General features: G+C 41.6%; 1 long non-coding RNA gene across 3 annotated transcripts; it reads left to right on the top strand.

Moving 5' to 3' along the window:
• Window positions 1-13,939: 13,939 nt before the first annotated feature.
• LOC124078803 (uncharacterized) lies at window positions 13,940-65,013 on the top strand. 3 transcript variants are annotated; one of them, XR_006847062.2, is made up of 4 exons: window positions 13,940-14,397; window positions 44,351-44,569; window positions 48,801-49,086; window positions 63,876-65,013. It is a non-coding gene; the product is annotated as an uncharacterized LOC124078803 (long non-coding RNA). The 3 variants fall into 3 exon arrangements; XR_009224810.1 differs by lacking the exon at window positions 13,940-14,397 and adding an exon at window positions 14,472-14,717; XR_009224811.1 differs by lacking the exon at window positions 13,940-14,397 and adding an exon at window positions 38,257-38,350.
• Window positions 65,014-72,089: the final 7,076 nt, after the last annotated feature.

The following is a 72,089-nucleotide window of genomic DNA, read 5'->3' as shown; positions in this document are numbered from 1 at the left end:
GCGAAATCTTTCTAGATTCCACTTTGAATCCAGTGATTCTCACTTGATTCTGAGGTGAATCTTATTGAGATTCCATGAGCTTAGGCTGAACACATCAAAATGTTGTTTCCACCTGTGCTTAAAATTCCCACAGCTCACTGACTATAGATTTTTAGTCTTGAAATGAACCTTACATGAGAAAAAATAGGTATCCAAAGATATGAGGTTACTTTCTGCAACTTATGCAGATGGTTGGGGCTTGATTCAGCAAAAGTTCAGCACAACTTGGGTTTTATTTTGCACATCAAACATCAAATAAGTGTTTTATGAAAGATTTAAGGCATTCAAAATATTCAGAAGTGTATCATTTGTGGGAGTCTCTAACCATCTATGAACCAAACTAGACAACACTTTGGAAAAACTCAAATTATTCCACTAATGGAAACATTAGAAAAGAAGGTTCAAGTCAAGGGCTCTGTTTGAATCAAGATCCATTAAAATATTACTTTAATAGATGAGCCATTTGTGGAATTATATTTTTCAAAGCAATGGCTGGTCCATTTTTCAAAATGAGTAGGTTTTGGTTGTACTTGAAAAGGAAGAAATTTGTGAACTTAGGGAATAGATACTTTCCTAAAGACAATATTAAGAGTGATCAAAGGTAATAGTGATTATTAGCTATTCAATGCCGGGTATTTACTGGTATTCCTGATGCGTGGCCCAGGTACAATCAATTACTCCTTCCTCGGAGCCACTTTTGTCCTTTGCTTATATTTCAGGCAAGGCAAAAATCTCAACCTTATATTGCATGTGGCTTGTGTGTTAGGTATGAGCAGTGACTGCCTCTTTAATTGTTTTTAACAGGTGAGGTGAGTTATTTAAAGCCACTTGTGACGTGTATGTGCATGACAGGTCTAGGATCAGGTCCAGATCCTGAGTCTCCAAGTTCTGGGGAAATAAGTAAAGACCAAACAGATGAGTATAAGTGAAGGCTCTTTGTTTGGAGCTGCCGTGGCAAGGAAGGCAGCCCTGACATTTGTGTTTTGGTACAAATTCACAGGTAGGCAGAGGAGCAGGAAGTGGGCAGAAGTGGAAGGAAGGGCGGGTGTCAGGGGTTGCCGGGCTGGAGGTTGTTGGCCGGGAATGTTGGCTTTTGGTCCTCAGTTGGAATCAAAGACAAGAATCAGTTAGGCTTTCAGTTATTAATCAAGTCTTGAGTGTTTGGGGATGATTGTAGGGGGCCAGGGAATCATTGTTGGCTGGCTTTCTGGACCAATTGCTGGGACAGTTGTCTGACTTCCTGGAATAGCCTCAATCACAGACAGCAGGCTGGGTTCCTGGGCGGATTCTAAAGACACTGGATGGGGTTTCTGGGTCGGCTGCTCCAGATTGGGGTTCAGAGTTCTTATGGGTCCATGAAGGTCAGTTTGATTTCCCATCTGTCCATTGTGTGTGCATTCAGTCTGTCAGTCTGTCTTGTTCCTTCCAGATCAGGCCTCAGCAGGCATTCTGTAAAGAGCCAGAGAGAAAGTATTTTCAGCTTTGCAAGCTGTGCAGTCTCTGTGGCCATCACTCAACTCTGGCATTTAGCTTGAAAGCAGACGCAGGCAATAGGTAGAGAATGGGTTTTGGCTGTGTTCCACTAAAACTTTATTCTCAAAAATAAGCAGTAGGTCTGATTTGGCTCTACTGCCCTAGTTCATTGACCCTGTTCTAAAATAATTTCCACAAAATTTACAAATGTGTGAGTAACAGCTGTCTCTTATGTTGTGACTCACGCTCTCCTGACCTGTTTCAGTGCTATGAAAGCTATGATCATTGTGGCCTAATTTCTGAGAGGTGACACATACAAGAAGCATAATTCAAAAACCAAAAAAATTTTAGAATTTCATTATTTTTTCCTTTTTCTCAAAATATATTTATATTACTCATTTTATGACTAAAAGGACACTTCGTATCCTGCTGTTACACACCCCCATTTCCTAACCTTGGTTACCAAGCTCTTCTTCAGTCCCCTTGATGCCCAGTGACTCAGCACCATCTTCCCCTCAACACATACCAGGCAAGAGCAATACCGTCAGGTATTGCAACATGGCTGCATGTCTCCAGGTATCCCATGCAGAGAGAATAGTATCCAGAGGAAGCAGAGGCCATTTCTTTTCCTGTATCCCCTTGCGAGTGAAGAGCCTTCTCCCACTGCCTCCCAGCATACTCACCCTCAAGTCTCATGGGCTCAATAGCATCAAACCTAAGTTAACCCAGTTTAGAGCAAGGGGGCCTCCATGACTGGCTTAGATCAGGCCAGGGTCACCTGCTGAGGCTGGGAACACATCTTTTGGGGGAGGGTTGATGTGAATGAATGAACTGGAGGTTCCACAGGAAGGAGAGGGAATTAACATGAAGAAGCCAACCAGCTGTGCGTTCAGCAAGAGGCAAAGGGGTAAGTAGAGCAGCTGCTGTGCAGAAAAGGCAGCAGGAGAGAAGAGAGGGCTGTGAGGAACCCATCTCCAGGTTTTTAGCACTCCTTAAAGTAGCAATGGTCAAGATTCCTCGTGGCAGATGGAAGGCTTGGATTTGTGGGTAAATCGTTGGCGCTGACCTTCCTATCAGCATATTGCATGCTAGGCAGGAGCAGGTGCAAGCAAACTGGCCAAGATGGTCTGTCTTCCTTATCCCCAGTCTGATTTTGATGTCTACTTTTACACTTTCCACAAATCTCACCCTCTTGTGCATGGAGGGCCTTGCACACCCCACCATGAGTTCTTTGAGCAGGAGTGCAGGAGTTCTTTGGAGAGGGAAACACGGGCATGAACCCTGTCTTGCCTGTTCTGCTTGCAGAATTGGACAAGTTACCTGGCCATGAAGGACAGTATCTACCCCACCTATGAAGAGGGATGCCGGCTGCCTTCCTAGCTCAGGTAGTTGTTGCGAGGATTCATGCATAAAATAGATTTTCAGGAAGTACCTGGCCCTGGTTTTTTCTTTGGATGAATCAAACCTATTGATACTCATTGTTCCCTGAGTCACTTCCTTCTTTTGTGAGTTTCTATCTTCACATGTAACTTCATGCTATTTCTTCTTCCTACACTGCCATCCCCGACAGCTACGATGTCTCTCCCTGTCATCTCCATCTGGGATCTTATCTACTGAAGCAGAGCTCATATTTATTTTATTTATGAATTTACCAATTACCACCAGCTCATAGCATATAACCTGGAACAATAAATACTTGCTGAAAAATGAATGAGCGGAAAACAAGGGAACATATGTGCAAATGTTTGTAAACTTAGGGAATGATGCGAATGCAAAATATTCTGTTCTCTCCACCTCCAAAAGCTTAGCATAGATCTCTCTGGAGAGTAGGCACGCAGCTGTGGTAGTCCATGTGTCCTGGGTACAAAGTAGAGCAGAACTATGAGGCTGTTTTAATCAAAATGTAGAATGTTTTAGAGCATGAGAAGACTTGTCTTGTGTCTGACCATTATCTATCTTGCCTTGAGGTTGTCCAATGTCTAATGGCAAACAGATAATGTCCTGCCTCCACTTGCCTCTTTCAAACTAAGATGAACACTGTCAATTGACCATGATGCTGTCCCACGGAGCCTGGGCATAGCTTCCACATTTTTTTAGAGCTGTTTTTACAGGTGGCTAGTACCAACTGATCAGAACTGGCCCTTAAATTGAAAGTTAAACTCTATTAATTCCAGAGTATTTTTGCAGGGCGGGGGCAGGTTCCTGGGGATTGAACCCAGGTTGCTTATTGCTTAGGGCCTCACTCTCAATAAATTGCTGAGGCTGGCCTTGAACTCATAGGCCTCATGCTTCAGCCTCCCCAGCCATTGGGATTGCAGGCATGAGCCACTGCACCTGGCCAGAGTATTCTTCTTTTGCTTGCTTGTTAGTTTTCTACCAATAGAGACACTCTCCTGCTGATCACTTGTTCATTCTCCTCCTTTGGCTATTAGAAAGTTCTTATTTCCAAATACAACCTCTCCTGTGGTAAAATGTGGCTGCTTTTGCCTTTCAGCCAGAACAAGTATCTCAAAGAAATATGATTTGTTTTTGTTTCTACAACGTAAGAGAAATATCAAAGGAGAAGTGAATCAATCCACCTCAGTGAGGTCTCTGTGAAATGTAAGCCCCTGTGCACTGGGCCGCACCTGGAACACCAGATTCACTTTTAAGTGTACCGCTGTTTCCACAATATACTGCTCTTATGCACCCTTCTTATCACTTTACAAACGTTTCCTAATTGATTTATTATCCTGGAACTGGTTCAGAACCCAGCAAGAAGAGTTATTAAAAAGCCAGAGGAACTGATTTATGATGAAATTTTAAGAACTGAATAGGATCCGAACTCTGACCAAACAAGGGTCTATGGCAGATACCTTAGCTACCTGTAATTGCCTGGCAGTGTCTGAACTCCAGAGAAAGACAGGGGTTATTTCACTTGACCGTTAGAGGTTTCAAAGCAGAATGATTATTTATTTATTTATTTTTTAAGTGAAGAAAAATTCAGTGAGGCAGATTGATTCCCTAAGGAAGTGGGCAGTCTCAGAAAGCTGCACACTCAAGGTTGCACTCAAGGTCGATCAAAGTCAGAGTAGGGAGTGATGCTCTTGTATAGTCAGGAAAACACAAGCACCTCTTCTAACCCATTTTTCTTGTCCTCCTCTCTCTAACAGCCTATCTGTTTTGAATATATGATTTTGGGAGACTTTATTATCTTTGTGTCTCTGGAAATAAATGGAGAATCTGCAACCCTAAACCAAAGACAAATGACTCTCTAATCCACTGTGGAGAATGCTCTCTGCCAAAAAGATTGTGTCTGTGCTTATAGGCACCAAAATGGGCACTGACATAGTTAGTCCCTCCAGGTAGCTGACTTAGAAAATCTCAAGTTTGCGGAAAATGTATAATGATAATATCAACAAAAACTGTTCATAGGTTCTTTGTGTTTCAAAAAACCCTTTGAATTTTATTGTTTTAAAGATGCATGTCTTTCAAAGATAAATATTGTTTCTTTGCTCCACATAATTAATTTATAAACACACTCACTCCCAAAGCTTACATGACTATTTATGATGCACACCATATGAACTAGCTAATTTGGGGACAAAGAAGAGTTTTGAGGAAATTGAAAGCATCACTCCTCTCCGAAGGGTGATAATGGTGAGGACAGCTTTGCTTCTCTGTGGCTGAATTCTTCTCAGGGGGGACGGGAGGCCTGGGACTTTAGTCACCCATAGGGTCTGTGCTTCAGTCCTAGTCAGATAAGGCACCAGTGGAAATTAGAGCACTGCCCCAGGCGAGGCTGAACTTCAGAGTTAATGGAAAGACCAAACTTTAATATTCCAGAGCCCAGGGTTCACAGAAGGAATGAGTTTAATGCAGTAAATTTGTTCAAAAAGATGGGCAGATCCAGAAGAGAGTTTGAGGACTGTCCATGAGTGAAAGGATTGCAGGAGGGGGCTTAAAGAGGGAGGGAGAGAAAGTTAAGCAAATGATTCAGGTGCAAAGACTCAGGGTCCCTATGACACAGCTCCAGGGAGTCCCATTCTCATTGCATTGAATCTGAGTGGCGTCCCTGGAGTTGGGGGACAAAGAAGAACAGAAGAGGCTTGAACAGAGACTTATGGGATGCAGAGGAGGAGATCCGAAGTGCTCTTCAGAAGCGTTTGCAGAGCTTCGGAGGAGGTGAAATTTAAGTGAATTCAAGGTGATGTGGAATTAACTGGAAGATGGAATGAATTAAATTTCAGGCATAGGAAAAAGTGGTTGCAAATCTAAAGGGGTCAGAAGAACATGGGCTGTCCTGGGCCTGGACTGTGGAATGGAAGGAGGACACACTTGGGTAGAGAAGCAGGCATGGCTGGGAGCAGTGCTTATCTGTGGAGAGCGCGAACGGCCTGTCGGAGGGTGAGTGTCATTCTGCAGGTAGGGAGAAGCGGCGGCAGAACGTCATAGCAAGGTCCTTGATCAGAAAGTGATTTGGAAAGATCACACGTTCAATAGTGTGAAGGATGGAGGTGGGTGAGACTAGTGACAGAGGACTGGTTAGGAGGTCATTGAAATAATCTGGGCAAGAAATAATGAGGGTCTCAAACAGCCACTGAATGGGGACTGTGGAGGTAACAGGGACACATCCTGATGGCTATTTCCTTTACCTCTTGCTTATGTCTGTCTCCTTCCAGATGAAATCAGGTTGGGTGTCTTTCACATTTAGGTCACTGCTGAATAGCATGTGGAGATATCTAGAAATGATTTAATTTTCACTTGCTTAGGCACAGAGATTGACAAATAACTGGAATAATAGAATCTGGCATGTTCTTTTTAATCTGAAAAATAGTTCTGCTTTATTAATAGTGGGATGCAGTTCAAAACCCCTTGCCACACTTATTTTTTTCTCATTGATATTTTAGTGTGTTTTCATTCATATTTACATGAAAATACGTAGTCTAGGTGAAATGCATATATTTAACAGACTTGAGAATACACTGAAAAAAAGATTTTGCATTCTACTTCTTCCCCTTCATCTTTTTTCTATAAATATTTTCCAGTCCACGAATAATTCTTAGTAAACATAATTTTGAATGATTGCATAGTTCCTTTTATATTGTTATATTACTATTGGAGTAAGTAATTGTGGGTATTTAAGTCGTTTATGCTTTTTAGCTATTATTCATAATGTTATAATGCACCTTTTTTTCAAGAATGTTCATGACAGTTTAAAAAATAATGGTCCCAAGTAGAACATAGCCCAAATAGGTATCTGCAGAAGAATAACCAAATTGTTGTACATTCTCACAATGAATATGAAGTGATATGAAGGAAAAAAGTATTGAAACACAGAACAAAAATGAATCACAGAAATATTATGTTGAGTGAATAATACTGGTCACAGAAGAGGGCATGTTGTATGATTTCATTTACACGTAGTTCTGGGCAAACAGAACAATGGTAGGACAGATCAGACAAGTGGTTTGGGGATACAACTGGCGGGAATGGGCTGGATGGAACTTTCCTGGAATGATGAAAATAGTCTATGTTTTGAATGAAATGAGGGTGATGTGCATATATACATTTGTCACAGTTCATCACACTCTACCTTTAAAATCCACGAATCTTGTATATAAATTATGCCTTAATTTTTAACATTTCTAACACTTCTTTCTCTGGATTGATGAAATTTATGCAATTTCTTGTAGTATGGAAAGGTTGTATTAAGCATGTCCCATAGGTTGAAAACCACGGATTTCAAGTCATAGACTCTGATATTGCAGGCAACAAGATGCAAAAAATATGACAGCAAGTCTCAAGCAGTAGGCCTACCACAATCTCCTGTGTTTATGGCCCTCCCACAAGATACCTAACGTACGAGACTGCTGTGCAGGGCTATAAAAGAACCTGCACAGTCTATTCTGAGAAATGGTTACTTCAATAAATAAGATAAGTGGAAGAACAAGGATGTAAGAAATTTAAAAACTTTTAGAAGGTCAACTAAGCCTGGGGAGATAAAACTCAATAGTATAGGGACAGATAGAAATGGAATGGAGTTTTCTGTGTCTTAGATAGAAAATTACAAGGCACTGCTTGAGCTTGTAGCTGCTATTAGAGGAGGACCTTGCAGGAGGGCAATTTACCAACAAGCTAGGATCCTGATCCCACCTGCGTAAAGGAATCTGATGGACAACTTCCTTTAGAATTTTTTTTTTTTTTTTTGTACCAGAGATTGAACACAGGGACACTTGACCATTGGGCCACATCCCCAGCTCTATTTTGTATTTTATTTAGAGACAGGGTCTCACTGAGTTGCTTAGTGCCTTGCCATTGCTGAGGCTGACTTTGAACTTGTGATCCTTCTGTCTCAGCCTCCCGAGCCACTGGGATTTCAGGAACATGCCATCAGGCCTGGCTCCTTTAGAATTATCACTGTGATGAGAAATGTCCCTTTCAGCAAGGGGACTAAATTATGGCCAGGTCAAAAATTGTCTGTCTTGTTCTGGATGGTAGCTGCCTGGGGGTATACAATTATCAAAACTCATACAAATGAACATCAAAGACCAGTATATTATATTAATATCAGTATGTCAATAAAAATCACATAAATAATAAAAAAGAGAAGAGCAGAATAAATATTTTTCTCCTCTTTGCTACCATCCCAATGGCAAATTAACAGCCATTAAGTAGCTGGGCAAATAGTGCTAGAATTGTCAGAGTCAGAATTAATGTTTGGAGGAGTGGTCACATTTATTTAATGCATCTGGGAGGTCCAGGTCATCAGTGAGGAGTAAATGAACTGACCAGAGCAGAGGCACTGGAGCATGCTATTGTCTTCTCTGGCCAGGAACAAGGCAGAGAAAGTCCCTCTGTGAACTTGGATCCCAGCGTGGGGATAACAAATGGGTTTCATCTTCTCTCATCCGTGAGTACCACAGGGAGTAAATGAGGACACCAAGACCTCATCCTAGTTCAAAAAGGAGACTCGGCATTGATTGGTGATGTCTGTGAGGGTATGATAGGGTGGGTTGCAGGCATGTATGCCAAATATTGGCTAACTACTCTTGGCCCGAGGTTTTACTTGAGGAAATTGGATGGGGGCTGGATTCTCTAGACTACTAGAATTCTTTCTAGTGTCATGAGTTTTGGCTGTGGTGCTGCTGGGAATATTCAGGCATACTGGACTGGAGAGATCAGATTCCATTTCTTCTAGAAACTTTCAAAGAGGAAACTGGTTTATCCAAGATGAGGCTTGGCAGCAGTGTAAACCAGGTCCATGAAATGGTGATCAAAGTCAAATAAAATGGGGGTTGGGGATGTGAGTGTGGCCTAATTGGGAGGCCCCTGATCCCCCCTACTGGATGAGGGCATAACCCCAGGGGATTTGTAGGAGGGTGATTGTTGTCATGGTGCACAACTGGTTTGAACCATGAATAAAAAACTATGGATCGATGAATCCATGGCTCCTTTAACTACCCGCCCCACCCCCCCACACACATTGAGGACAGGCCTGGTATCAGGACCTGGAGTTCAGGGATCAAATTTATACATTTCTAATCCCCGCTCTGGAAGTTTCCTCTGGGTCCTTCCAAGTCTCTAACCTCCTGCTCTGGAATGATCACTGTGGTGACAGGTTGTCACAGCTCTCCTGAGAATGGCATTGCTGGAACTGAGGGATTTCCTGGAATGTGGAGTGTTAGGGAAAGCTGGGAAAATCCTGGGTAAAACAGGACAATTTGTCACCCACATCCCTTCAGGTCTGACCTCAGTCATCACTGATTAACTTTGCTTGGTTTTGAACTTGGTTTCATGGAGTCAGACTCTATGTATCCTTGCATCTGGCTTCTATCATGTAGCAGTGAATCTGTGTGAGTTCAGCCCTATCAATGGATGTAGCAATAGCCTTTTTTTTTTTCTTTTTGCTGAAGAGGATTCTCTTGTATGAACATACTTCACTTTGTCCATTCTCCTGTTGGAAGGTTTCTGATGTGAATTATAAAGAAAAAGTGCTTCCTTATGAATCTATCAGTACTTTCATCTTTCATATATGCTGATTAGCCTACAAAACACACTTGTCTTTACAGTAAGTCTCCTCAAATTCTTAGGATTAGGAGAAGGGGTAAATCACAAGCATTTCTTAGTCCACCTCACATGATGGAAGGCATGGAGGGCTCCTGGGCTTATTTTGCAAGGGCACTAATCCTTCATGAAGTCTGCTCCCTCGTACCCCAATCACTCCCCAGACATTCCACCTCTAAGTACCATCAAATTAGGGTTTGGATCTCCACCTAAGAATTTGTGGGAGGGCACAAAGGTTCAGACCATAGTGCAAATCTACAATTAAATCAGGTTGATAAGTAGTTTATTTCCTTAAGACAATATCAGGGACTGTGCCAGGGACTAGGTTAAATGTTTAGTGATTTGATTTCATGGTAACTTTCTTTTTTAAAATATTTTTTAGATGTCAATGAACCTTTATTTTATTCATTTATTTATATGCACTGCTGAGACTCAAACCTAATGCCTCATACATGCTAGGCAAATGTTCCTATCACTGAGCCACAACCCCAACTTATGATATCTTTTTATGGCAACACCATCATGACCCATTTTGTAACTGAAAGCGTGGTCCTTATTTTTGATGCCAATCCAATAATGAAGACAAAGTCTTGAGAAAAAGGAAAAAGAAGGTTTATTGCTTTGCTAGCAAAGGAGAAACACAGGGGACTCCTGTCCCAAACGCTGTGATTCTTCCCATCACAGGGAGCTTTTATAGAGGTGACTCAGAGAAAATGAGATTAGAGAGGAGAGATCAGGGAGAAGTTTAGGGAAAAGAAGATCAAGGAAGAGAAGTTTAGGGAAAAGAAGATTAGGAAGAAAATTTAGGGAAAAGAAAAACACGTAGTCAAGGCATCAAGTGAACCGCTGTTACAATTTAACCAATGAGAAATTTGAGGCATAGGGAGGTTAAGTGATTGGTATATTTCAGAGGTAGAATTTGAATCTGGGCAGTCTGCCCAAGAGCTGGTTTTCTTGACCACTTCACTCAATGCCTCTATAGAAATAAAAAGACTAATAGGATACTGAAATCTGTAGGACCCTGTAACCTTAGAGGGTAAGTGTTGTCCTGCCTACCCTAGGTTATATATACTTATAACTTTAAAGTGACATGCAGAAATCAGTAACTGAAGTTCCATGGCTTTTCCCTAAAGATCTACCACACCTTGTCCCTGATTCAGATGGACACTGATTTTCCATGATGTATTCAAGGTGAGAAACACGATATTCCAAGAGTTATGGTAGCTGTCATGTTCTGTGTTTCCAACACTGAATGCTGTGAGGACAGAAGAGAGAAAGTTGAGATCCCGATTTTATTAGCAGAGTGAAAATCACGGTTAACCACATTGTGCCTCTGGGAATATTGAGGCTCTGGAAGCTGTCAACTTGGACAGGAGGGAAGTGTTGTCCACAGGTTCCTAGGGCCTGAGGGTCTGGAGAGAAGGGACCTGGGTTTGGTGGAATGGGGTTAATCAGTACCATCTTTAACTGAATTGTTTTCCACATAAACCAAGGGCTGAAGTGAAGTGGGCAGATAACACCAATAATTGCTTTATTTCAAGGGTGAGTCATTTCTGGCCTGGGGCACTAGGTCCAGATTTCAGTTTGATTCCATTGCATTCCCATGGTCACTGGTCACTCCTGCTTTAGCACAGAGATTGATTTCTATCCTGGTGGACTAGTGTGACAAACTACTCTGGGAGGTGTTTAAAAGTTTAGCTATTAAAACAGAAGAAAGTCTGTGAATAACTGAAGGTTAAAAGAACACAGGGCCCTGGTGAACAATGACAGCCACTTAAAATGAAAAATCTTCTGACTTTCCACTTTCCTGTCTGTATTCCTCTCTTACCAGCTTTCTCTTTCTCCCCACTTTTCTTTCTCCTCTGTGGATGGCTTCCTCTCTCCTTCGCCCTTCGCTTTCTTCCATACATCTTCTCCTCACTAACTGGCTACTATGGGTAATGGAAGCAGTAACCTTTGGACGTGAAGAGCAACCCTCAGAGTTCACAGATCAGGAAACTGAGGCATATAAAGCAGGATGTGAAGCAGAGTCAGAATGTAAACCTGCCTCTTGTGATTCACCAACCAATATCCTTATTTTTCAATAATTTTTTGGTGCAGGAGATTGAACATAGGGCCTTGTGCATGCTAAACTCCGGCTCTACCCCTGAGCTATACCCTCAGGCCCTCATGATTCTTTAGCATTTGCTAAATGTATTTTAAAAATTTTTTATGCTAAAGATATTACATGGCCTTTAAAAATATGTTTAAAAATAGAGAAGCTGAAAAGAAAACAATAAAAATTGAAATGAAAAAACGATCTCTGGGTAAAAGTCATTTTACCCAGAGATAAACATTATTAGCAATTTAAGTATATGTTCTCCCAATCTCCTTTCTATTCAAATGAGCAGAATTGACATTTATTTTAATAAAATATATTCTATTGCAGAGACACATTTGAACCTTGATTTTCATGCTTGACTTTCTCTTGCTAGCATTACCTCATGTCATTAACTATTCTTGGAAATATGATTTTTAACAGAAGCATAGTATTCCAAATTATGGCTGTACCATAATCAACGTAACCATTTGTGGCACTTACTGAGCAAAATTTCTTGTTTTCAGTTTACGAGCAGGTGGATGAGTCACTTGATATGTCCTAAATAGGAGAGGAAAGATCTCCAGCAATCCTACATGTATAGCTTTTTATTCAAAGCTTTAAACTGACTTTTCTCCCAATGGGTTGCCACCTCTCACCAGGAAGCAAAGGGACAATTCCATCTCTGGTTGTGTTGCTGGAATTACTTTATTTCTTGTGACTTCCTTTGCCTTTCTGTTCCCATACATGGTACAGAATCCACTCCATGTGGTGCTTCCTTCCTTTGCTCTCCGACTCATCTTGAAACCAATGGCTTCTTCCTGCTGCCATGTCTAATTGCCATTGGCTTTGTCCAATGCCTTCCTTTTTTGGGTAATTTTTAACTTAAGTTCCTTCTTCCCTTCCTTCTACCCCTCTTTTCTTCCTTCCTTTCTTTCCTCTTCTACCCTCCTCACCCTTCCCCTACTCTCCCCTTTATTCTTTCCCTCTTCCATCCTTCCTTCCTTTCTTCCATCCTGCCTCCAGATTTGTTGAGGTATAACTGTTAAATAAACAGTGCATATATTTGCAGTGTACAATGAAATGCTTTGATATTGCACACACTGTGTAGTGATCACCATAATCATGCTAAGGAACACACCCACTGCTTCGAATGGTTATTATTGGGTGGTGAGAATATTGAAGATCTATTCTCAGCAATTTTCACATATATAATATGTTATTATTAACTTATAATTGATGTATTATAGTTGATGTATATCAATATTCTCTCTCTCTCTCTCTGGTACTGGGGATTGAACCCAAGATTGCTTTACCACTGAGCTACATCCTCACCCTTTTTAATATTTGGTTTAGAGACAGGGTCTTCCTAAGTTGCTTAGGGCCTCACTAAATTGCTGAGACTGGCCTTGAACTCACGATCTTCCTGCCTCAGCCTCCTGGCTGCCGGGATTACAGGTGTGAGCACCGCACCCAGCAATATTCTCTTGAACCAGAAAGTAGTGCTTGCAGGGCACATGCCAAACATAACCAGGGAGGGCAAAATAGAAACTTGATCATTTTCAGCACTTGGCACTTTACAGTTTATAAATACTTACCTGCCCTGGGAAAGGTAGACATAGACATCCCTGACAGGGTCCACGGAGAGTCTCTCTCACTATTATAATCACAAATCGGACACAGTTTTGGGGATTTTCCAATTTCAAAGATGAAGTGGCACAGGTAATGCAGTGGGTAAGAGTGCAGACTTCGAAGGCAGAGAGACCTCAGCTGAATCTCACCTTCGCCCTAACTTGCTGTGGAAGTTTGATAGATAATACAGGTTAATCAACTGAATCTCAGCTTCTTCATTTGAAATTAAGAAATATAGTGGGCCCTCACCGAAAGGCTTTGGCAAGGACTTAAAGAATAATACACTCAATGCGTTCAGCATGGTACCTGAAGTTCAACTCAGTCAATGAGGGTATAGTGAGACCGTTACCTTATTTTGCTTCATCTCTTTATTCAAGGTCAATGCTTATGTTTTTGATAATAGAAAGTGAAAATTAAAGTGACAGCCATAGAATTATTCCTTACATATGTATCTGAATAGATCAAACATGTTGGGTTTAAATTAAAAAATCGGAACTTTGATCACAAGAACTTGATGAGGAGCAGGAGACTTAAAGTTTTGGGAGCATCTTAATAGACATATGTAGAGTGAAGTACTTAACTTTTCATGTTCTCAACACTATCAGGCTTGTATGTGACTGACTTTAAGGGTCTGGAGCTGCACGCTGAGCTTTCTGGGTAATGGTCTGTTTCAGGGAAACTGCACAATCAAGCTTCCTGAGTCTAAGCAGGTGGACCGGCTGCCCTTGGGTTTTGGAACTGGACTGGAGCTGTCATTCCACTTACTCAGACCGACGTGACCTTCTTTCCACACCTGAGGCTGTTTTCTATGAGCCAAATATGGATATGCCAGGTGCAGAAAAGAAGTTCTTTACTGTGGAGAATAATTTGGAGTAATATCTGCTCATAAACAGAGTCGTTTCCTCTGAAAGTGATGCATTAGCAGCTGGGCTGGCCACTCGGCACTGTTCTTTCAGGCAGAACAACAGAAGGTCTGAATCACCTTCCGGAAGCACCTTGTGGCAATTTGCTAATTATTTTTATGAGGCCAGATCAGCAATAAAGGTGGCCTTCCTTCTTCGTTCTTTTTCCTAGCCATGTGATGGGAGAGACCATTTCTCAAGCCTGCATATGAGAGCCCAGCCTGCCAGGTGAGGGGGATGTGGAGCCTGATCGCCAGATTGCTTTGCACTCTTTGCCTTTGCACGTCCTTGTTCTGGTCCTGAGTTTTTGTCCTTCTTGGAGTTGGAAGCTGTGTTGTTTTCCTTGAGTTGCCATAACAAAATACCATACACTGAGTGGCTTAGTTCAACAGAAATGCTTCTTTCGTAGTTGTAGGGGCTAGAAGTCTGAAAGCAAGGTACTTGGCAGAGTCATGCTCTCTCCTAAGCCTCTAGAGGAGAAGAAGCTCTGAGCTTGTGGTGCTGCCCGCCATCCTCCGCACTGTTCCTCTTGCAGCTGTGACACTCCGGTGGGTCTCTACCTTCATTGTCACTTTGCATTTTCCCTGTCTGTATCTGTCTCTGTATCTTTAATAATAAGGATGCCAGTCATATTAGATTAAGGGCTCACCCCACTCTTCTTAATGAATTGCATCTGTGGTAACCCTAGTTCCGAACAAGTTCACATTAGAAGACATTGAGAGCGGGATTTCAGCAAATCATTTTTGGGAAAGCAATGGAAGCAGAAGGTATCCAAGGATACCATATTTATGAAGGCTTGGGCAAACTTTGCAATTGCCTGAGGTTGGTTAAGAGCTGCTTCAAGTGTATACTTGGTAGGTAGGTGGAGAGGGGCTCAGTTCCAAGCATATGCTCATTGTACACAAGTGTGTTCATGAGCATGTCCTTGGTGAGCTACTTTTTTTTGTTTAAGTGAACACAGTAATTTAGTAAGACGGTAGCATTCAAACCAACAAATAAAAAGAGGACTTCCATCTCCCTTCTGAATCATCATCCATATTTGAGGGTCACCATCATTCCCGAGGCAACTCTTCTGTGACACAAGCCTTGTTTCCTGAGGGAAGGAAAAAAATGTGCATGGTCATATTGAAAGTACCACAGGAAAGTTAAAACTCTAGAGTTAGATGTTTAAGAAAACCAAACTCTTTTAACCAACAGGGCAGCTTTGAAATTTAATGAAAATCTTCTGAGACATACTACAATGCCATTTCATGAAAATATGGGCGGTTCTGTGGTGAATTTCATCCACAGTGACTTAAGTGCTGTACTAATTTTAGAAATTATGCTGTATACAGAGCTTCTGCATCCTGACCACATTTAATTCAATATTTCCAAATCCTGTGGAGGTGTAGTCCCCTCTGGAGACAGTACCAACTCTACTCAGACAAGATATTCCAGGATTTTGAGACTATTTCATTCCTTAATTATATTACAGATATATACTTGGCATAGTAGGAAAAATCTGAATGTTAAATTAGCTGTGTGAGTCTGGGCCTCAGTTTCCCCAATTGTATAAAAAAAATAAAGTACAATGAAGACTTTGAATTTCTGACTTCTAAGGTTGTCTCTCACATCTATCCTTCTTGTAGTCTATGGTTTGTAATGATTTTTTTCTAGATCATTTTGGAAGGTAGATCAGGGAATTAACCAGGATTTTAGGGGACTGTCTGTGCTTTGGCATTCTGCTCAGTTCTGCTGACAAAAATCTTCTGTTGCATGAAGGATTTCCCTGGTATTCGACCTCCACGTTTTTCAGGCTTGTCGATGCCTGTAGCACAGCAGTGACCTTGCAAAGTGAAACAGCCACTTTGCACTTCTTTCTGCCAGCAATCATGCTCTCCAAAGGCTGTCCCAGAGATTATTGATGAGGGGGCATGGCCCAATGTGATCCCTAATATTTGTGTAGCTCTTTAGACTTTCCACAATGAATTCATGAACACTCATTTATTTAATCCCCATGATAGTCTGAAGGTAGGCTAGACTGGCATTATTATTCTCATTTGAAGAATGAGGAAGCCAAAGAACATTGAGGCTATATTGCCTTAACAAGGTCACAGAGTAAACTAGTGGCAGAGGAAGGACTGGAATACAAATCACAAATTTTTCTGGCTTCTAGTTCAAGTTTCTTTCTATCATATTACATTCAAATTGAACCCACAGATAAAGAAAGGAAAGAACTTAATGTTCTCCTACTGTGTGCCAGAAAATATATTACACAGAATCCAAACCATCATGTTTTTGATCCCAAGGACTGTATTCTTTCCATTCCCAGTATTTCTTTCTTGATACCTGGATGCAAAACTGTAAGTTCCAGGTGCAGTGACATAAAACTGATCAAGTAGGTTTGGTTTCATAGGTAACTCAAACACTCTCAGTTGTTCAGGGCTAGTACAGTTAGGGATGAAAACAGCTCTGGACTGAGATCGTCTTCTGTGTCCTCCAGGGAGATTCCACGGTAGGCGAGTAAGAGTGATGGGAGCTGTCAGGAAATGTGTGCTGCTTTCCCTCCACAAGAGACCCCTGGACGACAGAAAGACCCACGAATGTTGCTTTCCTCTCACTTCCTGGTGTGCTCTTTGGAAATGCCCGGAAGTCTTTATGGCTGCTCTGAAGACTTTTTCCCCTGGGGGCTGGGCCCACAGTGATCTTGATAGGGACTGAGCTGGAGGAAGTATTGTTAAATCATTGCAATAGTGCCTGTCTTATTTTCTTCATTGGCCATTGGTACATCAGATAATATTATGTGATTGTGTTATGGAAATAGAGCTCATTATAAGAAGACAAGATTGTGTTTCTGTGAAAGAATGGGCTTGGGTTACCAGAGCTGTTCTGGGTTCTTGGGAAAGTACATTAAATCCCTGGGCTCCAGTTTTCCCATTTTTCTTGGTGGTGGTTCTGAGGCTTCAAGGAGATGATGTATGTAGAGTGCCACACCCTGTGTTTGGGACTTTTGTATAGTTAGTCCTGGACAAGAAGCTCTTCTTTCTTCTCACCTCTCTTTTGAGTTAACGATATGATTTTGTTAAGGTATTCTGGGATAAGGAACATTTTATTTGAAAGTGGTTTATGATCTTCAAGAACAAATATCAGAGCTTTAGAAAGAAGTTCTCAGCAAGCCTTAATGGCATCCTAATTGTTCCTCTTCTGTGTATTTGGCATTTCTTCCTTCTGGGAACTTTCTTCCCTCTCTGCATATATTTCTTGTGGGGATTTATAAAGAGTGGCTCTGCCTTCCTTACTACAGTGATTGGTCCAGGGTGGACACATGATCCTAGGAAGAGCCAATCACAGTCTTTATTGGAGTTTGCTGTGGTTGCAGTGGATAAAGAGCAGCACCCTTTGCTGAGAGTGTTAGCTGTGAGCAAGGGTGAGCCTGAAGCTGCTGGTGGCTGTCTCTGATGCCTTTAGAAAGAGCCTCCTGAGGATGAAGCCTCCATGATGGAAAGTGAAACAAAAAAAAAATTAAAAAAAAAAGATTACTCATGGTGTATTGGAACCTTTGAATCTATTTGACCGTGCTTAAGTTCACCCTTGCTCTTCTTCTGACTGCTTGATTCTCTGAGACCAAACATCCTTTATCGTTTAATTTTTCTTTTTTTTTTGCCTTTTGATTGAAAAAAACCCTAATGTTTACTTGGAATGGGTGGATAAAATGAGGGTTCTGGTGTCATAGGAAGCATGTAATGAAGAGGTACCTATAGAAGAAGGCAGGTAAGGTGTTAAAGAGGATCACTGAAGACTTATTTTGCCTAATCACAGTGGTCAGGAGCTGGCTTGTTTTTCAGAATAGACTTAGATAAAAAAGCAGGGCCCATGTATTGACTCCTGATTTCTAACACTGTTATAAAAATGATAGACATTTTTGAGGATCTGTCTCCTGTACCAAATCCTATATGTTTTTTTAGGCATGATTATAGGCAATTAGAAAGCTCTGCCTGGCAGTCCTCAAGGGGAAGATGCTCTCCTCGCACCAAATAGCCAGCACATTGCAGTTGTCTGAAGGGAGATGCAGTAAGGACTCAGTCCTGGGGCCAGCCATGTTCATTGGCTGCATTCCTAGACTGGTGCCTCCTTCTGGAAGTCCCCATAGAGAGTTTTGGTGGAGGTGCTTTTCTCCTTTTGATTCAGCGCCTTTCTACTCCTAGCCTTTCTGTCCTTCTCCTCCAAGCTGACATGTTCCTAGGAGGCAGGAGCCTTTTGTTCAGGGCTCCTTCATAGCCAGACTCTTTCTCCACCTGTGCTGCATCCATCTGATTCTCAGGTGTGCCATTCTGTGAGAAAAGTGGACCCCGAGGAGATGGCAGCTTTTCTGTCTATTGTTTGCAGTGTTGCAGTAAGTGAATGAAGCCTTGATTGGTACTTTCATTTTGGCTCATTGTTGGAATTGACCACCTGGACACCTGGCAGCTTGACAGTTTGAAATTCATTCCTGTGGGTTTTTCTAACCATTATCATGCATGATTTTCCAGACTGGCTAGGAACAGAGAAATGTGTCTGGGAGTGAAGCTCACACTTCGTGCAGGATTTTCAACCCCAGCTGTCCATTTAAAGATACTGATGCTCAGGTCCCCTCTCAAACTAGTTATATTGGAATTTCCATGACTACATTTCAAACATGGTAATTTAAAAACTCTTGGTGACCTAATATTAGCCAAGATTGGGAACATTGTTTAAGAGGCATCAGAGTCCTAATCTGTGACATGAATAGCATAGCTTCCGGAGGTTTTGTTCATCTACTGGATGAAAATCATATTAGGGTAGTGTCTGGAAAACTGCAGTTCTCCTGTGGGTGGTAACTAATCCAAAGATGGATGAAACAATATTGATCCATTGCATGAGTCTGTGCATGTGTGTGTATTCTTTGTTGGAAGGATGGACCAGGGAGTAAGGGAATAAAGAATCCAGAATCAAGGAATAGCCAACGCTAGGCCTGAGTGTCCAGAAGCACAGTAAATCAGAGCATGGGGCTTCTGAGATCTTTTAAGTGAACATGGTTCCTTATATATGGGGCAGCTCAGTCCTCTTTGGTCTTGGAGACTGCCAACTGCTTATTTTCGAGGGATGAATCTTGGATTTTCCTTTCCAACTAGCCAACCGTGAGGAATCTTCCTGCTTATCCCATTTCTTCTGTCCATTATTCCAGAGTTGTGCCAAAATGCATTCTATTGTCATGCATAACTAATTAGAACAAACTACCAAGGTAAAGCTCCAACTGCTGAAGGAGTTAGTGGTTAGTGGCTGGAGGGGACAGCCTTGGAGGGGACAGACCTGGGGATGCATTCTGGTCTTGCTGCAAAGCTGCATCCTTGGGCCAGTTTCTGAGCTTTCCCCTCATCTGCAGTGAGATAGGTATGTCCTACCAACTTTCTAGGCCTTCTGGGGATTTATTTATATGAGCAGCTCCAGAAGGTGGAGTTTCTTTCTCTGGTCATTCACAATAGGAGAATGTTCCTGGAGGTTTTAGAGGAGGCGGCAGTCAGAGGAAATTCATCACCAATGTGATCTGAATATTACGCAAAGAGGACAAAGAAGGCTTTGAACGTAGCTTTGTTTAATACACTTTAATGACAACATTATTTTCCTGTTTTTTAAAATCATACATAGTTGTCTTTAGATGATCATACAGATTTACAAGCTATGAGCTCTTGGGCTCAATTCATAGAATAAAGATTACTTTAGGTATCAATAGAGTCACACATGGAAATCTGCTTGACTGGTTCTTATGGGATAAAGACATTCATTTTCCTGATTCCTTATTGAAAGCCTTTTCTCAATCACTTTTAAATTGGTGGCCACCAGAGGGGAGTGGAGTAAGGGGAGAAGGTATGGGGGTAGGAAGGATAGTAGAATGATCGGACACTATTACCCTATGTACATATATGATTACACGACCTGTGTGATTCCATATCATGTACAACCAGAAGAATGAGAAGTTATACTCCATGTATATATGATGTGCCAAGATGCATTCTGTTTTCATGCATAATGGATTAGAACAAATAAATACAAAACAAAACAAAATTTGTGGCTAGTTATTATGGCAGGATAAACTGAAGAGGGGAAACCAGACTGTTTTCCCTTCCAATGCAGCCATCCTTCAGTACAACTACCTGTTCAAGTTCCAGCCATTTGAGGAATAAAATTGGTTTAACTTGGAAGTCAACCAAGACTACTTAAGACACTCTGTGAAAGGGTCTGAGCTTCTATTTAGCATCCATAGGAAAAGCTGTGGTCAACTTATAAGGTCCATTGTGGACGTGGATTGATGTTTGGTGTTGCATGTTTCCCACATCAGTATGCTGCTCACCTCAGCCAGCCCCAGTTTTCTATCATGCTGCCTGGTTTTTCTCTCCACCTTTTATCTTCTTGCAGGATATTAGCAGAACTCAGAAAGAAAATTAGGAGATGGTGACATCTATTAACCACTCCCTTCTTGATGTGTGCTTGGAATTTTGTTCATATTTTAGCTAGTACCTCTACCTAATGCATGGTAATCACGCTTTGTTTATTATCATTGCATGTCTCTTTCCATTGTCACTCTGTAGATGTCTTGAAGCTAAAGACTGTTAAGTCTTTTTTCTTGTGTTATCTATACCTTCTGGGCCTCCCACTCCTAAACCTGGTTACCAGGCTGTACATAATAATCATTCGGTTTTATTATATAGTTCAAATTTTCATCTCTACTTTTTAAATCACCCCATATATGGCCAGCAAAAATATCTTTCTAAAACATGATCTTGTCCAATTTCTACTTAAAACTCTTCAATGACCCCAATTTTCTAAAGGATAAAGTTCAAGTTCCAAATCCTTTGTTTTAGCAAAAAAAAAAAGTCTTTGGAGGTTTTGTTCTCACCTAGTTCTTTGATTCACCAACCACTGTTTGCTCCTCCACCTCCTTAGTACCATCTTATTTTGTACCTTTGAGCCATTACATCAGTTACTCATTAAGCACAAAAATGCCTGTTTCCCACTGCCCACCCCACAGACTGCCCTTCTTCCTTCACAATTCCACATCTTGAAGGGTTGAGTTGCACCTTACAGCAGTCAACATGTGGACCTGGCATCAGGCTGCTTGAGTTCAATTTCTGACGAGTTGTCATTTGTCCTGGCCTTAGTGCTCTTATCTGAAAAATGAGGTAGTAGTGTGCTTGGTGGGAGAAGTCAAGGAGCTAATCTGCATCATCTATAGGAAGCACTTTGCAGGATGCCAGGTGCAGAGTGAGTGTTCAGCTAAGTTTATCTAATTTCTTAATGGACTCAGTGCCAATCTCACTGTTATTTTGTGTGTGTGTAGGGGTGGGTGGGGACTAACAAGGTACAAAATAAGACTAACAAGATAGCTGTATTAACTAGGAAGTAAAGGTAGCATAAAGGTCAAGCCCAGAAAAAAGAGCTCCAGCCCCATTTGGTGTGGGTTTGTCTGGGGAGATGCTCTGGGGGGGGGTGTTGGAACCAAGTACCTAAGGATGCCCCAAAAGTGTTGCATGGAGGTGAGGATGTAGGGAGTGTGGAGTTGCGGCCTGATGAACAGCTGTAACAGGGAGAGAGACTATCAAGCACAGGTGCATGTGGTGTTTGGTGGCTTTGGGATGCAGTAATCTCCTGGTCAGCCCACTGCATTCCAGACACCTGTCTCTTTCTTGCATGAAGGAGAAAAATGGAGGAGAAGAGGCTCAGGCAGCAAAACTTTCTTCCCGATGGAAGGTCAGGTGAGAGGTAAGTTTGTGCCTCTCTTTGTGAGCCTGAGTGTGTGACAGTTGTCCCCAAGGGAGTCTTTTTTAATATATATATTGCATATATAAGATTTTTATTCAAATAAAAATTAATTAACTAAAGCATTTATAATGACATTTAAAAATGTTCTCAAAAGAACAAAAAAATAATCATCAGAGTATGATTACTCTTTAAGGTCAATTTATAAAATAAATTTTCATTCAAATGAAGTATATTTAAAAGTGAAAAGACAAACTCTCTTCTTCTGCATCTTTCACATTATTTTCAATAATTTGTTTTAAAAATTACACATAATAGTTAAAAAAAGAAGCAAATTTTCTTATGAAGTATACAGTTGGAAGCATCAAAATGTAATTTAAAAAAATGCTCCAGTTCTAACATGTACATTTATATTAATAAATTGAGTTCCTTAATCTCTCTTTTAACCTTGATAAATGGGGTTGGTTTGTGTGGAACAGCCTTTGTTCATTTCTTCACAGAGAAGAAGGTGAGGCTGGATATATCAGGGTCCTCTGGGGCTTGGGTGAAGAGGAAGTTGTTTCACCCTTGATGTCCCATGAGTAGACCAGTAGGCTGTTGGCTATGATCAGGATCAATTTTTGCAACTGCTTTTGGTATGTATGAAACAAAAATCACTCTGGATCTTTCTCTCCCTGCTCATGTCCCTCATTCACAATGAGTTAAAATCACTTCCTCTACCCAATGCAAATGGAAGAAGAGTTATTTATTTTTTAACCATAGGTGGGGGAGTTCACAGAGGCCCTTATGAGACTTTGCATTGAAGTTCAGTTTAATTAGGAGTTTGGCAGCTATGTATGTTTAGGTAGGGTCAGGTGGAGAGAGGGCACTGGAAGCAGAGGGTATCATGTGAAGAAAAGAATAGCACTGAGTTGTCACATGTTCATCTCTTTCTTCAAAACTGGAACTGATGGCCATCAATATCATTTAGTAGATGGGGAAAAATCAAGTTAGGGATACAAAATACAACACAACTGTGGTGGGAGAGGTTGTGCAGTGAGACTTATTTTGTCTAAAAAGAATGAAAAAATAAACAAAAATTATTATATTTGGTAGTGATTATCCCATGGCTGATCAGAGTATTGTATAAAGATGGATAGAGCACTAAGCATCCCATAACATGAATATTTAAGTGTTGGAAGAGCCCTCATTGTTTTGCATTCTTTAGGGTAAGCATTTTGTTTTTGTTTCAATAGTATGATATAGAAGAGAATTAACATATTAAAATGTTATGAACTATGAGGTGTTCTTGGGTTCTGTGTGCAAATGTCTGAGAAGTATACTGGGAAATTGATCAGCATTTGGTTGTCCATATAGCTACTTGCCAAAGTGATGTAGTAAAAAGAAATGGGCCTGTTAGCTGGCCAGATTTGGGTGAAAGTCCAGGCTCCTCCTTACAAGCCAGGGAAGATGATTTGTGAAAAGTTGGGTAAATCCTCAAAAACAGAAGTTGACATTATCACCAACTGTTATGTGGATATTTAATGTGAAGTGATCATTGATCTCTTTGGGAGCAAGAAATAATACATTTAATAAAATTCTATTTGCTCCAAGGGGAGTGTTAATTTGTTGTTCTGATCAAACACTGACATCTCATTTTCTATAAGAGGACATAATGTTAGCGATTCTTACTGAGAGTCCATGAATAGGTTTTATGGGGTCTACTAGTCTTCTAAAATTGTGTTGAAAATGTGTGTGTGTGGGTTCACATTTGTGTGTGTCTGTACAAGTTTGTGATATGTCTTATTCTGTAGGTGGGTATCAATATTGGATTCCTTTTCTAATTAACACCTGAGTTACCTGTGAAATTTTATACTTCTCTTTAATTTTTTCAGTTAATAAAAAAATCAAGGCTTAAAATTTACATGATTTAACTAAATGTTATTAGGAACACTGGAGGCTTGAAACGTAAGCTTTCCGCATCCAAATTTGTTGACATTTCTGCTACATTATGCTGGTCCTGTTTGGGGACATAAGCAGTAAATATGGTAAAGGTAAATTCAGTGGGTTCTGGGGAATAGTGACCATTTAAATTCCATTTTTGTTATAATTAAGTTTGCCATTCTTTGCTAGGTATAGCCCCACTTGGAATTCATAATGATTGTCAATATCATCTCTCTGTCAGAACATACAGACTGTGCTTCCCCATTCCAGATGCCCATGTGGTAATTTAAAGACCAGTCAAGGGTTCACATTAGATTTCAAGATTGAAAGCCACTGTGTTTTTTTGCCTGGCTGCTTTTGCTTTCAGGAGACACTTGAGTGCCATGGAGTGTGGTCAGAACATTCTCCTGTTTTATTCTGTGATTCCCAGTGATCAGGCCAAGGACTAATGCACCTTGCAGACAGTGTTTACCTGTCAAGGCCAGTGACTGCTGCCTACTTGATTCCTTGCGATGAGTTTGAATTTCAGGGCCAATTTTCTCAGCTTTGCTCACCTTGTTCAGCCATGAGGATGACTTCCCAATGATATTCAACATTTTATTTTGCAATTTAAAATAGATTCATATTTCTTGGTTCTCGTTTAAAATGACCTTTTCTATTATTTAAAAATAATTAAGTAAATGAACAGATCAAAACATTTCAACAGTACAAACAGAACAAAATTCTGAAAGTTAAAGTGTGAGCCCTTTTCCCACTGGAGAAGAAGTCAGCATTAAACATTTATTTTGTATTTGTCTAGAAAATGTCTGTGTAAATTCATGCAAAACATGTAAATATAGCTTGAAACAAAACTGAGATTATTACACAAGTCTACTTTTCTCTGAGTGATATAACTCACTATTTGAAAGGTCTGTCTGGCTTTCCTTTGCATGAATTAAACATTATTTATTTATATAGTACCATGGATTCAGTTGTTTTTCCTTCCCTCCCCTGGCTAATGCAAGTAATGCTAAAATGAACACCCTTCTTAAATACATCTTAGCATACATGGTCACAGACATTAGTAAAATATCTATAAGGCTAGTTTTCCAGAAGTAGAATTGTTGAGGTAGAGAATCTGTACACCTGGCTCATTTTGTAATCTTTATTTCTATACTATCTAATAACATAATTAATGAGTTCATTTAATTTAGCAATTTAAAAACATGAGCTCCCTAGTTTTTTTTTCTCACAGAACACTTCTAATAATAAATGTGTATGTTTTTTTTTCTCATATAAAACAATTCCCCAACTCTGAGCTCTACCTGGGTTTCCAATGATCTAAGTGATTCTAACACCACCTAGAACTTCTGCAGGTCCCACAGAGGTTAAGGACTTAGTCTCACAAGACTGCCCTCACAAGATGTCAATCACAATCTGTGTGCTATAAAGCTGGTAGTTCCCATGACTGTCTTGTCTAGTTTGATAATTTGCAAATGGCTCAAGAACTCAGGAAACCATTTTATATCACTGTGACAAAATACTGGAAAAGCAACTTGAAGAAGACCTATATTGGGTCATGGTTTCAAAGGTTCCAGTTAATTATCAGCTGGCTCTATTTTTTTCTGGACCTGTGGTGAGGTGGTACATCATGGTGGAAGGAGGGCATGTGGACCAAAACTGCTCAACTGACAGCAGAAGCAAGCAGAGGAGCAGAAGAGAGTCCAGGAATAAAATATACCCTTCTAAGGCAATGTCCCCAGTGATCCATCTCTTTTCACCTAGACCCCACCTCCTGATGTTTCTGCCACCTCCGGATAGAATCACCAAATAGAAGATATATTTTGTTAATCGGTATTCTCCAGACATACAGAACTGATAGGATCTATTTATCTATCCATGGATTGGTTGATCCAACTAATTATCTATCATGTATATATTTAAACTCATGCAAAAACATTTCCATAAAACTTGAAGCAATTACCTCAAATCTTGAAACAAGGTAAGTGCAGAATTTCATAGTAATCTGCCTCCATGTTGTTTCAAGTCTTATGTACATGTTTTTGCATGAATTTGCAAAAAATGCACATACTAAGTATACGAACTATACGTGTGTGTGTGTGTGTGTGTGTAGATAGATAGATAGATAGATAGACAAATGGATGGATGAGTGGATCTAGATATTTGAGAGGAGATTTGTTAGAAGGACTGGCTTATGTGATAATGGAGGCTGAGATATCTCACATCAGGATGGCTGTGAGCTGGAGATACTAGGATGCTAGGAGCCTGACTCAGTCCAAGTCTAAAAACTTTAGAACCAGAGAAGTCAATGGTTTAGCTCTGAGGGTGAAAGTCTGAGAACTCTGTGGGGGGTCAGTTTGTGGGGGTACTGAGGCAAGTCTCAGAGTGCACCTGCTAGACAGCCTGGAATTCTGATATCCAAGGGGTGGAGAAATGTCCAAACTCAGGGTACGCACGCGCGTGCACACACACACACGCACACACAGATAGAGTGAGCGCACATTCACCTTTCGCTCACCTTTCTGTGCCATATGGGTTTGCAGTTGATTGGATGGTGCCTGACCCTATTCAGTTCACCAACTCATGCTAATTTCCTCTGCATACACCTACACAGATGCACTCAGAAATAATGGTTTGCAGTTTTCTAGATATTTCTTAATCCAGTCAAGGTGACTATTATAGATGCAAAGGGTAAGGTGTGGGGGAGGGGTACAGAGCTTCACACTCTCTCTGGGCACATTGTCCCCACAACTCTTCCATTTACAAACTAACCTCTCTAAGCCATCTTCAGGGTTTTAATGGAGGTCCTATTCAAAGGCATGATGAAGTCATCGGTTATAGGTAATTAACTCAATCTCCAGTTCCACTCCCATCACTGAAGTCTGGGGAGTAAGACTAAAGTGCCAACCTTCTAATTAGTGTTCAGTTCCTCTGGCAACCAGTCCCAATCCTGCAGCCATCTAGGTGCTCACGGAGATTCAGTTAGCATCAACTCAGCAGGTTGAAAGAGCTTATTATGGACAACAAAAGACAAGCCTCTCACCCCTATTACTCAGGAAATTAATTCCAAAAGTTTTTAGAACCTTTGTTTTAGAAATGAGTGCAAAGATTTTTTATATATATATATAAATATATATATTTCTTATATAATTATATGTGTAAACATACATATAAAATATTAATAAGAAATATATATGTATTTTTCTAGCAAAACATCATACTAGTCATTAAATTGATTGTTTAAAATATGCCATATGGCAAACTTCCTTCCACCTATGAAACTTCTCCAGGAGATTTTTCTTTCTACCAATGGTTTGTTGTTGTCCCCTGCAACCTGAACTTGACTGAGTGTATGAGCGGATTGCTTCTTCAAAATCAATGTTACCTTCGAGAACTCTGTGACCATCAGGTGCTTTAGATTCCCTCCTCACTGTTTCCATACTTGGTCTTTCTACCTTACAGCTACCTGGACTTCTCAACGTACAGACACATGGCACCTTGTGTTATGGTAGAAATTTTATTATTTGATCAAAACTTGGAAAGCCAAAACTTTCAATTCTTCCTTGGTTACATGTAGTATCACATGAACCCATATAAGGGGTTGAGGATCTGCTGTTAGCCCTGAAATTTTCCCTAATTCTGGAAAATCCTTTATTCAAGAGAGGACCCTCATCTCAATGAAGTCTCCTAGCTTCACCCCCATCCGACTTGATGCAGCAGCCTCAGTATCCAGTCCCACGTGTTCTCGTCTATCAATGCTGGCGAATGGTGGGGACCAGTTCCCCACTCCTTCAGAGCAGGTCTCTTTCTTCTCTCAGCAGGCCAAGTGCTTCATTATGATTTGGCCCTAGTTAAAGGCCCAGTGGCCAGGGAGACAGAAATAGACCCTGGGGGTTGGGAGTGGTCATGTTTTGTTCTAAGGCAGAGGCTTCTGCATTATTTTTATAGAGAACTCAGATTTCACCTGGAGGAATGGACCTCTTCTTTAAGTGCAGAGGGGTTAGGAAAATCTGGGGATTCTCAATTTCTGAGTACATTGACAGTAAGATTTCCATCCCATATGCCAGGGCCCTAGTCCTTTGTAATCAGAATTCAGGTCTCGGTGGAACAGATCTGTTGGGGTTGAGATGGTCATCTCTGGAACTCCATTACTCTACTTAAATCCTGAATCTGATCCTTAGTTTTTTTCTATCCTCTGGCTGCAGAATATGGAGGATTTCTTATATGCTGCCAAAAAGGCCCTTTGGCTATTGTTCTTTGGCTTGAGTTTGTGATTCATCATCTTCAACCTTTCATTGCTATTTCTTCAATACATAATAACCCCAGAAAAAGCCAACCACTTCCATAGTCCTTGGAATTATTGCTTTGCTTGAACAACTGCAGCATTGCCCCTGCTAGTTCATCCCCTGGTATTCCATCTCAGTTCTCTACCAGCAAAGACTGTAATGATTGTAGCTACAATATATGGAAGATTATTAACACTTCATCTACCACTTATGATGGAGTCCCCATTGTAAAGCAGCTGGCTGGTGATCCGGCTAAAAAATACCATTTCAAAATCAATTTTTTTTTGTGTGTGCTGCTCCTAATACTGTTTCTAGTTTGGGTCTCCCAGGAAATACTGTGAGATAAAGATTTATGTGTAAGGAGTTTATTGAAGGAAACTTTTGGCAACAACACCAGGTAAAAAGGGAGAGAAACAAATTTGGTCAGAGGGACAAGTTGATGTACTTGCAATAGAGACCTCAGATGATTTCTTAGAGAGTTTTGGAGCTGGCCCTTAAGAGTTGCCCCAAATCTAAGTGACAGCTGTACCTTGACATCTCCTGGTGTCCCTGATGCCGGAGTGCTGAATGGGGTGAGGAACTCACCCTGCCCAGGGTGTTGGAGAAGGACTCAGCTGAGAATGACCAGCAGCCAATATTTCCAGCAGTGGGGGAGGAAAGGAAGAGTGTGTTCTCTGCTAATTAGGGAGATGTCTATCACCTCCTTGAAGACACTGCATTGGTTTGTCTCAAAATTGTTCCTAGGATAGGTGAGGAATTGCCAATGTAGCAGAACAGAGAGAGAATTTCAAGACTGTCAAAAGACAATGTACCTAAGTGTAAGATTTGGAAAATTTAAAACTGCTAGAAAAAATATAGGGAAAACACCTTGAGACATTGGTATAGGCAGTGATTTTTTTGAATAGGACCCCCAAAGCACAGGAAATAGAAGCAAAAATTGACAAATGAGATGGTGTCAAACTAAAAAGCATAGAAAAGGAAATTACAGAGCAATGAGATAATTTAGAGAATGAGAGAAGATATTTGCCAACCACTCATCCAACATAGGGCTAATACATAAGTAACCAGAATAAATAAGTAACCCCCAAAACTTGACAAAGCCCAAGTAATTCAGTTAAAAATTGGGCAAATGATCTGAACAGACACTTCTCAGAAGAAATAGACATTTCTCAAAGAAATGCAAAGCCAAAAATAGGAAAGAATAATCAATATTATTAGTCATCAGAGAAATGAGAGACAAAATGACAAGGAGAGTCCGTCTCACTCCAGAGAGAGGGGCTACTATGAATAAAAACAAATAAAATGCTGGTGAGGGTGGAGAAAAGGAACTTATATACAAAGACCAGTATGGAGGTTCCTCAACAAACTGCAAAGAGAATCACCGTATGCTCCAGCTCTCCCATTTCTAGGTGTTCATCCAAAGGAAATGAAATCAGACCACTAACAAGATACCTGCATACCCATTTATGGCAGCTATCCACAACAGCTAAGACATGGATGAGCCTCGATGCCCATCCACAGATGAATGGGTAAAGAAAGCATGGCATATATGCACAATGGAGTATTAGTCAGCCATAAAGAATGAAATCCTATCATTTGCAAGAAAATGAATAGAACTGGAGAATCTTCTGTTTAGTGAAATAAGCCAGACACAAGAAAGCAAGCATCACATGTTCTCTGTCATAGATGCAAGCTAAAAAATGTCGACATGAGAGTGGAGTGTTGATTACTAGAAATTGGGAAGGGTTTGTGGGGGGTGGTGATTGGAATAAGGGAGGTTGGATTTGATTGATGCATACTTTATGCATGCCGAAACCCACGATATGTCCAATTAATGTGTTAAGAAAAACATTAGATAATAACAGTGTGCAGCTTCAAGTATATGCCCAAAGGAGCCGATACCCCCTGGGCCTGATGTGTACATGTAGGTGAGCTCTCCAGAAGGTACATGCACTGTCTCTAGTCACAAGGGGTCTGCTGGGGGAGCCTGAGAGAAGGTGAAGTCTGGCCAGAAGAAAGAGCAAGTGCAAATCCATGACATTCTGGGCATTGTTAGGTAGCCATGGGGGGAGTATTTCATCAGATGCTTCGATTAGAGAAAACTGAAACAAGTCAATATAAAAGAGGTGACAAGATGAGTTCTAGGTCACTAGTAGAAACCTAACGCCTTGATTCCTCTGAACTAGTCTTTTTCAGGTTTCTTTTTCAACTTCTATTTTTAAAATGGAGATTTTTATTCTGATATAATTGTAGATTCCCATGTGGTTGTAAGAAATTCATGGGCAAGACTCTGTGTATCATTTACTTACCTTCCCCTGGTGGCACTATCTTGCAAAATTCTTGTGAACACCATGGTTAAGAGATTGAGACCAATGCAGCTGAGACAGGTTCGTCCACACCACAAGGATGCCTCCCGTTTCCCTTTCCCATCCACACTCCCTGCCTTCCCAGACCCAGTCCCTCAATCCCTGGCCACAGCCCGTCTTTTCTCCCTGTCTAAAACTCTTCCATCTCAAGAATGCTAAATAAATGGAATAATACAGCGAGAGACCTTTTGGGACTTTTTCCACTTAACAAGATGCTCCGGAGATTCATTCAGGTTGCATGTAACAGTAGTTCATTCCTTTTTATTGCTAAGTAGTATTCCATGGTGAATGGGTGCCACATTTTAACCACTGAAGGACATTAGGGTTGTTTCCAGTTTGGGGCCGTTAAGAAAAAGCTGCTATAAACATTTGTGTTCAGTTTTTGTTTTGTGTGAACATAAACTTCCATTTCTCTGTAATACATGCCCAGGAGTGTCATTTCTGTGTTATAAGGTGGTTGTATGTTTAGTATTTTGAGAAAATGTCAAACTGTTATGCAAAGTGATTGTACCATTTTACATTCCCACCAGCAGCATATGAGCGAAGTGGTTGTTCTGAATTCTCGCTAGCATAGGGTGATGTCACTATTATTACTTTAGCCTTTCTAATAGGTGTGTGATTATATCTCATGTGGTTTTAATTTTCATTTCCCTGGTGTCTAAAAATGCTGAGCATATTCTCATGTGCTCATTTGTTATATTTTTCTTCCTATCTTTTGCCTATTTTATAATTGTTTATTTCTTACTGTTGAGTTCTGAGATTTTTTTTTTTTCTTTTTTACGTATTCCAGATATGAACCTCTTTTTGGCTGGGTGGATTTTTCATTTTTTTTTTCTCTCTCATTCTATAACTTATTTCTTCATTTCTTAACAGTATTTTTCACAGAGCAACATTTTTATTTAAAGTGAGATTTATTAATAATTTCTTTCTTTCTTATTCTTTTTGCATTAAGGATTGAACCCAGGGGTGCGTTACCACTGAGCTACACCTCCAGCCCTTTTAAAAAACATTACTTTGAGACCAGGTCTCACTAAGTCGCTGAGGTTAGGGTTAAATGTGCCATCGTCTGTCCAAGCCCCCCGAGTCACTGGGGTGATAGACACGTACCACTGTGTCCTGCTCAATATTTTCTTCTAAGGATTGAATTTTGGTGTTGAGTCTGAGAACTTGTTGCTTAGCTCTAGATCCAAAATATTCTCTCTTGTATAAAGTGCATGTGCCTTCAGTTCATAACCCATTTTGAGTTGATTTTTGAAGAAGGTGAGCTCTAGTCTAAGCTTTCAACAGTGCTAATTCTCCTCTTCCTCCTCCTCCTCCTCCTCCCGCTCTTCCTCCTCATTCTGTTCTCTCTCCATCTCTTTCTTATCCTTCTCCTCTTTGACTATGGATGTCTAGTTGGTCCATTACCATTTCTGGAAAAAGCGTATTCTCCTGAATTGCCTTTGCAACTTAGTGAAAAACCAGTTGTTATGTTCGTGAGGATCTATCTCTACGTTCTGTGTTTGGCTTCATTGATCCATGTGTCTCTCCCTTTGCCAGTTCTACAGTCTCAATTACCTTAACTAGAAGTTATAAAGTTGGGTAGACTAATTTCTTTTGCTTTTTTTCTCCTTTTCGAAATTATTTAACCATTGTAGTTTCTTTGGTTTTCTCTATACATTTTAGGTTCTTGTCTATACCTTCAGAACTCTTGCTAAGATTTTTGACTGGCATCGTGTTAAATATGTTTCTCATTTTGGGAAGAATTGGCATCTTTAACTAAGTTGAGTCTTTCAAGAAAAAAGTATTTCTCTTCATTTATTTAAATCTTCTTTGATTTTTTGGGTCACCATTGATAGTTTTCAGCATGCAAGTCTGATGCATGTTTGTTAGATTCTAGCTCAAGTTTACATTAAAAAGAATAGCTTTATCAATGCACAGATGTTTGCTTTCAAAGGGATCATGAATCTCTTCACAGTGTTATTGTAGCAGGTGAGATATTGAAAAGGAAGGTATTTATGAACAGCCACATGTCACAAAAGCCAAATCACATAGTGGCAAGGTGTAGTGGAGCAAGGGCTTTGACACTTAGACCTTTTCTCAGCTGTGTTGTATTCCATTTATTCCTGTTCTCTCTGAACCTTGGTTTCTTCTTCTGTAAAAAAGGGGGATAAATGTATATTTCTTGCCAGGGTTCTCTCAAGGACAAACAAATCAATGCTTACAAATGCGTGTTTTCTAAAACAAGACATCCCTGTTCAAAGGAAGGAGTTGTACTCTTCCTCTATGCACATCTGCTCACTCAGCCGGCTCTTGTCCTCACTGTTCTTTGATGTCCGACATGTGTGACTTAACAGTGACAACTGTGAGCTTGAAAAGGATGCAGATTTTATTAGATTGGGAATTTTAAATAATTTAATATCCCTTTCCCACTGTACAAATCTGTATTGTAGAAAACTCTTTGGGAAGCAAAGTAAAAGAGCCCATCCAACAAGATAATGAAGGTTAGCTCTGTGTGGGTAAAACTCCAGCTCACTGGACTGGTCAGAACTGAAGACTGAGCTTGGCTTCCTCCAAAGCATCCATGGTCAGTGTCTGTCTCTCCAAGTAAAAGTCAATGACAACTTGCCTGCCAGGGGAAGTTCCAATTGCATCTTAAGAGTGAAGATCAATACAATCACTGCAAGTAAACCGTGTCTGACCTTATCCTCTGCAAGAAGCAAGAGAACCAACAGGGCATGAAAAGTGTCAGCATTTTTGGATTTGGCAGGTGATAAAGGGGAAACAGTTTATGCTGTGCTCATCCATCATCGAACATCAGTAAGATCATTAAGGTTAAAACTAGAGCTAAAGAGGTAGCAATCTATCCAATTCCACCGTTGGAAACCCTAGCACTAATTCAGTTCAGTTCAGTTCAATTCACTTCAATAAGCATCTATTAAGTACCGATAATGTGTATGACTGTGCGGGCTTCAAAGAAACCCATCCTCTAACTGTTCATTCAGTTTACTTCTTAAACCAGAGTGCTGGGAAGAAGCATGCAGAGAAAGGCAGATATGCAGATGCAGAAAATCTACTGTGATGACTACCGAAGGCTGTGGATAAAGCCCTGTAGAATTACCGTGAAGGGAGACGCAAACTACATGCTCATAGAAAAAGCAGGCGGTTTTTGAGTTGGGACTTACTGCAGGATGAGTAGGCATTACCCATGGATGCAAAAGGGATTAGTTCAGTTTGGTTTGACTATCATTTACTGAGGCGTGACGTGGGATGGACCCAGGATGGGCAGAGGTATTGACGAGGTGAACAAATCCCCATTTCCATCCTCAGAAAGCTTACAGGTACAATACACCAGGTAGAGGAGGCAGAGGCCTGGAAGATTGATACCCTGCCTGAAGAAAGAGACAAACAAGTTCATAGGGAAAGGTCTCCCTTGCAACCTTGCTCAATTTAATCTGCTTTCTAAGATTATCTTTGGCCTGGTCACAGTTGTTAAGTTTTGCCTTTCTTAACGGCAGTAACATTTTCAGAAAAATGCTGGGGACCTGGAAATGGCCAAGGACAGATGCAGAGACATGGTGACAATCTTCCAGTTATGCTCTTTTTCCCTCTAGAGTCCAATACATTTGGAAGGACAAATCTTATAACTGCTGCTATTGCTGTAATTTTCATTATCATTTCCTTTCTGGGGACCGAGACTACTTTGAGGTTTAAATTAGTATGCTTTCTTCATGCTTATCTTATAAGAAGGACAGAACTCATCTTCTTCAGTACTAGAGACAAAGGCTGCAGAAAGGTTCCATAGAAAAATTTGGACATATTCTATTGACCAAATGTTCCTGTGGCCAGATATCATGAAAGGCAAAGAAAAAAAAAATTTAAAAAGAGTTAGCAACCTGAGGAAGGAAATGTGCAGACAGAAAATCAGAATAGAGAAGAATGGAAAGATGTGACCTGGTGTCTCTGGGACTGCAGGGAAGCTGAATGGCGACCATCTTAGGGCTCTTGTCACCATTGAGGAGGAACCACGAAGACACCAACGATAGAAGGCTGTCTTTTCATCGCCCATCAATCTTCCCGTTTGGAGTGAAGCTCATCTGTGCCTTTAGATCCTTTTCAGATCCTGTGCATTTCCTAACTTTTACACTTGACCACTCATGTTTTCATTGCCATTTATTATTGGTTTGGAGAGACAGAACGATTTTTTTCTACCAGTTACCAACAGGGTCAGACCTTGAACTTGAGACTCACCAATCCCTTTGAAGCACTCTTTCCAGTACTCTGTAAACCCACCACCTAAAACTTGATTTGTGGATCACACAGTGTAACAAAGCTAACAGTTGGTCCCCCATTGCTCTGTGGGCAAGTACTCCTTCCTGGGATGAGAAATAAACAAAATGGTGACAAGCTCCTGAAGTTCTTGTGCCATTTCAACCTGATACTTCACTCCCACATCTAGAGACAGGGTTATTTCTGGTGAAATCCTTGCTGTAAATACACCAATCAATTTTCCTTACAAATGATTCCTAATATGTAATTATGTAATCAAGCTCTCCCATAAACAAGCTGGGCCTTGACACTGAATGATGGGATGCAGTGATATTTTAAATAAAAGATGATCGCACCACCATTTATTTTGAAGTACAATTTTCAGGGTTGGGAACTCTATATTAATGGAAGTTTGGAGATTAACAGCAAGCTAAATGTGAAACCCTATGAGCCGGTGCCTTTGACATAAACAAATGTATAAAAATAGCATTCTTCAACTGTTTGCAAAGTCTTACAGAGCTACAGGGCTTTTTGCAAAGCAGAGGGTGCAAAGAGTACCGGCTTCATCAAATTCTGGCAGTGATCTGTTAAAAAATAATGGTTTTGTCTACAAATGGAAACTGCTAACAGCTTTCCTGTCCGCCGCAATTGTCTTTCCATCTGCTTGGGTTTTATAATCGTGTTGCCTTTGGAAAATTACAACTCAGAGCATATTCTCCTGGAGGTCTGTTGTATAGCTGAATATTCAGAGCCATGAAATGGTGACAACAGTTGAGTTTCCCTGCAAAAGTGCTACAGCCATCACATCCCAACAAGTCCCCCTGGTGCTGAGAGGCTCTGGCAGGAGGGCAGCATCAGGTTACATGGGAGCACAATTGAAAAACCTCTCACATCCACTTGAACAGCCAGGATCTAACATGCTCAGTTCCTTGGTGTGATGGCGGAGTCATTTCTCCCTCTTTCCTCTTACTTTATGTCCCCCCATCTCATTTCGCCACCAAAACTTATTATCTAAGATATTATCATCTAAGTGCAAGTCCATGATGAAGCTGGTAGGCTCCTCTAGCCTGTGACCTGCTCAGGGAAGAGCATCATTCCTTTGTATCTCCAGATCCCTGCTCAGGATGGTTGGTCAGTACTATTAGGTGAATAAATAAATTAATTCACAATTAAGTGAATAAATGAATGACACTGTCTCCTTGGTATGAGTCTTTGTGTTGTAGAAAGCCTTGTGTACTTTGTAAAATATTTTTGTTGACACTGTCTTCCCAACAGTGAGGGAGGAAAAAGTTATTGTAGTTCCAATGTGTTAGCTTGAGAAGGGGGTGTTAAGTTTGGGTTCAACAGGCAAGAGATGGATTAGGGAGACCACCTCTAGGGGAAGTGGGGAAGGGGCAGTGGAGGCTGGGAAGCCATCAGGCGGCCGTGTGGGTCTTGCTCATGTGGAGGAGAGAGGAACAAAGTCTCTGACTGACGAGCAGCTGGAAGAAAGTTTAGCAAAGCTGATGGAGCCCTTGGGCCAGAGTTGGCAGTCAGAGGAGTCCCATGTGTTCCGGAAACACACCTGCTTCTCCCAGCAATGCCCCTGCCATGCTTGGATTTTAGCTGGGGGCTCTTGGTGGTGCCAATGTGGTGACGGAGTTTAGAAGGCAGAACTAAGGTCCTCAGTCAACTCCACGGGACACAGCGGGATGTCTTCAGGACATTCTCATGACCACCACACCTTAATTTGAGGAGATGAAACTGATACCCAGAGAGGTTCAGGGATATTCTCAAGGTCTGATGCCCAGTGGTTGGCAGAGTGTGGATTAATGTCAGGATCCTGGACCCTAACTTGAATTGCTTTCTTAAGACACAGGGTGACTCTACTTGTACTTCTGATGTCCCCCCACCTCCCCAACCCCTCCTGCCCTGCCCCCATCTGATTGGGGGTGTTTGGTAGGAAAGGAAGAGCACAGGGAAGCTCACTGGGTGGACCAAACACTTGGTCAGGACAGGAGACAGGGGTGGGTTTTCTTCCACTCATGATAGAAATCAGAGCACAAGACTGGAAAGCAAAGAGCAAAAGTCTCATCCCCAAGTGGGAGTGCATAAGAAATCCACTCTCTCATAATTAAAGTATTCCATGAATAAGATAGCCTCCCTCTGCTTTCCAAAGCTCTATTTCCAGCCCCTTGACAGTACTTGGCACAGAGTTATGGAGCAAATATTTGTCTTTGTTGAATAAATGAATATTAACTTTAGCCTTGGAAGGAACCCCGGAGAACATCCAAGGCACTTTAGAAGATAAAGATAATGAGCCCTGGATAATTGTCAAAGTCACCCCTAAGGGAATGAGACCCCAAGGTGTCTGTCTCCCTGATCAGAGCATCTGTCCCTCCCCTCTGGGGCTGTCTCTGAGATTAGGTCTCTGCCCTGTCAACACGGGAAATGATCATGGAGCAGACTGATACTGGATTCTCCTGTACGGAGAATGGACAATTTCTTCTATCCATTTTTTCTGAAACAAACACCAATGTGATGAGTAGATAAAGCCAAATTCTCAGATAAGAATGAGTGGGGAGAATGATGACTTATTTCAAGAAAAACATTTCCTGAAACCTACAAGGTAACCACCAAAATTTTGGCAAGATCATAGGAACCCTCAGCTGACAGATGGTAGAAACTTAGGAACTCGAGGGTCACTGCCATACACATTAACTACCACATTGCAGCTTTTTGAAAATACCAGCCTTTAGGGGTTGCCCTTCAGGGCTGGATGTGGCTTCACCTATCCATTTATTGAGCATCAACTCTGTGTCAGGCTTGTGCTAAGCTTTGGAGATTAACAGCAAACAAGAGCATATGACTTCTGTCATGGGACAGGGCATTGGGTGGGAGGGATGGGTTGAAGTGCATGAGCCTAGTTACTTCAGATAGTTGGAAATCATTTTTTATTTTTTGATTTTTTTTGTAGTTTTAGATGGACAGCATGCCTTTATTTTCTTTGTTTAGTTTTGTATGAGGTGCTAAGGATCCAACCCAGTGCCTCACACGTGCCAGAGAAGTGCTCTGCCACAGAGCCCAGGAAATATAGAGAGTGATGGGGAGTCTGAATAATCCTGCGGTGATAGGAAGGGTGTAAGACAGTGCAGCTGGACGGAGGCCTGAGGGACAAGAAAGAGTCACCTCTCTGCAGGTCCGAGGCAGGAGTTCTTGGGAGGATGAGAAGCAGGGGCAAAAGCCAAGGCCCCAGCAAGATCCTACCTGTTTGGGGAGCAGAGGAAAAGCCCTTCTGGATGAAACAGTATAGGGAGGGGGACTCACGGTTTGCAGGGGGAGTATTGGTGTGCACTGGAGAGCAGAGAGACATGTGTAACAGATGGCCATTTGCTTCACAGAGCTGTTGAAGCAAAGCCCGAGAAAACAGCTTCCTTCCTTCTCCATGCCTCAGTTTCCTTCTCAGTAAGATGTGGGTGGTGTTAAAAGGGCAGTGACTAAGAACCCTCCATTCTGTGATTCCCTGCAGTCCAGGTGTGGATCATGGCTTGAATGTCTTGCTTCTCTGCATCACAAAGCCACACAGTGAATGTGGGTTTCCATGGCTCCTGGAATACACTTTGAAAGGTGAGAATAATACATGCATCATGGAAATAGGCATTGGATTGCACCAAATGTTGAAAGCACTTTTCAAGGGCAAACAAAATAGTTTGTTACAAGACACACCTGGTCCAGGGTGTTTACTTCCTGTTTTTCTGTCCTTGGCAGAACTCAATCTCCAATGAATGAATGTTTGAGGTATTGTCTGCTGTTTGCAAACACAAAGAACTTCCTTCTGCAGAAAGCAGCAGAGTCCAAGGCGTAATGATGACCAATTTGTGTTTCTGTTTTAACTCTGTGCCAGATGGTGGCCTGTTCTTATGGTATGGCAGGTGCTAGTCTGAGAAGATCATTTGGAGCAGCTCGTGTGGTCTGCGTAACTCTCTGATGTTAAGTGACATTAACCTCCTCATTTTAAGATGGGAAAAGTGAGGACTAAAAAAATGAGGTAATGTCTCCAGGGCATGTAGCATTTCTACAGTTGTTAATAGTTGGGATGTAGCAGAAAGCACCCTGGACTCAGCCTTCAGAGACATGGGCTCTGCCATTCAGCAGGTTATGACCTTGATCTTTGAGCCACTTAATGCTCATTCTCCATTGATTTCCTCATCTATGAAATAGGGAAAATAATAGGTATGTTAAGGAACAGTTGTGAGCATTGAAAAATTATGTAAAGTGCCTGATTCAATAAATAATCATCTCTTCACACATAAAGATGATTTAATAAACCTCTCTTATTAAAAATGTTAATACAACCTCCCTGATTTCTAGGTCATTAACTTGGTTTTGTGCAAAATTGCATTTAATGTGAAGATATTTGTATCAGAGAGGGATTCTTAGGGCTCTTGGTTTTTGTATGGGAATAGAAGGAGGTATTGAGGTAAATATTTCATTTGGAGATTAGAAATAATGAACCAGAAATTTGCACAAGTTGATATTAATTTCAGGCAATATTTACTTCTTCTTTATGAAGTCAACCAAGAAGAAATAAACCAAATATTTATTAAGTGCAAGATGTTATTGTAGGTGCTGTTAGGGAAGAGTGGGGTATGGAAATTCATCAAGCTGTTTGTCCCTCAGGGAGGCAGACACCATCTAGAGCTGGGACGAGGAAGGGAGGCCTTCAGCTGGAGCAGAGGATCAGGTTTTAATCAGCAAAATATGGGAGTGTGTGTGTTTGTGAGTGTGTGTATGAGAGAGAGAGAGAGAGAGAGAGAGAGAGAGAGAGAGAGAGAGGCCACAGATAAATTGTTTCCATGTTTGTCAAAAATAGTTTTGGATTAAAAAAACATTAAAAATCTTATAGCAGCTCAATTCACAATAGCTAACTGTGGAACAAACCTTAGATGCCCTTCAACAGATGAATGGATGAAGAAACTGTGGTATATATACATAGTGGAATATTACTCAGCCTTAAAGACGAATGAAATTACAGAATTTGCAAGTAAATGGATGGAGTTGGAGAATATCATGCTAAGTGAAGTAAGCCAATCCCCCAAAACCAAAGGCCAAATGTTTTCTCTGATATGTGGATGTTGATCCATAATGGGGTGTGGGGGTGGGACAAGGGAAGTACAGAGGAACTTTGGATTGGGCAGAGGGGAGTGAAGGGAGGGGAGCAGGTATAGGGATGGGAAAGATGGTGGAATGAGATGGACATTATTTCCCTATGTACATGTGTGATTGCATGAATGGTGTGATTCTGCATCATGTATAAACAGAGAAATGAAAAGCTGTGCTCCATTTGTGTACAATGGGTCAAAATGCATTCTGTTGTCATGTACAACAAATAAAAATTGGAACCCCTGGCCTAGAGAGAAGAAATGATTCGTTGGGTCCATGAGTAATTAAACCTGTTTTTAATGCTGACAATACACTTAACCAAGCATTAGTGAGGCCACTCCTGGACCTGGAGGATGAGGTTAGACTGTCAAAGGCAGGGATTTTTCTCTCTGATGCCCCCTTTTTCTAACAAAATTTCATAGCACTTCCTTCACTTTACTGAAAAGACAATACAATCCATCTACAATATTATTTCAAAACTAAATTAATAGAATACCCTTATGTAACAAAAATAACAAATGGAGGAATTAAAGGAAAGCTATTTAAGATAAAATAATATATGTATATATAAAATATTTTAGTATGCAAATACTCAGGCATGACTAGAGAGAGGTGTTGAACTAGCCCCATGCTTGCACCCAAGTCAGGCTGGATGAGCACGTTGGGCCTTGGTGGTGGCTCTTGGCTGGCTTCCCTGGTTTCCTCCAGTGGCTTCTGCTTGCATGTGGCCTCTCTGCATTGATTAAGCCCAAGACCCTTCACACAGCAGCCATCTCCCAACCGAGAGAAACAGATGCTCTGAGGCTTCTAAGCTATTAAACCCTTCCTATGTGCCTGGCACAGTGTTAAGGTTTTACATATCATACTAAGAAAAGTTTGCAGCAGCCTCATGCAGCAGGTACTATTATTATCTCCACTTTACAGATGAAAGAACTGAAGCTCAAAGAGGTGAAATAATTAGCAATGGTCACACTGTCCCTAAGGAGCTGAGATGGGACCCATCTCTGTCTGACTCTGTCTGGCTCATATGGAGATAACAGCAACCTAGGATAGAGAGAAACATGCCTTCTGAAGAGAATAAAGGGTTTGGCTTCAGCACTGGGCAGATCCAGGGATTGGACACAGAAGGTGTCCAATCTCTTGTTAGCAAAGAATTGTAGTTATCCATTTGATGCTTTTTAATTTGGGAAGAAGAGGACTTTCACACAGGGGGTCAGTCAAAAAGGCATTGGTGGTGCCGGGGATGTGGCTCAGGCGGTAGCGCACTCGCCTGGCATGCTTGCGGCCTGGGTTCGATCCTCAGCACCACATACAAACAAAGATGTTGTGTCCGCCAAAAACTAAAAAATAAATAAATATTCTTTAAAAAAAGGCATTGGTAATGTTGCACACTCATATATTTCAGTAACTATAAGACATTCAGGTCTTTGTCCTTCCAGAAAATGTACACTTCTAGAGTGCCAGGCATTTGAGGGATGGGCGCATTAGTCAGTTTGCACATCAAGTGCAAAGGGTGATTACTGAATGATCTGGGAGACAGCGAAGAGGACCGCTTCAGCATGATGGATGCGGCATGTTTGCTAGTACAACCGGCATGGGACAGACCTCGCGAGGAACAAAGCTGGCTAAGTATGACCTGAATATAGGAGGGAACAAGCTAAAACATCCCGATCCTTTTGATAGTTTTCCATCATTAAGCAAAGGTTAATCTTTCTGGGAGTGTGAGACTCAAGTCACAGTTGGTACTAATTATTTGACTTGACTTAGAAAACAGAGCAGGTTCTTTGTGAACCCTCTCAGTCTGGGATGACCCTCAACTTAGCATTTCTAAGAAGGTTCTGATGAAGGGCATGGAGAATGTCCACAACATCACAGTACAGAAGCCGATTCTGAGTTTTTATTCCTGCCTTTTTTGTGGCCTTGACATACGAAAGGTCTTTCTGGAAGGCTTAAACAGCCCCGTAGCCTACGAGTTCATTAATCCAGCCATTCATAAACTCCACTAATTTTTGGGGGGCCTCTAGGGATGTTATTCTACATATTGGCAATGTAGTATTTGAAAACAAAAAAGGACATGGAATGCATACTCTCATGGAACTCTATCAGAGGCAGGGAGTGACATTACAGTATGACAGGTGGGGACAAGTACTAAGAAGAAAAAATGCCAGGGAGGACACAGTGGTGGTGTGAAGCTGTTATGGGCAAGTTACTTAGGAGCTGTTACTCTTCGAAGGTGACATTTAAGTATAGACCTGTGTGAAATGGAAGAAGAATCCTTCAGAAGATGTCAGAAGGAACAGATTTCCAGGCATGGAGAGCAGTCAGGACAAGTTCAGGAGGCAAATGTGTGTTTGGGTGAAAGAGCAATAGTGGGGGAGCCCCTGTGGCAGGGACAGAGAGAGAGGAGGGCACTGCTACCAGGAGAGTTAGAGAGGAAGGGAGTCAGGCTGGGATGCCAGGGGCCTTGGAGGTCTATAAGGACTCAGTATTCTGAGTGTCATGGAAATCTATTGAATAGTTTTGGCCAGAGGAGAGAAATTATGTGAGTTATGATTTTCAGAGGTCATTCTGGCTGCTATGTGGGAAACAAGGGGATAAGAATGAAAGTCCGAAGAGTGTTCGACTAGTTCAAAGATGTTGCAATTATTATTTAGTCAATGAGTGATGGCTCCTTGGACCAGGGTGGTAGCAGGGAAAGTTGTGAGAAGCAGCTCAAGGTTTGAGATATCTTTCAAAATTAATGCCAGCGAGATTTATGAACAAAGATGAATGGGATGGGATTGAAGGATGACTCCAGTGGGCTTTGAGCCTGAGAGACAGGAAGGATGGAGTTGCTATTTGCACATATAATAAAGGTGGGAAAAGCGGGTTGGCAGATAGAAGATAAAGAGCTGAGTTTTGATAATGGGAAGTTTGAGATGTCCACAAGACATCCAGAACTGAAGGAAGAAGTTGAATGAAAGAGTCTGGCGTTAGGGGAAGAAGTCCAGATTAGTGGTGACCAGATTCACGATGATTTAGATGCCAACAGCCTACAAATGATATTTAAAGTCATGGGATTGGATGGGCCAGAGAGTAAGGGTAGATAATATAAACGACAACAAAAAATCTAAGGAGGGGGTCCTGAGCACTCCCAAATTCAGAAGCCAGGAAAAAAAAGAGGTGTCAGTGAAGGAATTCCAGAAGGAGAAGCCGGGAGGAGAGTCAAGTGCTCTCCGAAGGGAAGCCAAGAAGGTATTTCAAGGTATTTCAAATGAAGCTTATGGGTTGAGTTTGGCAAGAATGGAGCCGTGAGTGAGAATGCCAATGTGAAGGCCATTAGTGGCCTCGATAGAATGAGTTTCAGTGGAGACCTGAAGTTCAAAGACTTAGTGGCATACATTTGAGAAAGTATAAAGAAAGTAGGGAAAGAATACAGACCACTCTTAGGAAGCGTGTTTCTATAAGAGATTGGGATGGTGGCCAGAAGGGATTGATGGGGGAAATTGTATCAAATCTGCATGATGCCGCTGATCCAGAAGAGAAAATAATCACAGATGGACAGAGAGTGTGGGGTAGATTCCATCAACAGCAGTAAGGACCCTCTAAAGCATCGTGCTCATGAATTTAAAGTGGAACCAATCCACGTGGTCATGTGTTTCCTTCTGCCATGTCTGCAGGCACAGGGTAGGTGGAGAATTGTCCTCAAATGTGGCTTGCCTCCCATGCCCAGGGAGGTGAGAAAGGTTGAGCGTCTACATATGGGACTGATTCTACAGTCAATGATAGACCATGAGTTTTAAGTTGACTATGAACAAAGGGATGAGGGGTGGGGGGCATGAACAAGTGAAAAGAGATGATACATTTTAATCTGCACTGCAATGAAGGGTAGTTGAATATGGGCACAGCAGGAGAGGACTCCATATGGGGTTGGTGGTAAATATGGGATTGGTGGTAAATATGGGATTATTGCATTTGATATTTTGAAGCGATAGTGGTAGTGTGGCAGTCTGGGGTATGACAGTGGAATGGGTGCCTGGAGGAGGATCATGGATAATTATTGAAGGAGAAATCAAAGAAGGCAGAGTGTTGTCTGAGTCTTCTATATGCATATTGAAGTTGCCTGCCTGAGACTGTCGATACTGCTGCTGAGAGAGTCAGGATCAAAGAATGCTCCTAGAACCGTGTAGAGATTTTTGAACAAAGAGTTGTTCCACAATGACAATCAAATCACAATCTAAGACAAAAGATGTAAAAGTGGATAAGGCAGAAATAAATGGATCCCATTCTGCAGGGACCCCAAGTGAGGATACTAACCTTTAACAATAGAATGTGATGAGTTAACTGTTTGAGGGAATTATTTCATAATTTCCTTCTCCCTGAATGTTTCAGGCATTTAACTTTCCAGAGCCTAACAGAATAAATTCATATCACACCTATAAGCAATGTTGTCATTAAAAATGTTTCTGTTTCCTCTATAATTAGGTTGTTGGAATGAAGACAAACCTAAGAAGAGGATTTTGTGTGCAGAGAAGAGGATGGTAGAGAGAGTCATTGGAACTGGAATTTTGTCCCCCTCATCATTATGACAGTTCCTAGAGTTTAGCATTGGATTTTGTCTTTTTTCAACTAAAAATGAGATCTTTGGAGCCGACTGTCTCTTAAGAAAGAATATCGCAGGAATATAGTGCTATATTTATACTGGTAAATAACAGTTCTCAAACTTTGGTTTGTGGGTTGTTTGGAAGACAGAATGTGTGTATGTGTGTATGTGTATGTGTGTGTGTGTGTGTGTTTTCCCACAGAAAAAATGTTACATATGGAAGTTAAGTTTCTAGACAAGTCTATTTTATCAGTGCATCCCAAAATATAGAGTATTACTTTATTTTGTCTTAATAAATGGGGCTGTATATATTATAAAACTATGTTAATGTAGTTAGGAAAGAAAGACTCCCCTTTCTTTTGGAACTGTCTTGGGTCATAAAAAAGTCAATTCTACCAAGATTTCTTCCATTTTAAGGAAGAATGAGAGCCTGGGTCAAAATGTTGAAAAGTGATTTTTTTTTTATTAATCTCTTAGTTCCCTTTGGCAATAGAATCTGGAGAAATGTGAATGAAAGAAAAGAATAAATCATTATAGAAGCTTATTTTGGCCTTGGGTCCAAACAGCATGCCACAACCCAGCCTCAGCTGGGTTATAAATCAGACACTTTTGATTTCTGTCTGGTTCCTGGGTCTATCCCAATGGACCAGAGTCCTTAGGAGAGAAGAGGGACAGACATTGGCCTTCTAACCCCAGCCACCCAGAGCGCTAGCCAGCATGCCCTCAATGCATGCGTGCGAAGGCGGACTCCTCCACTAAACTCTGACAGCCTCCACCTCCCTGTGCTATGTGAGAGTGTCTCCCTGATGTGACAAGGCTCCTTCCCTGTCCTTCCTTTCCACACTCTTCTGTGGTCATGCATGTCACATTCTTGAAGGCAATACTTGATGTAATTTAAAGAGCCCTGGAGAAAGGCTTCCCATTTATTACCATTCCGCCTGTCAGCTACGACCCATCTAGTCTTTGATAGGTGTCAGAGTGGTGTGCAGGAAAGCTATAACTTTGGGGTTAGACAATTTGATTTAAACTTAGGTTGACCTCTTACTCACTCAAGAGCCTCAGAAAACTTAATTCACTATCTGAGACTCAGTTTCCTCATATGTAAAATAAAGATGGTAACTAATATCCAACTTGAGAAAATTCAGAGCTCACCATGCGAATATCGTCACTGATAATGGTTCACTCTTGCTAACTCTAGGGAGTAGGAAAGATCTCATTTTACAAAATGAGACAACTTAGGCTCTGAGAGCCTTAGTGTGGTACAGAGCTGGGATTCAAGGGCAGGGTCCTCTTACTCCCAGTATAATTCACTTTCTATCTCCACAACAGGGGGCCTGCATGACATCTGCTGTGGTGGAGATGTTAATTGAGGCTGTGACTCATGTCACCCACAAGTCCCTCTCAGAAGGCCCTAAGTCAGGCCAGAGGAGATGCCTGTTAAAGTACTACAAAATAACTGGCTCACTCCACACTCCTTGTGGGGACAATTTTGGCTTCTGGTGATAAAGCTCCTGATGTGAAATGATGCCATTTTCTTCTTCCTTGAGATACTAGGTGTGCTCCATTAAAAATGGCTATTTTTCAGACTATGATAAGAAAAAAGCCATGCTAGGGGAATGCAAATGAAGGAACTGCAGTCTGATTAGAAATGATGGTCAAAACCCAAAAGCAATAGCAAGCCAATGGTGACCGACACATGAGACATTATTCTGATGTTAATGTTTTAAATAACTGGAGATGACCTGGAACTTAGTTATAGATAAAGATATGGCTGATCACAGTTTCTCGTGTAAAGGAAAAACAATGAATCTTCGGAGGTACATGGCTCTGAATAAGAGCAAGTCTGTCATTACACACCCAGCACACATCTTTCCATTGCCAAAAATCAAATAGGAGGAATTACTGAGGCTTCAGGAGGTTTTACGTTACAGGTCACTTTTTGATGAAAAACTGAGTATGGGGGATATTTTTCTGTGTAAAGTTCAAAAAGTTGACCAAATCTCTCCCTCAAAGGATTAAGCTGTCTTCCAAGAATGTATTTTACTTACATAACAGAGAGATGGGGAGATAATATAATAAAAAGAGGAGATAAAAACCATGAAGGAGACTTTGAGATGGAGTCATGCCCAAAAAGTTGGGTAGAGGGGTTGTGTATTATGAAGGAATAGCCAACCCAATGAACTTTATTTGCTTTTTTTCATCAGAAACTGTGGGGAAAGACATAATCATTTCTTGATTGGAATTTGATTCCTTTTTGGCTGTGTAGGTGGGAAATTACCTGGGATTGCTGTGTAGGCCTCAAGAAGTCCAGGCACATTGTGTCTCACTCCTATATTGCAGCCATCTGTTGGTAGCAAGTCTCTGCGTGACTGTCCTGTGAGGTGGAGGTGGAGAACTTCATGCTTCTTTATTCAGGGAACTTTGCATATAGTATTAGTTCTACGAATGACCCTGAGGATACAGATTCACCATAGGAACCAAGAGTCTTATGCAAATAGATATTTTTAGACAGGATTGCATGGGGTTAGAAGCTTCTGGCATTATAGTTCAAGCTTGTGTGATCTTGAGCAAGACTTTAATAACTCCATGTCTCAGTTTACTCATCCATAAAAGGAGGACAAAGTCCCCCTCGGGATTCTGTAAAGAGCAAATGTTACAACAGTTGAGTCGGCCAGTATTCATTTAGGAAAGCAGAAACTCCACCTGATATTTTAACACAAAGAATTTAATATGGAGAATCAGTTAAACAGGGATTGAAGGATTAAACGAGCAAAAGGAACATTGAAGAAACAGAGAGAGAAATTGAAGAAGTGAAAGAGGAGGTTGGGTGATCAGAACCCAGAAGCTGGGAGGTGGGGCTTGAGACTGAGCCTCTGGGGAGGGGGTACTAGTGCTTCTGAGAGACCAAAATGAGGTGAATGTTGAGTGTGTGTGGGGGAAATGAACTGGAATGTGGCGCCAACTACAACTTCCCTGGTGAAGAGCTTGGGATGTTGTGACCCAGACAAGAACAGAAGCAAAATTGTAAGGAGTTGGTCCCTCCTCCCCCCTTCCACCTGTCCATCTTCACCTAGTACCACCCCTGGGCAGATCTTAAAGTAGGAGGAGGCAAAGAGCAAATGGGTTTCCTTGATTTTCAGGACTAGCATCAAAGTGGAGCATAAAAGGGTGGATTTGGAGCTGAGAGATAATAGTTAAATAACTGGTACTTATGTGTTATATTAGTTTATTTTCTGTAACTTTAACTGAATACTACAGCCTGGTAATTTATAAAGGAAGGAGGTTGATTTTGTTCACAGTCTGGAAGGCTAAAAACATGGTGCTGGCATCTTCTTGGCATCAGGTAAGGGCCTTCTGCTGAGTCCTGAGGTGGTCCAGGGCCTCACTTGGTCAAACAGGGCAGGCTCTCTACCTCGGGTCTCTCTTTCTCTTCTCATAAACCCACTCATCATTAAGCCCCCACCCTCACGATCTCATCTAAACCTGATTACTTTCCTTTTAAAAATTCTTTTTCGATATACAGGACAGTAGAGTGTATTTGACATAGTATATGTACATGGGGTGTAACTTATTCTAATTAGGATCTCATTCTTGGGGTTGCACATGATGTGGGGTTTTGCTGGTCCTGTATTTATATATGAACATAGGAAAGTTAGGTCCCACTCATTCCATTGCTTTTCCTATTCTCATCCCCACTCCCTTCCCTTCATTCCCCTTTGTCTGATCCAATAAACTTCTATTCTTCTCTTCCCCCATTCCCTTGTTGTTTGTTAGCCACGTATCAGAGAGAACATTCAGCCTTTGGTTTTGGGGATTGGCGTATTTCATTTAGCAGGATAGTCTCCAGATCCATCCATTTACTGGCAAAAGTCATAAAGTCATTTTTCTTTACGGCTGAGCAATATTCCATTGTGTATATATACCACATTTTATTTATCCATTCATCTGTTGAAGGGCACCTTGGTTGGTTTCATAGCTTGGCTATTTTGAATTGAGCTGCCGTAAACATTGATGTGGTAAACATTGATTGCCATAAACAATGCTGATTTTAAGTCGTTTGGGTATAAACTGAGGAGTGGGATAACTGGGTCAAGTTTTCGGAGGACTCTCCATACTGCTTTCCAGAGTTAAATAGATTACTTTCTAAAGAACCCACCTGGTCCCACCTTTTACTTCATGATGGAGATTATTTTAACATGAGTAGTTTTGGTAAGGGCGTTCACACCAGAGCAAGTTCTCAATGAATGTTAGTACTGTGTATTTATCTGCCCCCTCCTCCATTTCTTCTCCAGTAACCTTGCTTTCCCCTCCCCTGTACTCCTGTGTTCTCAGAGAGAAGAAACCAAGGAAGGTAAGGGTGCACGTACCCCAGCAGGAGAGGAGAAGAGAGGGAGTGGAGAAGGAGCCTGACCTCCCACAAGAGGAGGGAAGCTTCCGCTGGGTGTCATTTTGCAGTAGCTATTTTGGAAGATGGAGGCTTCTGGGACAACTTCATGAGACTCTCCCCAAAGGGGAAATTGGCTGATACTTTAAATGAAGAAGTTTTTCTATGGGAGGGAAAGACCTTCACATGGAAGTCAAGGAGAGGTTCCTATGCTGGTTGTACTTGCACTCGAAGGTGAGTGGCTGCTGGCTCCACCTTCCACCAAGGGAGGGAGATGCATGAGCAGGATACACCTGCTGTGAAGGACAGAAGAGGCCACACAGAGGGGCTGGGGGCCTGGCTGACTTATTAGTTTGATCTGACATTTATTGACTATCTACTTTTGCCTTGCAGTAGGTATGCTGGGGATTTGAAGAAGTTCAAAACCCAGTTCTTTTTTTTTTTTTATTGGTTGTTCAAAACATTACAAAGCTCATGACATATCATCTTCCATACATTTGATTCAAGTGGGTTATGAACTCCCATTTTTTACCCCAAATACAAGTTGCAGAATCACATCGGTTACACATCCACATTTTTACATAATACCATATTAATGACTGTTGTATTCTGCTACCTTTCCTATCCCCTACTATCCCCCCTCCCCTTCCCTCTCATCTTCCCTCTCTACTCCACCTGCTGTTGTTTAATTCTCTCCCTTGTTTTTTTTCCCCTTTCCCCTCACAAACTCTTATATGTAATTTTGTGTAACAATGAGGGTCTCCTTCCATTTCCATAGTTTCCCTTCTCTCTCCCTTTCTCTCCCCCCACTCGTCTCTGTTTAATGTTAATCTTTTCCTCATGCTCTTCTTCCCTGTTCTGATCTTAGTTGCTCTCTATATCAAAGAAGACATTTGGCATTTGTTTTTTAAGGATTGGCTAGCTTCACTTAGCATAATCTGCTCTAATGCCATCCATTTCCCTGCAAAATCCATGATTTTGTCATTTTTTAGTGCTGCGTAATACTCCATTGTGTATAAATGCCACAGTTTTTTAATCCATTCATCTATTGAAGGGCATCTAGGTTGATTCCAAAGTCTAGCTATTGTGAATTGTGCTGCCATGATCATTGATGTGGCAGTATCCCTACAGTATGCTCTTTTAAGGTCCTCAGGGAATAGACCGAGAAGGGCGATAGCTGGGTCAAATGGTGGTTCCATTCCCAGCTTTCCCAGGAATCTCCATACTGCTTTCCATATTGGCCGCACCAGTTTGCAGTTCCACCAGCAATGTACAAGTGTACCCTTTTCCCCACATCCTCGCCAGCACTTATTGTTGCTTGACTTCATAATGGCTGCCAATCTTACTGGAGTGAGATGGTATCTTAGGGTGGTTTTGATTTGCATTTCTCTGACTGCTAGAGATGGTGAGCATTTTTTCATGTACTTATTGATAGATTGTATGTCCTCTGAGAAGTGTCTGTTCAGGTCCTTGGCCCATTTGTTGATAGGGTTGTTTGTTATCTTGTTGTTTAATTTTTTGAGTTCTTTGTATATTCTGGATATTAGGGCTCTATCTGAAGTGTGAGGAGTAAAAATTTGTTCCCAGGATGTAGGTTCCCTATTTACCTCTCTTATTGTTTCTCTCGCTGAGAAAAAACTTTTTAGTTTGAGTAAGTCCCATTTGTTGATTCTAGTTATTAACTTTTGTGCTATGGGCGTCCTATTAAGGAATTTGGAGCCCGACCCCACAATGTGTAGATCGGAGCCAACTTTTTCTTCTATCAGGTGCAGAGTCTCTGATTTGATATCTAGCTCCTTGATCCATTTTGAATTAACTTTTGTGCATGGCGAGAGAAAGGGATTCAGCTTCATTTTGTTGCATATGGATTTCCAGTTTTCCCAGCACCATTTGTTGAAGATGCTATCCTTTCTCCATTGCATGCTTTTAGCGCCTTTATCAAATATAAGAAAGTTGTAATTTTGTGTATTGGTCTCTGTGTCCTCTGTTCTGTACCATTGGTCCACCTGCCTGTTTTGGTACCAGTACCATGCTGTTTTTGTTACTATTGCTCTGTAGTATAGTTTGAAGTCTGGTATCGCTATACCGCCTGATTCACACTTCCTGCTTAGAATTGCTTTTGCTATTCTGGGTCTTTTGCAAAACCCAGTTCTTACTCTCAAAATTTCTCAAAGAAGGCAAGATGCCAGGCAAGGTTCTAGAATATACCCTGCTTTAAAATGCCAGGCAAGGTTCTAGAATAGACCCTGCTTTAAGATGAAGTGGAATTTTTTTCTCCTTTCCTGGTTCAGTCCCATTTCTGTGTCCTGTCCATATCATTGTTTATTTAATTTAAAACTATGAGAATAGTAAATGGGTTCCTTATAGCTCAAGATAGAAAATAATTAAAGATTATGGGTATATGCAGTGAAAATGGAGAAAAGATAGAGTTTCAAGATGATCAGATACCTCCCTGTAAAACTGACCATGGGAGTCATCTAATCCTTCACCCATCCATCCTCTCACGAAGCCTCACCTGCTTACTCTCCCACTATCTCTCCATCCACCCACCTCCCATCCATTCATCCAACCACCCACTCACCCACCCACTTCTGCACCACATCCATCCATCCATCATCCATTTTATTCACCCACCCTTTACACCTTCCCTTCCTTATGTTTCTAGCCCAACAAATCTCTAGAGAGTGACGTGCAATAGGCCAGGCCCAGCACACAGGGCTGGGACTATTACTGATGGCTGTAATGTGGCTCCATTCCCCCAGGAGGTCACAGTCTAGTGAGGGAGACACATATATAATGCCCAAATTATAGCAAGATGGCAAGTGTTTTTATTGAGGCATGGGTAAGGAAGTGATTTCTTGGTACTATAGATATTATTAAAAGCAAATCTAAAGCCACAGAGAAGCAACTTGTAGGATGTTCAGTGGTATCATGGTTAAGACCTGATCCTGGATCTTGCATTACTGGCTGTATCATCTAAGCAAGTTCTTAATTAGTTTCCTTTGTGCCTCTTTTTTTTTCATATTCAAAATGGTACTCAAAATATTTAAATCCGATTGCTGACAGTAAATCAACAAATATAAAGCTCTTAGAGTCATTTCTAACACAAAGGAGATTTTAAAAATCTTGGCTAATATTAATATTTGAATGGAATCCTAAATTCATTATTGCATTTAATTCTGAAAACTCTCCCTGATCCCAAGAAAATTGGCAGGGTAGCCACCACTTTCCAGTCAGACACAGTGATGTTCAGGGAGGTTGATTTTTGGGAAAAGTCACAAATGGCGGAGTCTTGGAGCCTCAAATCTACCATAGTGCTCTTTCTGTAATGTTCTTTCTCATTTGCCAACAAGCCCCAGGTATTGGCTTGGAAAGCAACGGCTGATCTCCCAAGTGCCATACCTGCCGACTGGCTGCAGCTGGGCTGACCTCAAACACAGCCAAATGATACAGGCAGCAGCACAACGGAATCAATACAGCCTTGTCCACATCTGCTACTCAAGGCAAGGTCCCTGGGGATGGAGGGACACAGAAGGCATGGGTCAGGAAGCTGCCAGACACCAAATACACATCTCAATCCATGGCAGGAAGTCACCTTCGTCCAAGTCCTGGATGACCAAATGTCTCCACAGGGGTCTGGAGAAGTAGGCATCGAGTGTCCTTCTAAAATGAAAACTTGTTTTGGAGTCTAAAAACACTCACAAGTGAGATATTCTTGACTGAGGTTTCACTCGAAGTGTGGGCAGATTCCATTGACCGTTTAATTTGGCTTTGGGGTTGTGTCCTGTGAAACTGCATCAGAACTGTGTGTGTTGAAATGTGGGAAGCTGAGGGATAGACAGGAGAGGGGGCAGTAGCCTGGGGATTTTCCCAGGAAAGGGGATCAGACCTCAATTTGCAGCTACCATAGAATGGCAGGGGTGTGGGGTATGGAAAGGGACACAGGAAGCAAAAGTCCTGTTCCTTATTGCCATGTGTGGAGCCCTGGGTGGTGAGATGGAACAGCACATGCTTTCTAGAAGTTCCAGGCTGTTTGGAGAGATGTGTAGTACATAATTAAAATACAGTGTAATTTGGGATCATGCGACCTTCAACAAGAAGTGCAGAGGAAGAAATGATGGATTTTTGCATCTGAAAATCTGAAGAGATTTCTTTCTTTTCTTTTCTTTTTTTTTGTGCTAGGGATTGAACCCAGGGCCTGGTATATGGGAGCCTAGCACTCTACCAACTGAGCTATGTTCCCAGCTTCTGAGGAGATTTCAAGTAAGAAGATGCTATCTAAGTAAAGTTTGAAAGCAGAATAAGAGTTTTCTAGACAGACAACTTGAGGATGTCTGCGCTAAGCAGAAACCATAGTGAATCTAAAGACCTGGGATTATCTATATGCTCAACTGAATTCAAATTGTTTTCCTAAACAGTTGTACCAATTACCAACACTTAGTATTTTGTTCTCAATTTTTGCCAAACTAGTGAGTGTCAAATGGGACCATATATGGTCTTGATTTGCATTTACTTAATCACTAATGAGTTTAAGCATCTTTTCATGTGCTTATTGATTATTTATTTATTTAGGTGCTGGGAATTGAACCCAGGGCCTTGTGCATGTGAGGCAAGCATTCTACCTACTAAGCTATATTCCCAGCCCAGCAATTCAATGTTTTCTATGCAGTACTTATTTATGACTCACTTCCATTTTTCTATTTGGGGTGTTTGTATTTTTTTATTAATCTGTGGAAATTTTCATATATTCTGAATAGTAATCCTTTGTTGGTTCTTGTTTTAAAAATACATTCTCTTATGTAATCATTCATATATATATTCTTATTTGTTTTTATATATACAAACACACACTTAGATATGTAATAATATACTTACATATATTAATATACTTACATATATTTACATATAATAATATACTTACATATATTTAATATTAAAGAACTCCTATAGATCTTACATGTTGTATACCTCCTATGACTCATGTTTTCATTTTACAGGACTTATTATGTGTCTTGTTTAAGAAACATTCTCCACCCTGATTCATAAAGATATGTTCTTTGGCATATATTTAAAAGTTTAAGTTTAGCCTGTTATATTTAAATATATAAGCTATTTTGAATCCATTTCTGTATATGGTGTAAGAAGTGCCAAATCAGCAGGGATTTGAGGAATTAGGGTTTTATTCTACAAGCAATTAGAAGCCACCTAAGGTTCTAAATAGGGAAGTGACACACTTTGATTTATACTTGAATATGCTTCTTTTGTGGCTGGATAAAAAGTAGGTTGTAAGGAGGCAGACATGGATGGAGGGACACCAGGTGGAGGGCTCTTACTGTGGTCCAGGAGAGAGATGTTGTCAGGTGGGGCTTGGAGCACTTAGTGGAGATAGACGGGAACAAAAGGATCTGAATTATATTTTTAGGTAAACACATAACTTGCTGTTCAAGAGACTCTCATTAGAATCTGAGAGGAAAGGAAGAATCTTGGAGAATATTGGATTCAGCAGCTGAGTGATGATGGTGACCTTGGAGAGAGAGAGGACGAGGGTGTGAGGGGAGCTGAGAGAACCAGGTCAAGCTTGAGAGACGTGTCCATGAGATACACCAGTGGAGATGCCACTAGGTCCCGAGTACCCAGGTTTGGAGCTGCGGTGGCGAGGCACTCTGATTTGCAGCTATCTGTGTGCATGGATTTGTGACTTTAGCTGGAAGACCTATACTGTATGGGTATTATCAGGAATCTGGACTTTGGTGAGCTGGAAAAGTGAGGGGGAAGAGGAACTGGAGATCCCGCATGCTGACAGATCTTCCAAGGAGCTGGGTGGTAAAGGAAAGAGGAGTAAAGGCAGAAGGTGCAGAGCAAGAGGTGAACAGAGGGTTGAGGGACATCTTGTTCAATGTGAGAGTGATTTCCTACGAGTAGGAGACTGATAGAAAAGCCGTGGTTGAAAATGCTGAAAGGAGAAGGGGAAGCTAATTTAAAAAGTATTCCTTGGGAGGCTGGGGGACGAGAGACAGGGATGGCGGGGATGCCCTTTGATGGAAAGGTGAAGAAGAAGCATGTCATTTCCTGACAGTGGCAGAATTAACACTGCAATGTGACCTTTAAGTGCCAGGGTCCAGAGCCAGGCAGTCTGGGTTTGAATTGGATTCTGCTGCTTCTAGTGGAGGAACCCTCATCTTAGTTTCTTGGTTGGTGAGATGGGGATGACGATCCTATTCTCCACGTGGAGGACTCTTATGTGGACTGGATGACATCACAGAGCATCCAGCACAGAGCTCAATACAGGTGAGGTGATATTGTGTTAATAAATACAGTTTGCCTGTGTAAGTGGGGGGTCAAAGGGGTCTACATTGCATCTGTCAATCCGTTGGGTGGTAGTGTGAGGTGACATGGTACTGGGACAGATCAGGAAGAAACGTAGTGTGAAAGAGCTGTTCAAGGACAATGAGAGCAGGAACCAGTCACCGGCCTCCTGTTGGTGTTGCATGGCAGGTAGAATTGGTCTACATGAGAATGAAAGGTACTAGTTCAGATGGTCTTTCCCCGTCAACATGAGGGAGAGAAATTGGGACAATTCTTGGAATTGTTCACCAAGAAGCACAGTGGGTTTTCTGAAACCAGAAACTAATCCATACTTTGCCTGAAGCTAGATCTGTGTACTGAGCTTCCTGTTTGGAGGGACATTTACTTGAAACAAAGCAAGACAGGTCTTGTTTTACAAAGAATGTCTTTGGATTTCAACTGGGTTTTTTTTTTTTTTCTTTTGGGTGTGCTGTCTGCTGGTATGGGAGGGCAGATTCCAGCTCCTGGAGATCACAGAGACATGTAGACAAATGTAGCTCTAAAGATATCACAAAGACAGACAAAATGTGCACTAGACATCTAAAAGAAAGTCCTAGCTGCACAGTGGTGATGCGCACAGGTAGTCCTGGCTACTCAGGGGGGTAAGATGGGGGAATTGTGATTCGAAAGCGGTCTGAGCAATATGGGTAGACCCTGTTTCCAAGAAACCCACCAACCAAGAAACCCAGTACTTGTTAATTGCAAAGATATGGCCTGGATAATGTAATTTCTGTTTTGATACATCATGGAAGAAAGGGCATATATATAAGTGGGAGAGGGAATTAACATTTAGTTAGCATTTTCTAAAAAAAAAGACACTTGTTCAGCTGCTTTAAATACACTCATTAATGTGATTATTTTTAATTGCTTATATTTTTAGTGGAAAAAAACTGAGGTCAAGAAAGGATATGTTGCTCATCTACTATACAGCAGAGACATGATTTAAATCATTGTCTATCTGACATCAGTGATTATGATAATCACCTTGTTCTATTTCTTTGTTTTCAAAAGTTGTAGGGGTTGCTGCTGCACTCAGATGCAAAGACTCTGAGCAGCCCTATTCCATCAGTAAAGGCTCCATGACAATTTGGGGATTTCTAGGTCCTGCCTGCCTTGTGTCAGATTTTCTCCAGCTTCACTGTAACTGACCACACAGGTTCCAAGGGCTACAGACCAGAACGGATGCAGCTTGATGATGGCATGGAATTACAAACTGGAGATAAAATAAGTACAATTGTTATTTTATACAGACTGATGATAACGGCCTCCATGGACGTGAGTCTCTGTAAGTTGCAAAGCACTTGCCTGAATGTCAATGCTCCTGAGAAGTAGACAAGGCAGGCCAGCAAGGTCACATCACTCACCTGAGCTTCGCCTGCTGATTAGTGGCCTGGCTGAGTCTGGTCTTTTGGCACCTTGTCCAGTGGCATGTAGAATAATGAGACATTCTCAGTTTGGAGTTACTGTGTCTATACAAACTACAAGCTAACCTAGAAGATACATGGATTTGTGGTCAGGCTTAAAATAGCACCAGCATATTTCAAAACAGCTTACAATTTACTTTCTCTGCTGGACAGGAAAGATGACCTTTCTTTTCTTTGTGCTCGTAAGAACACCCAGCTGCAGGTTACAGCTGTGAGCAGAGAATGGTGTCCTCTGGGTTTGTTCCATTTTCAAACCTTCACAGAAGAAGGAAAAGCTTTTTAGTCATTTGCAGATGGTAACAAATTGAACTCTGTGCCAAGCATTTACAGGGCACCTGAGCAATTGTGACTTCCACAAGTTCTGAAAGGAGCTCCTCTCACAGATCTTCCTGTTCCTTCCATATAAACCTGCGGCCAGCGAGGGCACTGGTTTTTCTAACCAAAGAAGCCAAGATGCAGCTTACCCCTGTCCAGCCACTCACCGGATCACACATTTTTGCTTCTGTGAGTTTCAGTGGCATTGTTTGCTTTTCTGTCCCCTTTGCCCCTCTGAGTTAGGTTCTGTGCTCTGAGCAGCTCAGCTCCTCTGGAGACGGACAACTTGATTCAAAGATGTGCACAGTGAGTTGAGAAAGCAGCGCTGGGGCCGATGTCAGCTGGGCCATTTGCAAGCTTTGTGCTCTTGAGAGAGCCACTGACGTCACCGCCTTGCATTTCTTCATCCGTGAAATGAGTGTGAGATGTGCCTCACAGGGTTGTGAGTGAGCAGAATGTGACACACGTGTGAGTATACATGCACACAAAATGGACAATTACCTTTTAAATTTGTCTGCCTTTCCCATGTTTGTGGCTCATTAAAAAAGAAAAGAAAACTATTTCTGACACAATGTTATTTTATGGAGTGGGTCCTCTGAAGTTCTGGTGGCTATCCAGTGGCACCCTGGGAGATGGTGGGCCCTTTAGGAGGTAGGGCCTGGTGGGAGAACGTGAGTCACTGTGTCCTGGAAGGGACACATGCTGGGACCTCAGCCCCTTCCTCTTTCTTGGTGCCCTGCTGCCGTGAGGCGAGAAGGCATCCTCTGCCATGCGCTCCTGCCACCATGTACTGTGTTGCCAGAGTTCCAAGGGCCAGGGCCAGGCGGCCAGGGCCAGGCAGCCGTCACCTGAACCTCTGACAGCAAAGTCAAGATAAACCTTGCTTCTTTTCAGTTGCTTTTCTTGGGAATTTTGCCAGAGCAGTGGAAAGCTGACTAACAGGTGATCCTTCCCCAAACGCATTTCAACACGTCCTTCATCTTTCCTTCTTCAAGGACCTTTAGTGGCCCCGTGCTTGTGACGATGTCATTGAGCAGACCACACCTGGGTCTCTCACCCCTGGGCTGGGATGCTGGTCCTCCCTGAGCTTAGGTTGGCCTCCTGCTGTGAACACGGCTCCAGCAGGATGGACGCTGACTCCCAGTGGTGCCTAACCCCTCACTAGGAAGCTCTGGGGTTCCCTTCCCTTCCCATGAACTTCCTTTCCCAACAACTCCAGAAGCAGCCAGAATCTTTCAGAGTGTCCCAGAGGCTGGGAGGCTTCAGACCTTATGTCCATGGCCTAAACAACAGGAATGCCAAGCCCCTCCCCGCCTCTTACATCCCAGTGCTTCCCCATTCCAACGACATCAAGTGCAGGCGCCCTTGCTTTCTGGGTTCTGAGCCATTAGCTCCTTCCCTCTTCACTGAGGCATGCTCACCTCTGCCCCCGGTTTTGCCCATTCTCACCCTTCTCAAGCGGCTTCCTCATTCCACCCAGGGCTGCAGGATCTTGCGGCACCTCTCAGGAGCTGCCTCCCCCATGAAACTCTCCGGGTGACCCTCCATCTGATCTTTTCCTTCACCTCTGAACTTGACCCCTCTGACAAGTCTGCTGTAGCACAGGGTTTAGCACCAAGTTATCCACTGCTTGTGGCAATGTTTTAGATGTCATTTTTGACCCTTAAGTAAGTTGAGAGATTTAAAACTCGACCATCTGAAAACTGGTGAATTGAGTAACTACTGTGCACTCTTAGTTATCAGATAAATACGTAGGACATGGCTTCATTTCTCTGATGGCTCATAATTTAATGGGAGACATAGACCAGTAATCAGAAAATGAAACGTATTGTTAAAAGTGTTATATAATAGGGGCTGGTGTTGTGGCTCAGTGGTAGAGTGCTTGCCTAGCATGTGTGAGGCACTGGGTTTGATTCTCAGCACCACATCAAAATAAATAAAGATCCACCAACAACTAATAAAATATTTATATAAAAAAGTGTTATATAATAGAGATATGTACAATGTCCTTTGGGGGGGGGGGATGAGTGTGGGGGTGTGCCTGGGGAGGAGGGTTCTTTTATCGAACATCTTCAAGTTCCAAACACTGAGACAGGGATTTGGATGCAATGAGACCAACAAACAAGTGACTTGACAAGATCAGAGAAATTGACACGGTCCTTGGGTGGGTTAGCTCCAGAGGCCACACCATGTGCATTTCCATTGACCTGCCCCACAAGGGTTGGCTTGGTAATCACTAGCACACCCTACTCTGCCACTGACCCCTTGGATCCTTGTCAGTCTTGTGGTGATTTTCAGCCATTTGCAACTTTTATTCTACGTGAACTTCGATTTTTCTGAGAATTACTAAAGTAAGACAATAAACCGATAACAGTGATAATCATCATCAACAACAACAAAAACAAATTCTGCTTTGTAATGTGAATAGGTCTCACATTATTCATTTGCTGATTTGAAAGAGTGAGCTAACTTGTTTTTTAATCTACTATTTCCATTTTAAATAAGAGGTTCTCAGTGAGTGTTTGTGGAAGAATGGACGTTGAATACACGACTTGCATTCTGAGTTGGGACCAGGAGAACAGCTCACCACCTTCTCTTCTTGTTGTGTCTTGCGCTTGAACTGGGGGTTGAAAAGCCATGGGGAATTGAAATGGGGAAGGAACCACTGAGACTCTTACACCTTGCTATTTGGAGTCCTCCTGGAGAAGGGCTGAAGCGGTTGGTTTAGCACACACACAGACAGAAGGTAGGTGGCTATCTAAAATAGAAGCAAAGAGGAAGAGAATAGAGGAATGGTAAAAGCAAACAAAATTGCATCAAGTCTTGGAAGGAAAGCCAACTCTCAGCTCTTCCTCTTATTGCTTCTCCCATTTCAAGATCATTCAGAAAAGACCATGTAAGAGCCTGTGGTTTCTTCAGTGAACTACAAGGGACCAAAAACCATAGCTAGACCCACCAGGGATGGAAGACGGAGGAAGCCTGGAGGGGCAGGTCTTTCCCATTCTGTCCCCAACCCTCCCAGGCAGGCCTTGGCTTCTCCTAATGCTCCTTGCCTAAGGTGTCCTGCTCGTCCTCCCAGCCCAGCTGATCTGCCGGGCTCCGGAAGACAGAAGTGTGGGCAGAGCTGGGAGGTGAGGGCAGGCACCGCAGCGGTGGTGCCCGGAGGAGCACTTGCTCATTTCATAGCTGGGTTTACTGGCATCATGAGGTTTCACTGTTGACTGTCAGTCTACCATCCATCAATCCTGTCCTGCTGGAGGCAGCGCCCAGGTCCCATGGGCCTCTGAAACATTGGTCTGTTCTCTTCCCTGCCTATTAGCCCCAGTAAATAAAGGAAACGGAGCCACAGATGGAAGTTGTTTGCTGCACCAGTGTGTCTGGGGCCAGGGAGACTGTGGCTGATGTCTCTGCCAGGAAACACACCAGCTGGTGATGTTTTTACGTCTGCTCTCCCCGGTTCTGATGGGGAGCAAATGGGAGGATTGATGTGCTGAGCCTGCCTTATTTTCCCTCCAGCTTCCATTTTGGGTTTACACACTCTTGGCAGGAGGGCTTCGCAGCTGCAGGCTCTGCTTCTTAGGCATCCTCAGCTGAAGCTGTGATGATTGGCCCTTGGGGATGAAGGAAGGAGGCGGATAACTTCCTGCACCTGCTCTGGCTTGCATGAGGGATTCCCCCTTCTCACCCATTAGACTGAAACTACTTGGGACAAAGGGACTATTTCTAGCTTATTGTAATGGAACAAGAGGATTGAATTCTAAGTTCAGAAGGAAAGCCTCATGGATAACATAGTGCTGCACCTTGAGAAGAGACAGCCTGGATCCCATGTCAAGACCATCCACCCGTTGGCTCAGTCACACCGAGTTCCTCAAAGCTAAAGGCATTTCAAAGTCTTTGTGCTATACAATTCTGAATTTGTAGATGTCTTAGGGTGAGTGACTTTGTGAAGTTAATGTCTGTAGCTCTCAGTGTCCTCTTTTGTGGAATGAATAGAAGGATAAATGAATAAGTCTCTCTCTCTCTCTCTGTTTTAATTCTAATCCTTGTAAGTTTTCCTATTTTTATAAATGCTATTAATTTGTATAAAAAATTTCATGTGTTTCCAAAATTCCATTTTACAATGAGATGTTTTTAGCTTGAGTTTGTTATAGTTTCTCTTTTCCAAGTCATAAATGCATGTGTGAATATTTACATGTTTATGTGTTGGTCTTTTTTTTAAGAAGATTTTTAAATTTTTATTATATATATATATTTGTGGTGATTGAACCCAGGGCCTTGTGCATGTGAGGCAAGCACCTACCAACTGAGCTATATCCCCCTATGTGATGATGTTTCATATCTTATTTTGAAAGACATGTGTCATCATTATGAAACTCAGATTGCCCAGGTTGGATATTGGCTTTGATTCATCAGTAATTCCAGCTTAAGCCAGTGGCTCACCCTTATTATATTCCAATTTTTCTTTGATAAGATGGACATAATAATAATAATGTCTACCTCTTAATGTTGCTATGATAATCAATGAATTTATATAGTGAGTACTTACAACAATGTTATTATTGTGGGAAATGACTGAGAAATATGATTTTGGAGTTTTTGCTTTCAGGAAGTTGTTTTCTGGTACATGAACATCTTCACCTCATTCATGAGACCTCAAATTTTATATTCATGTGAAGTTTCCTTTCTTAATTTTTTTCCTTCCCCCATTTTCCCTTTCTTCCTCCAGTATCTTCTCTTTACTCCTTCCACTGGGGCCTTTCTTTCTTCTGTCATGAGAATGAAGTCCCTATCCATGTCTCTTTTTTGCCATATAGAATAGATGTATATATACACATACACATACACACAAGCATGCATACGCTTATGTATGTATTGGAAGTTATAATTGCACTTCCTTTAGGGACTGAGTTTTTCCTCAGTAAAGAGAAAGATATTAGTAAAATGAACTCCTGATTTGTTTTTTCTTAAATAGAAAAATAATTCTATTTAAGTGAAAAAGGTTGGGAAGAATGACTGATCAACCTGGTAGGAATGAGCGCATTTCCTATCCAACTGTTGTCGCCAAATACTATTTCTTACTGAGAAACTGAAGCTTCTTCCAGAAGTAGATCGTTACATGTGTGGGATAGGAAATGCATAAGACAATTCTGGACCATCTTTTCACCTCAGAAGGCAAGGGAACTACCAGAGGCCCTTGGGGACATGTTAAAATGACTTAAGAGCAATGGAAAGTAGTTTGTAAGGTCTAAAGATGAGCAACATAAACATCAAAGGAAAGAATAGCTGCAATACATTGAAATACATCATTTATGTAAAAATTCCTTGAACTCATAATGTTATTTTAGATAAGCAGAGGAATCACTGTTACAGTTGGAGAATTCTAGGGACTCCACTAATTATTATGAAAATTAGTGAATAAAAGGAAAGATGAATCATTTTCCCTGTCTTTTTAGTCAAATATTAACTCAAGACAACCAAGTAGTCGATATTAGAAAGTTTCTTTTTCTTTATAAAAGTATTCCTGATTATAAATTAAGGAGGAAAATTAAAATAAAGATTATTATTATTAATAGTAATAAAATCAATAGGTAAAATGCTAATGGATAATATTATGAGAGATGGATTTGGCTGGTGACACTGATACCCATGGATCCATCTTAACATCATATAAATAGAGGTAATTAGGTATTAGGTGCTACCTAATGGAACCTCACCATATCATAAAAATTAACAAAATTTGAATGTGATCAAATCATTAAATCTATCCAACAGTTTCCAGGAAATACAGGAGACAGAGGAATACACTAAACAATACCTATTGTGTGTACTTGGCCAAATGTCGAGTGAGAAGCCTTACCCAAAAAGTTACATGTTATGTCAACAAATTATTAGGGAAAACGAAAGAGGTTGAGTAAACCTATAGATAAAAAGAAATTAAGAGACACGTTAACTGCTGCCACAAAGAAATGGAAGAATGAGCGGACTGGATATTTGATAATACAGTGGGATTGCCATTAATTTTTTAGACATGTAGTGGTATTATGAACATGTTTGAAAAAAGAGGCCTTCTCTCTGAGAGATATACACTGAAATATTTAAAAACAACACAGTAAAATGGGATTTGCTTAGAAATTTTGGGATATGGGAATTGGTGGGGTAAGAATGAAAATGATTCCCTGTGAATTCACTACTTTTGAAAGCTGGAAATGGACACACAGAATTCCGTTATATGAGTCTCTTGATCCTTGTTTGTAATTATGTTTGTAATTTTCTCCAGTAAAAGTTTTAAAATCCAGCGAAAGCAGTGGTGGCCACACTCTGTTTTCCTGGAGCCTCTCCACACCCTGCTGCCTGAGCTCTTCCTCAGTGCTCTGGACTCTGTGCCCTCCTGGCCATTTGCTGGTCATGATCTCTTCACCCAGGCCCAAGAGGGTCATGACTTTTTTGGACAAGCCGTCTGGTTTTGGTTTCCCTGTTGCCACTGAATGCTTTCTCTTTTCTTCTACTTTTTCAAAAGCCAGCCTCCATCTTTGTTAAGGTTTAGACTTGGAAAGTCCCTCAGAGTCTCATGTTTTGAAGACCTGGTCAGAGATGGGGTTTGGGGAAGTGATGACGAGGGCTCTGACCTCAGTGTGGATTAATCCACCAGTGGCTGAATGGACTACTGGGAGGGGGTGGAAACTACAGGCCGTGGAGCATGATTGGAGGAAGCAGGCCCTGGGGGCATGCCCTGGTATTCCTTGTTTTGGTTTGCTCCTCTCTCCCTGCTCAGCTCAGTGAGTTGAGTAACTTTCCTCTGCCTTGCTCCACCATGGTGATATGCCTCATCTCATGCCTGAAGCAATGGAGCCAGCTGGCCAGGGTCCATACCGCTGAAACTATGAGCCCAAATTAATCTTTCCTCCTCTGAGTTGTTTTCTTTTTTTTTTTTTTTTTCAGGTAATTGTGAAAGTGGAAAAAATAAAAAATGCTGGCTGACACAACCTTCATCACAGGCCTTGCTCCACCTCAAAATAACTTCACGCATGATGCTTTCAGGGATTTATAACTCACCCCTACTTTGCTCCAGATACCCCCTCAAAAGGGTGTGAGAATCGTTCATTCTTTTCTATTCCCGACGAAATGGTACCTTGGTGGTGGCATGACTTCTTCGGGAAGGCAAGTGGGACTGTTAAGAGCCATGAAAAACATAGGTGCATGGGAAAGACAGAAATCATGCTTCTAATATGACAATGTGGGTTGTGTGGAATAGACGGAAAGTCCCTGTTCTGCCATCCCCAGCTCTCTTCCCTTCTTTCAAAGGAGAACTATGGGGTTGGAAAAGAGGCATTTTGGCATGGTGACAACTTTTCTGGAGGAGTTGATCAAGATCATTCTTAGTCAATATGGAGGAGGGCTTTACAAAGAGCACCAGTCTAGGGCAAGGAGAGTGAGCAGCTGACATGGTCGTGACAACAGCCCTGATTCTCACTGACCTGAGGGTTCTCCTGGGTCACAGACTTCCAGGTAAAACCAGAAAATTACTGCACAAACCAAGATAAATTGGCCACCCAACACTAAGACCAAGGAGACATTTCTTAAAAAGAATACAGGACATATCATGTGAATAGAAAAATTCTTTTTATCATTGGCAACAAGGCTCTTTTCTCCAGGAAAAACTAATTGCTATGACAACATATGTTTGCTCTTAATTACCTTGCCACAGCCAAAGCTGATTGGGAGACTAGCCTAGATTTGGAGTTCTCCAACTTATGAGAACACCTTCTGGGGTTTTCTACTCTAAAGCTAGTAGAAATCCAGACAAAGAAAATCTCCAGAAACACTTGTGAAAGACTTATAATTTCAAAATAGCAATGTAAAATTAATAGAAACAGTATAATTATCAAAAGAGTTTGCAATTCCTTTTCAGTTGTCATTTTTGTCTTTGGGAAGATATTGAACATTCGTTCTAAAAGTCAGTGGAATAATTCTTTTCTCTGAATGGGTTGCCATTAATTTCAAACACAATTTCACTTTCTTCATTTTTTTTTTTTGGTTATGAAATAAAGTTTGTTGCTCACACAGTAAAGGACTGTCAGTCGTGTACAAGAATGTTCTCTGAAGAATTGTTTGGGATAACAAAGAACTAGAAATAACATAAATGTTCATTAACAAAGGAACTTGATTAATAGTAATGTAATCAAATCACAGAACAGAATACCGTTCACTTTCTTTATTTTGATTTTGCCTTTTAGGATTTCTAATTTGAAAATTTAAGAACACATTGTTATGTGACTCCTATTTCATAAGGTTGCCCTTCCATCCAAAATTAACACAAAACTAATTTTGCGTTTGTAAGATGGAGAATAGATTCCTTTTGATCAGAACAAAGTAAGCAGGAAAGAACTAGAAGTGGAAATTGTGATTAACACAGAATGCATAAAGTGTATTGGTTTTGTGGAAAGGTGTCATGGGACCACCAGACTACATCTAAAGCTGTATTGTAAGTGCATTTTTTTTTTAGCTAGAATTTCCATAACTTTCACTAGATTACAAAGGAGACTTTATTACCAAAAGAGATTAGGACCATTGTATTAGAGTGCTGAAGGGCTAAAGGAGAGACCAACAATCAGTAAAACCACTGTTCTGACAGAAACCTGTCATGCCCTTGATTCTGACATCCAGAACCAGCAACACCTCGAAATGGGATGTGTATTGTACCCAATGGCATCTTAGGTCAGATGAAATACAGTAATTATTTGTGGAATTTTGAGATTATCTTTTATTTCTGTGATTCTTAATAAGGAAGACTTGTCAAAAACACGGGTCAATACACTGTCAAAAGAACTTTGGATTCAGGGCCAGGAGACCTAGAATTCCTGGCCCTGACACTTTCAAGCTGTAGGAACTTTAGCACATCATTTAGCACTTCACCTTCTGAGGTCTAGGCTCATTTCCACATCTGTAGGATATAAAGGTGTAATCATCTGATTCTCAGAATTCCTCTAAAAGCACCTGAAGTGGGAAGCAGGTAACAGTTGGTGAGTGATTCAGGAAGTCCCCCACCTTCAACCTAGAATAGTTTTGTTAGAAGTTCTACAAATCAGACTTGTTCTTAAATTTTTGTTGGAAGAATAGTTTCTGTTATTTTTCATTTAACAGTGCCAAGTCACTTAATGTTTGAAAGATGATCAGAGTGATTATAGAAGCACAGATGTTGGGTTAGATAACCTGCCTGCCTAGTCATTCTTGCCATGTAACATTGGCCCAGTAATTATAACTGGAATAACTTTGGTACCTCCCTAATGGGGTTGGATATCAAAAAGATAGTTCATAGGAAAGGCTAATTTGATTTCTGTGAATTGCATGTAAACTAATTCTGTCCCTTGGGTTAATGAGAGTTAGTGAATGTTGGGGTCTTCATGTCTCTCCAAAGATTATCTACTTTGGTATTTGGTCTTCCCAAGTTCATCTCAGAATGTTTTATAGGTCTTTGGACCCATAGTCAACTTCTGAGAGACATTCACCACTGGAGATGACCTCAGCATTTTGGATGGGTTATTATTTGTTGCAGAAAATCAAAGGAGTAAGGAAGAGCTCTCAGAATGATCAGAAATAGCAGAAATGCCTAGAACTACAGGTTGAAATTTAATTAAAAAGTATTCATTGTGGCTTGGTGAGGGCACACAGATAATATGATGTGTTACTGGCATTTAGAGGCTGGGTGATTAACTAAGTCATCAGGGTGGAAACAAAGAAAAATAAGAGGCCGGGGACCCCAGAGGAAGGGCCAAGTTGTCCCACGGGTAGATCTGAGGAAGTTTCCCAAGGGAAATAGCATTTGAGCTGAACTTTGAGGGAAGAAGGAATGATCACAGGTGGGAGGGCAGGAGGGAGAAGGGCTTTTCAGTCAGGTGAAGCAAAAACAGATTACATGACAATAAATAATTACATAACAATAAAAATAAAGCAGAGGTTAAACAAAATCTTCATAACATTGCTTCTTAAGAGTTAGGTACTTAATGAAGTACTTTATATGCACTATTTTCTTGCAGTTCATTTGGTCCTTAAACAACTCTAGGGACAAGTTTTATTACTCTTGTGATTTGGGTATAAGATGTATCAATCAGGGATATTGAAGGTGAAATGAATGGATCTGAAAGCTATAACTGCATCAGTCCATCCTAGAATGAATGGACTGACTGGGTGGTAACCGTAGGCAGATGTGAGGTGTGGCTGGAAGAGGTGTGTCACTGGGCATGTGGCCTAAAAGGGGACATCTGCTCTCTGGTCCCTGCCCCCACCCTCTGCTTCCTGGCCACCATGAATGGGGCAACTTCCATCTTCCATGCCTTCCTGCCATGATGATCTGCTTCACCTTGGGCCCAGAGCAATGAACGTAGACGGAATCTCTGAAACAGTGAGCCAAGATAAACCTTTCCTTCCCCGTTGAGCATTTGATCACAGAGATGAAAAGCTGACTAACACAATTACTATGACCATTTTGTAGATGAGGAAAAGGAAAGAATAGAGAGTGGAGTGTCTTTCCTACACTGGGAAGTGGAATAACATGGATTAGAGCTTAGAAGTTCATCCTTTTAACTAAATGTTCTCATCAATGATGAGGCCGGTCAACCGACTTGGGGCCAGACCAGGGGTAGTTAGGACCCCTATGGGTCGTGATAGCCATGGAAATCCTTACTGGTTCCTCCTATGAGACAATGGCTTTTAACTATTGCACTATTGACACTTAAGGCTGGGTAACTTTTTGTTCTTCAGGGCTATTCTGTGCTTTGTTCAGCCACATCCCTGGTCTCTACCCACCAGATGCCAATAGTGCTTCCTTCCCAAGTTGTGATAAACAGAAACGTGTTTGCAGACATTTCTAACTGTACCCTGGGGGGCAGGATCTCCTGCAACAGGGAACTGCTGTTGTAGGCAGCTTCATACAAGTACTGGTTTGATGCTATGCACAGACTGAGCTGAAGCCAGCAGAAATTCTCTCTGCTGTGCACAAAATTGTCTCCAGCAAACTCTCAGCTTTGAAATTGTGCTTCTCAGCAGCTGGGGTCTTGATTTCCCCCAGGTGACTCACATAGCCCTTGTCTGTGGGAGTCAGTCAGTTATCTGTTATGACAAGGCCCCTTGTGTGTTTGAGGGAGGTGTAGTCTTCGACACTTCAAAGCACACAGGATGCACAATTATGTCTCTGCATTGTGCTTGCCAAAGCATGACAATTGGAACACTTTGATCCATCCAAGGTTGTTTTGTTCTGACCAGCATCAGAAGTTCTGAACCTTAGATTGAGTAGTGAAATTGATTATATATTCCATTTGCTCCAAGCCTACCAACTTGTACCTCTGCTCATCTTTTCATTTTATAGGCCCACCTCCACAGGAAACAGTTATGTAACCTTCTTAATGGCATTTTCCATGGTGACTGGGCTTTCCAGAGTAGGTTGGGTGGTATAGCTGCATTATCAGTATCCCTGGGTAGGCCCAGTAGGAGTTTTTGAGGTTAGGGCTTAATTATAGAAATGAAAACCTCTGGAGACTAAAGCTGGGAGGAACAGTGTGGAAGGCCAAAATTCAAAGTCAGAAGGGTGTCAGCAAAGTTTTTATAAATAAAAGTACTAAAAGCAGATCCTTGCCCTGGGATTTTGAGCCACACCTTTAAATAAGGGAAATGAGACCAAGGGGGGAAGATTCAGGATTGATGGGTGAAAACAGTCACTGCCATGAGGCATTTTTCAAACAAATGTTTCCTAAACACTCATTGTACAACAGACTCTGCACTGAGCATCCTCAGAGCCAATGCAGGATGCAAGCTTCAGCACCCAGAAATGGAGGTGGAGAGAAGCTGAGTCACATGCTCAGAGTCACATGGCTGGAATATGGGAGGACCAGGGCTAGCACTCAGGTCTTTCTGATCCCAGAGCTTGGGATAGGAATCACTGAGGTCTGCACCACGTTCTGAGCAGTGCATGCTCCTAGGGTGGGCCCTGGGAGGGCTGACCTGATTTAAAAGATCAGGGAAAAGGTGGATCAGATACTTCAGATACTTATTTTAATCATCCTCTCAGGGGTGAAGTCAGAGAAGAAGAGGAAGAGTCCCTTGGTCACCACCGCTGAAACACAGCCATGGCGTGTTGGTGCAAACCTCCTAAGAATACAGCAGAGGTTCTGAACCCTCATTCCTCATCTCATGGCCTATACCCCAGAGGGTGTATTAGTTTGCAGAGGTAGCTGTCAAAAAGTACTCCATACTGTTTGATTTAAAGAGCTCTGGAGGACAGAAGTCCAAGGTCAAAGTGCTACACCATTGGTTCCTTCCAAGGTCCATGAGCAAGAATCTATGTGTATGTTTCCTAGCAACTGGGGGCTGCTGGTCATCTTTGGTGCTTCTTGGCTTGTAGATGCCCCATGCTGATGTCTGCCTTCCTTTTCTCAAGGCGTTCTCCCTGTGTCATGTCCACCTGTGTCTAAATTTCCAGACACCAGTCATATAGGATTAGGGCCCACCCAAATGACTTGTTTATTTGCAAAACCCTACTTCCAAGGAACGTCATGTTCACAGGTACTAGGAGCTAGGGAATCAATGTATTTTTGTAATGATTTGTGGAGGGATGCAACTAAGCTCATAATGACGGCATCTCAGTGAAGCACACAGTTGTTGTGGTTTGGGCTCTGGCTAGGGCTCCTCTGTGAGCTGAGTTGGCTATGTGAGAGAAGTGCAGCGTCTGTGCCCTTTGAGACTTTGAATGGAGGTGCTCCACTAGTCTCCTATGTCCTCTCCTGGCCCTGCTCCCCTCTTATTTACATCTAGCCTTTTAGATAATAGTGAGTGGGAAAGAAAAAGATAAGAGCAAGTAAGACTAGCAACACAGGAGAAAACAGAGGGAAGAGTGATCATTTTACCTGTGATTTTCTTTTCTTTTCTTTTTTTTTTTTTTAGATACCAGGGATTTAACTCAGGTACACTAGACCACTGAGCCCCATCCCCAGCCCTGTTCTGTATTTTATTTAGAGACAGGGTCTCACTGCCTCAGTCTCCTGAGCTGTTGGGATTACAGGGGTACCACAAGCAGCTACCTGTGATTCTTCTCTCTCAGCAATGCCATCTTCTTGCCTTCTGATCCCTTTGTGTGAGCTTGAAACTCTATTCTCTTCTTGGCCCATCTCATGGAGATCTCTTTTCAAAAGTAATTAGGCCTTCTCTTCCTTCCTGGCTCCCTCTCCCTATGTTGGGGGAGGGGAGATAGAGTGAAAGGAAGACGCCCAGCTCTTCTCCAGGAAATAGGGTATGGGTGTAATGTACTGGGGAGAGGTTGGAAGTTGAAGCTTTCCTTACACTTTGACGCTTGTCTGTCTTCCTTTTCCCTGTCCTCCTGGTGTAGAAGGACAAGAGTGTTTAACCCTCAGGCAGGATTCAATCCAGAATGGAATGTGTGGGTGGTGGGAGCTGGGGAAGGAGGCGGGCTTTCCAATGTAACATCTGCTCCCTTCAGGCTCTGCCAGCTACAAGCAGACAATTGTTTTTAGAATAGCTTGTTTTATTTTGGTGTAAAAATGTCCAATAATCCAGCTGTGCCAGGATGTTTGCATTTTGTAGAAGTGTTGCCATTAAACACCATCTTCAATTGACAAAATGGCAAGGGAGAGAGAAGGAGCTGATATGTTTTCTTTCTTTCTTTTTTTGGAGTACTAATCATTGAGCTGATGTTCTTGAGCTTTATCATGGATCAGGGCTTCTGTACACACTGTCTTTATTGCATCCACCTCAGCCAGGGAAGCAATTATGACAGGTCCCACTTTACTGATGAAGATTCATGAGAATGGGAACAAATTTTACATATACACATGAGATAGGGCACTAATCTCTAGGGTATATAAAGAACTCAAAAAGCTAAGCACCAAAAAAACAAATAACCCAATAAACAAATGGGCCAAGGACCCGAACAGACAATTCTCAGAAGAGGATATTCAATCAATCAACAAATACATGAAAAAATGTTCATCATCTCTAGCAATTAGAGAAATGCAAATCAAAACTACTCTAAGATACCATCTCACTCCAGTCAGAATGACAGCTATTATGAAGACAAACAACAATAAGTGTTGGCGAGGGTGTGGGGGAAAAAGGCACACTCATACATTGCTGGTGGGACTGCAAATTGGTACAGCCAATATGGAAAGCAGTATGGAGATTCCTTGGAAAACTAGGAATGGAACCACCATTTGACCCAGCTATCCCTCTCCTCAGTCTATACCCAAAGGACTTAAAAACAGCATACTACAGGGATACAGCCACACCAATGTTTATAGCAGCACAATTCACAGTAGCTACATTGTGGAACCAACCTAGATATCCTTCAATAGATGAATGGATAAAAAATGTTATATATATATATATATATATATATATATATATACACACACACACACACACACACACACACACACATACAGACAATGGAATATTACTCAGCAATAAAAGAGAACAAAATTATGGTATTTGTAGGCAAATGGATGGAGTTGGAGAAGATAATGATAAGTGAAGTTAGCCAATCCCCCCAAACCAAATGTCAAATGTGCCGCAGTCTGGCTGGGCACAAATCACCAGCCACTGAAGCAGGAACAAACTTTATTTTTAAACTGCAGGAAAACACTTCACACAGCTCCCGGGGAATCCTCCCGAACGCCACTAGGCTTGTCCAGGAAGCCCCAGCCGGAAATACCTCTCCCAGAAATCCCTCCTCCTGCACTTCCCCAACCAATGGGAACTCTCGGGGAATCCCTGGAAATCCCCAAGAGAACTCCAAAATAGTGTGAGAACTCAAAAGTTGCGGCAGAGGCGGATAGTAATGCCTCGCCTGTCAATCAATACTGTTGGCAAAATGCCAGGGGCCATACAGACTCGGCAGTGGCTCTCAGCACAAATGTTTTCTCTGATATAAGGAGGCTGATTCATAGTGGGGGTGGGAGGGGGAGCATGGGAGGAATAGATGAACTTTAGATAGGGCAGAGGAGCTGGAGGGGAAGGGAAGGGGCATTGGATTAGAAATTATGGTGGAATGAGTTGGACATCATTATCCAAAGTAGATGTATGAAGACACAAATGGTGTGAAGATAGTTTTTATTCAGCCAGAGATATGAAAAATTGTGCTTTATATGT

Source organism: Marmota monax, unplaced genomic scaffold, assembly GCF_021218885.2.
Source record: "Marmota monax isolate L192 unplaced genomic scaffold, Marmota_monax_Labrador192_F-V1.1 WCK01_AAM20220418_F8-fsc00009, whole genome shotgun sequence".
Lineage (NCBI taxonomy): Eukaryota > Metazoa > Chordata > Mammalia > Rodentia > Sciuridae > Marmota > Marmota monax.
This window is presented reverse-complemented; position numbering and strand designations above follow the sequence as displayed.